The sequence below is a fragment of the Mangifera indica genome, chromosome 13, assembly GCF_011075055.1.
Source record: "Mangifera indica cultivar Alphonso chromosome 13, CATAS_Mindica_2.1, whole genome shotgun sequence".
NCBI classification, from domain to species: Eukaryota; Viridiplantae; Streptophyta; class Magnoliopsida; order Sapindales; family Anacardiaceae; genus Mangifera; species Mangifera indica.
The window spans coordinates 13,071,439-13,133,651 of record NC_058149.1 but is presented as its reverse complement, the minus strand read 5'-3'; the positions used below and the strand labels follow the sequence as shown (position 1 = coordinate 13,133,651).

General features: G+C 34.3%; 9 protein-coding genes and 1 non-coding gene across 12 annotated transcripts; 3 read left to right on the top strand and 7 right to left on the bottom strand.

Moving 5' to 3' along the window:
- Positions 1 to 4,777: 4,777 nt before the first annotated feature.
- On the top strand, positions 4,778 to 6,298 carry LOC123195093 (dehydration-responsive element-binding protein 3-like). Its single transcript, XM_044608695.1, has one exon. It carries the CDS (start codon positions 5,258 to 5,260, stop codon positions 5,999 to 6,001), a length of 744 nt encoding a protein of 247 aa, XP_044464630.1. The 5' UTR covers positions 4,778 to 5,257; the 3' UTR covers positions 6,002 to 6,298.
- A 15,332-nt stretch (positions 6,299 to 21,630) lies between these two features.
- LOC123194842 (probable transcriptional regulatory protein At2g25830) lies at positions 21,631 to 25,181 on the bottom strand. Its single transcript, XM_044608286.1, has 6 exons — positions 24,625 to 25,181; positions 24,092 to 24,153; positions 23,649 to 23,805; positions 23,201 to 23,478; positions 22,335 to 22,455; positions 21,631 to 22,061 (listed from the first exon to the last, which is right to left on the bottom strand). The coding sequence occupies exons 1-6, from the start codon at positions 24,889 to 24,891 to the stop codon at positions 21,969 to 21,971; spliced, it is 978 nt and encodes a 325-aa protein (XP_044464221.1). The 5' UTR covers positions 24,892 to 25,181; the 3' UTR covers positions 21,631 to 21,968.
- A 30-nt stretch (positions 25,182 to 25,211) lies between these two features.
- LOC123195375 lies at positions 25,212 to 25,362 on the bottom strand. Its single transcript, XR_006497444.1, has one exon. It is a non-coding gene; the product is annotated as a U4 spliceosomal RNA (small nuclear RNA).
- LOC123194841 (F-box/LRR-repeat protein 2-like) lies at positions 25,215 to 28,119 on the bottom strand. 2 transcript variants are annotated; one of them, XM_044608284.1, is made up of 3 exons: positions 27,136 to 28,119; positions 26,768 to 26,988; positions 25,215 to 26,358 (listed from the first exon to the last, which is right to left on the bottom strand). In XM_044608284.1, the coding sequence occupies exons 1-2, from the start codon at positions 27,869 to 27,871 to the stop codon at positions 26,783 to 26,785; spliced, it is 942 nt and encodes a 313-aa protein (XP_044464219.1). In that variant the 5' UTR covers positions 27,872 to 28,119; the 3' UTR covers positions 25,215 to 26,358; positions 26,768 to 26,782. The 2 variants fall into 2 exon arrangements, with proteins under 2 accessions (XP_044464219.1, XP_044464218.1); XM_044608283.1 differs by having other exon boundaries at positions 26,768 to 28,119.
- Positions 28,120 to 31,426: 3,307 nt separating this feature from the next.
- On the top strand, positions 31,427 to 35,845 carry LOC123194388 (protein unc-13 homolog). Its single transcript, XM_044607576.1, has 5 exons — positions 31,427 to 32,023; positions 32,286 to 33,152; positions 33,319 to 33,774; positions 34,282 to 34,471; positions 34,554 to 35,845. Exons 1-5 carry the CDS (start codon positions 31,508 to 31,510, stop codon positions 35,486 to 35,488), a joined length of 2,964 nt encoding a protein of 987 aa, XP_044463511.1. The 5' UTR covers positions 31,427 to 31,507; the 3' UTR covers positions 35,489 to 35,845.
- Positions 35,846 to 35,948: 103 nt separating this feature from the next.
- LOC123194389 (nuclear pore complex protein NUP85) lies at positions 35,949 to 42,331 on the bottom strand. The gene is made up of 18 exons (XM_044607578.1): positions 41,817 to 42,331; positions 41,528 to 41,630; positions 41,325 to 41,435; positions 41,164 to 41,247; positions 40,373 to 40,444; positions 40,193 to 40,249; positions 39,459 to 39,578; positions 39,141 to 39,341; positions 38,880 to 38,990; positions 38,744 to 38,781; positions 38,394 to 38,550; positions 38,005 to 38,106; positions 37,808 to 37,864; positions 37,435 to 37,581; positions 37,203 to 37,273; positions 37,013 to 37,100; positions 36,623 to 36,679; positions 35,949 to 36,357 (listed from the first exon to the last, which is right to left on the bottom strand). Exons 1-18 carry the CDS (start codon positions 42,200 to 42,202, stop codon positions 36,163 to 36,165), a joined length of 2,157 nt encoding a protein of 718 aa, XP_044463513.1. The 5' UTR covers positions 42,203 to 42,331; the 3' UTR covers positions 35,949 to 36,162.
- Positions 42,332 to 43,506: 1,175 nt separating this feature from the next.
- On the bottom strand, positions 43,507 to 46,521 carry LOC123193999 (ultraviolet-B receptor UVR8). The gene is made up of 5 exons (XM_044607104.1): positions 46,354 to 46,521; positions 46,088 to 46,264; positions 45,722 to 45,757; positions 45,135 to 45,244; positions 43,507 to 45,051 (listed from the first exon to the last, which is right to left on the bottom strand). The coding sequence occupies exons 1-5, from the start codon at positions 46,436 to 46,438 to the stop codon at positions 43,762 to 43,764; spliced, it is 1,698 nt and encodes a 565-aa protein (XP_044463039.1). The 5' UTR covers positions 46,439 to 46,521; the 3' UTR covers positions 43,507 to 43,761.
- An 880-nt stretch (positions 46,522 to 47,401) lies between these two features.
- On the bottom strand, positions 47,402 to 49,332 carry LOC123193998 (mitogen-activated protein kinase kinase kinase 1). The gene is made up of 2 exons (XM_044607102.1): positions 48,411 to 49,332; positions 47,402 to 47,754 (listed from the first exon to the last, which is right to left on the bottom strand). Exon 1 carries the CDS (start codon positions 49,180 to 49,182, stop codon positions 48,463 to 48,465), a length of 720 nt encoding a protein of 239 aa, XP_044463037.1. The 5' UTR covers positions 49,183 to 49,332; the 3' UTR covers positions 47,402 to 47,754; positions 48,411 to 48,462.
- A 1,948-nt stretch (positions 49,333 to 51,280) lies between these two features.
- Positions 51,281 to 54,874, top strand: LOC123193997 (protein NONRESPONDING TO OXYLIPINS 2, mitochondrial). Of its 2 annotated transcripts, none has more exons than XM_044607101.1 (3): positions 51,281 to 51,478; positions 51,600 to 51,718; positions 54,589 to 54,874. In XM_044607101.1, the coding sequence occupies exons 1-3, from the start codon at positions 51,348 to 51,350 to the stop codon at positions 54,612 to 54,614; spliced, it is 276 nt and encodes a 91-aa protein (XP_044463036.1). In that variant the 5' UTR covers positions 51,281 to 51,347; the 3' UTR covers positions 54,615 to 54,874. The 2 variants fall into 2 exon arrangements, with proteins under 2 accessions (XP_044463036.1, XP_044463035.1); XM_044607100.1 differs by having other exon boundaries at positions 51,282 to 51,478; positions 51,600 to 51,780.
- A 2,792-nt stretch (positions 54,875 to 57,666) lies between these two features.
- Positions 57,667 to 59,236, bottom strand: LOC123193994 (GATA transcription factor 12-like). Its single transcript, XM_044607098.1, has 2 exons — positions 58,767 to 59,236; positions 57,667 to 58,645 (listed from the first exon to the last, which is right to left on the bottom strand). The coding sequence occupies exons 1-2, from the start codon at positions 59,082 to 59,084 to the stop codon at positions 57,860 to 57,862; spliced, it is 1,104 nt and encodes a 367-aa protein (XP_044463033.1). The 5' UTR covers positions 59,085 to 59,236; the 3' UTR covers positions 57,667 to 57,859.
- Positions 59,237 to 62,213: the final 2,977 nt, after the last annotated feature.

Sequence of the window (62,213 nt, the reverse complement as noted above, 5' to 3'; positions counted from 1 at the left end):
TAAATTAATTAACCTTACTTGGATTGGCTTGGTGATAACAATGAGTTTATGGATCAAACAAAGAAATTGTAGAATCTTGGACTTACTCTTCTTCAAGACTTCTTCAAATAACCGTTCATAAATTAAAAGTCATGCCATGTTGAGAATTGAGGTTTAGACACCTAAAGCAAATTTAGAGCCACCTTCATAGCACTAGGCCTAAAGGGAACCCAATTTCCTCTAAAAAAGAGAATGCCCATGTTGGGGTTATTAATTTCAATAATGTTCATACTCACATTTGCATAAAATTCTTGCACAAGGGTTTTTGATTGAATCATGAACATAGCCATGAGCTTAAAGCCATATTATCCAAGTCCTATACTTTAAACAAGGATTCACAATGTATAGGCTTATGACGTAGATCAAATTTCTTGACATGCTCTTCATCATAAGGTGAATAAAATGCAAGGCATTTATTAGACAAACTTGAGGTGATTTTCGCTTTTCCTTTTTCTGCCGATTTCCTCAAAGTGGGTTCTCATAACCTGACACTATAATCAAATATTCATAGTTTGTCAACATGTATTTACAACCGACTTTGTCTTACAATAAATGTGAGAATGTGATATGCTTGTAGTCGAGCAACAAATTTTTTTCATGGAAGGATAAGACATTGAAAGTTCACAGGACCCGACGCCAGGTGTGTAGAAAAATGTGATTAAGCTGCATTTAATTATCGGTAACTGCTTTGAAAGAAAACTACAAAGGATCTCCTAGTCCAACTCGGTTGGCAATTTAATGGAGTCTTGAAATAGAAATGCAAGAGCTTCTGAAAGCCACACTACCTTCATAACTTAACTGAAAATGTATACACGTGAACCTAATATGAAAACTACAGATGAATTTATGATTATAAACGAAGAACCCTTCTTAATCAGGTCCCACCTGCTATTTTTGATTTTAATGTGTTGATTGTAGTCTGCATAGGCTGTACCTGTGACACTCAACCTATGTGAAGTCTAAAATCGAATATAAACTAAATCTAAACGGGCATACTTTCACATGAACTCCATGTGAAAGGAACCCAGAAAGACATGTGATTCCTTTCATGTAAAAATGATCACAGTGTACCCGTGATCAGTTGTTTTGGTCCCTCGTACTATCCAGGAAATAAACGTGGTCGAACCAAGTTATAGAATGGTTCATGTATCGTGTATGGGCAGCGCATGTGGCAAACAATCTCCCATCTTTGGCTTTCACAATCTTTCAAAGCTAGTGCAGATGGCTGTTACTGTAAATAAAGTTGATTTCTTGCATAGTTCTGGTTAGAAAGAAATCATATTGTGCAGAAACAGTGATACTTGGAGATGATGATGAACAGAAACAGTGATAAATACAATTTAATACTTCCATTTCACCAAAGAAGAAAGTCGTTGGGCAGTTGATCCCACGCACATGACCAAGTTACAATATTTTTGATTAAGTCAATTCATTTCTTCACTATGGGAAATACTTGGAGAAGGTATCTGTAGGGACCCATGTAGCGATCAGTATCACCAATAAGTTGATCAAATCCAGAAAAAGATATTATATTATAATATGTACAGCCATACACAATTTTATATAAGGTTAAACCCTTCATTATATAATCACAAGAAACAGTATATGTTATTCATCAGAGATAGCTGGGAAGATTTACAAGTGTATGAAGCAAAATATATATATCTATATATATAACTTTACTTCACTCTTTCGTCAATGTCAGAAAACCCCATTTAAACACCCAGAATTCACCAGGATTTTCAAGTACTTTCAGCCCAGACACAAACGCCCCAGATTGAGTGGTTCAAATTTTTCCATCAGTTTTTTGCCTTTGATTGCTGGCTCTAGTCCTTGGAACAACATTATTATCTAAGGATTAAAGTAAATTTTGGTCACTTAGGCCCTGTAGATACACATAATTTATTACATGCTAAAAAAGTAAACAGCCTCAAGAAGTGGAATTAATTACAATTTGTGTTTGGTACGTCCATTACTTTGCTGTTCAAATGTAGGTGACATTAGGGTCTATAAAACCCAGTAGCCCCATTACTCTTCAGGTTTTGAACCATTTGCCTCTACACACCCATCATATAATTGTAGGGACATTTCTAATTTGGTGCTCATTTTTTGTGTATATTTTTCAGGTCCTTAATACTGAATAAATTTCTCACTCCAAGGTTGCCCTACAATGTAGAAAAAAGAGAAATAAATATACTTTAAACAAGTAACTGCTTTTTTTATAATAGATTATGTGTATGAATGAGAACTTCGAAACCTCAAACATATACAGTTAGTTCTAGGGTTTGGTGAGACAAATGATCAGATTCAATTAAGGAAAAATAATCTTGACTGCTTCAGTCTATCAAAGATAGAACTATAATTTAATTTATCATCTTTCTGAATTCTGATCACCAGAGACATTAAAACCTAGATTCCAAAAAGAATTACTTATATTCATCTTAAGATCCCAATTTGGGTTTCCAATAAGATATTCTTCCAATCTATTCTTCATCCTAAAAATACCTGATAGATGATCAATAGAAATATATGATTGGAACGGTTGATTATTAATATATAAAAACTATGCAATCTTTAACAAGTAATTTTGCATAAGGGTCATTTTAAAGGTCGTATTATAATCCTTAATTGACATTAACAATAATGAAATGTCGAATTTGGGTTTGGTAGTGGGCACCAGTAGTGTCTAGAGAGATGATATACGGTGGGCAACAGGTTTGGTGGTATGCCATAAACTACGCCGACAACCGTATGAGCTCTGTCCGTTGCCTAGGCTACAACGGGATCAAGACAGCCACAGTAGTCGTGGCATGCAATAACGTTTCCCTCAATTAAAGTGAGTGATAATTCAGTTTCCAAATCACCAGAATGCAAATGTCTACCAATTAATAATTAATGTTTGCGCAAACCGTAGTACTGGTATTCGTAATGTGTCCAATTTCGTACCCAGAACAGCTCATTTCTATAGGTACAATTTTATCTTCTTCTGCAAGCACCTCACCATGTGGAAAAATCAATTTAAATGAATGTGACATGTCTCAACTTATTGTAACTTCATTTATTTGAGTTGACAGACCAGTCTGGAAGCTGACTTGTTTATGTATCTATATATTAGAATTCAAAAATTAATTCTAGTTCATTTAAGGGATTCAGTTAGTTTAAATTCTAAGGCCGTAAAATTTAGGTGTTTTCGGCTTAATAATAGAGTGAATGAATAAAGCACATTTTGTCCATTCCAATGAAACTTCTTTGCATTGAGCCACCATTGTCAATCGAAAGTTCTATTGATATCTTCTCAAACAAGAGAAAAGATGATTCAACTAGGATATATTTCAGTCATACAAGTTTGCATATAAAATGAATGTAGGTAGGACGTTGCATTGTTAATTTTTTGGGCGTAATGACACTGATACTACAAGCCATAAGAGCTCTGGAAGGGGGTCCTTGTGGACTAGCCATGAGGTGCGACAGGTTTGAAATTGGATTGGAACCCAAATGAATGAGGTGTGGGCGAGCGGCTCTTCTTTGGTGGCTTATGAAAGCCGAAGATAAATGCAACTGCAACTGCTAACAAACCATCCAAGAATTCGACAATCATCACTCTTCTAGACCCCAGCAAACATCTCTTTCTTTGTGCAATTTATTTCTGATAATTAATGAATTATACTAGTAATGGGATTAAGGGAAAATGTTGGAAACTTTTTATCCCAGTCGTCTTGTAACTTCATTTGATTGAAATTGTGTCTAATCAGACTGTCACATGTCTAGCTGCCTTCCGTATTTAGTTTTAGGGTAATTACCAACTGCTTTTCTTTCTACGTTATGTCCTTTCTAACCTTTTGGATCTCTCTGATCAATACAAATCTATAGATAAGAGCCAATGGTTTTACATTTACTTCAACCTTTTTTCTCGATAATTTCACCCTGAACTCAGTTTCTGTTTTCTTCTTGTTACCCTGGTACGTACCTTAAATTATTATCTTTAAACTGATTAACATTTTCTGCTCTTGTGATTTAGCTGTACATATATTGCCGCAATAAAATTATTTATATTTATTTAAATACATAAATAAATATATATTTAATATATATTATTAAATAATTTAATAATTTAAAATTTAAAATAAAATAATACTCAATCACATAATAACACATTATATATATATATATTTATATACTTAAAAATATATATACATAATATTACTCATATTAGTAAAACATATATTGTACCCATTGATGAAAAATCTTTTGCCGTGGTTTAGCCATACATATATTGGAACCAAATCTATGCTGGCCTCAAGTTTAATCATCAGACAAGATGACATTGGGACACTACAGTTTTGTACCTCTAAAAAACATCCACTAAAACAATAAGAACCCTAAATAAACACAACACAAGATCCATATTTTAGGGTCAGCATGGCTCTAAAACCCAAGCTATAGTTAAAGTACAATCATATAATGTATAAATCAAGTTGCAATTAATACATGTATTCACTTTAGTGGGTTAAGAATTAACATGTCAATGTCTAATATTAAAATAAAAGGCCAGCCCCCTGCCCCTACCAAATGCTGTTGGACAGATGTGATATAAAAATGAAATAAAATAACTCAAGAATGGAAGAGATGAGGGGTTGAATGAACAGAGAAAGAGGAAAGAGGAAAGTTAGATATATTAATGGGGTTTGGGCGGTACTAGAGCTAGGGGGGCCTCTTGTGACCCATTTTTCTCATGGGGTCTTATTCTTCTATTTTTATCTCTTCTTCTTATATGCTTTCTTTATAAGGGTTGAATGATGCACTCGGATTTTATGGGGAAAAAAAATAACTATATCTTGCATTCATCTTTTCTTCCTTCTTCTCACTGCATGCCCCTTCTTCCCCTCTTCCTCCTCCTAGCTTCATCTTGATCTTTCCTTTCCTTCATCTGCTGACTCTCCTCTCATTCTCCATTTTGCTTCCAAACAACTCCCCCCTCTTGACGTCCCAATTAGAGGCCTTTTCTTGATACTTCAATCTCTCTTCATCTTGTAAACAGAATACCTACTTCCCTACCATATGTATTTATTCATTCTCTATTTTGCTTTCGGATAGGAATCTTTGACGTTAAGCTTACCTCATTTTCTCTTCTGAAACAAAAATCCAAATGAAGCCCATCGGGACTACTTCTAACCACTGAAGACAACTTTTATCATCAGAATCTTCGAAAAGGGAGAAAATGAGTGAACTACAACACTCATCAGAAACCGAGAGCAGCTCGAATTCATCGCCCTCATCACCTTCCTCTCAAGGCTCACTCAAAAACCCCAAACCTAACACCCAAAACAACACTACTTCAAACAACCAAGACTCCAAAAAGATGAAAAGAATTAGAGACTCAAGCAAGCACCCCGTATATCGTGGTGTTCGTATGAGAAACTGGGGCAAATGGGTCTCCGAAATCCGAGAGCCACGCAAAAAGTCTCGTATTTGGCTCGGTACTTTCCCTACCCCTGAAATGGCTGCACGAGCTCATGACGTCGCTGCCTTAAGCATCAAAGGTAATTCAGCAATTCTCAACTTCCCCGAACTTGTTGACTCACTGCCTCGACCAGTCTCACTCGCCCCACGTGACGTCCAAGCCGCAGCGGCTAAAGCGGCTCAAATGGACAAATTTGACTCGGCAGTGTCTTCAACGTCATCTTCGTTGTCTTCTTTGGTTTCAGGTCTGGATTTGTCAACTGGGTCGGATGAGTTGACTGAGATTGTTGAAATGCCTAGTTTAGGAACTAGTTATGATTATGATTCACCCGAGTTGAGGAATGAGTTTGTGTATGTTGACCCAGTAGATGGCTGGATGCACACACCGCCTTGGTTACAAAGTGTGGAGGATTGTGGTGGGTATGTGTGCGATCAGTTCGAACTGCCGGAAAGTAGTGTTTTCTCAAATAGCTTTGGAGAAGGTTTGTTGTGGAGTTATTAATGGCTGTGTTTTGTAAATTAATGTGAATGTGTGGTTCTTTGACTGTGAATGCAATAATTCTCTTAAATTTATGTATCAAAAAGTTTTAAGCCCTTTTCGTTTTTCTTTGAAGGGCTATAAAAATTCATCTCTCTTTTTCGTCTTTTGTTTCTGGAGTTTATGTAACTGGCTTGTTCCATGGAAAGAGAAAAATGTATAAATTCCTTTTCCCTTGTTTGGTGGAAGCTCATGAAGAGCTAAGACCTCTCCTTCAACCTTCAAACTTATCAATACGAAGAATTCTGCAAGGTTCGATTCCATGGATGCGCAATGTCTTCTTTGCTGGTATGGTTTTCGAGTATAATAATTGTGGATCCGTTTATTGTACATCCAATTTATCATCCAACAGGTACAGAAGAATTATTAAAAAGAAAAAAGTTGTACTGTTAAAAATTAAAAAGGAATCCCAAAAGAGTAAAAAAGAGATTTCTGCAACAAGTCTCGAATTGATCAACTCAACAAGGGTCCTCCAGTTGAAGAATCTTATTGATCCTCCATGTTTTGAATACTGAAGATAGCTTTTGGCAGATAACAAATAATGAGAGCTAGCAAGCTGTGACAATGACAAATTTCCCCCAATTTGGGACACAGTGCATGACTATCGTCCCCTACTTTTCCCCATTTCGGGTCCTTGTTCTGTAAATCATACAGATTGCCATAGACGATCAAATGGATGAATTAACATCTGGGTTCAGTCAGTTTAGTTTGGAGTTTCCTTCCCCAACCTTGGCCTATTGGGCTGTGTGGGGAGGGATAAACTCCCTTCTCTCTCTGTCTTCTCTCGCTATCAAAATAATTATGTCGTTGAAAGCTCCAATAAATTACTCTAGGGCATGTGTCAGGAATTTTCTCGTGTTGCGCACGTCCTCATGAGCTAGAAACTGTCTTCTTTGGTCTCCAAAGCTCACGTTGTTTGTATCTAAAAATCATGAATATGAATGAACATGCTCTAGAAGATAATTGGAGTAAAAGAGTGAAGTTTCAAGCATAAAAAAGGGTTTAAATTTCTTTGTTAATATTTTAAAATGAAACACTTAATTTATTTAATATATTGATTATGGGTTCGCTTTAATTCAATTCTTCATTTCAAAAAAATAAAAAAGAAACTTTGAAACAAACATATAAATATCTTGCTAAGATACTGTGTTTTAAAAAGTAAATAGAGAAAAAAACTCTCTAATGGATAGGTCTATTAAATGTTATCCTTTTGAGATTGTGTGGTTGACTTTGAAAGCCCTTTCTTAATCATTCTAGGGTTGGATGGCATTATCTCCACTTGAATAAACAAAAGGTGCATTTCGATTAAAGGAAGAATCCATGTGTTTCAGCAACAGTGGTTTCCAATTATTTCAAACCTTGTGACCTTCGACACCTCTTTTAGACTACATTTTCATGCAAAACTTAATTTGGTCCCAATCTTGTTGTTACACAAAACTTTGTTGCCTTCATTTACTTCACATTTCAGTAAGAAATTTCATTTCTAACACAACATCATCATTATACAAGGAGGAGATTATATATGGGTATTCTAAACCCTAAACCCAAATGATACATATAATATGATCATTTAATTGTATAATAACACATCATATGTAGATTCAATAATATATTTAAAACTGTGCATACATAATTTTGTTGTATTCATTAATCTCATATATGGGTAATAGAAATAGTAGGATACATTCATTATCATATTTTAATCAATTCTAACATATACATGGACGTGGATGAGACTTACAATAAAGTGAGCAATTGTGAAAGCTTTACACGCTTCAAACACCTTCTTCAAATGGGAAGAGCTAAACAATTCATCAATGGGCAAGAATTAGCAAGACAATAGACAAGCTTGTTAATCAAATGGATGTTATATATATATATGAAAGATAGAAGTTTCAATTGAGATGTGTGCACTCCAAATCATCCACACGTCTTGATACAGTGAATCACGTTAAAATATTAAATTTAAAAACCACTAATATATTTTTGAAATATTATATTTGTTCTTCAATCGTCCTACAAAGACTTATTCCTATTTACGATGGTCGAATCTGAAAAAAATAAAAATAAAAAGGGTCAAGAACTTGAAGACCAGAATTTGAAGCAGGGCTGGAATTTTTCATAAGTAGGTAAAGTTTTTTGTTTGCAATGAAGGAAGAGTAATAGTTAGTCAATGTTTTTACTGGAGTAAAAAATTTATGATTGGAATTATACAAATTTGGGCAGCTGGATTCCATCACCAAAGCTGGTAAATATGGCAGTGAGAGTACAAAAGCTGTTTAACTCCGAACGATGCAGCTGCCTGCCGTTCCTTGGAATAGCAACGTTCTTATCCATCTAGATTCTGACACAAAATTGTATAATTCTTGAAATATTTGTTTACGTTGTGACATGCAGCTCATTTTTTTCCTTTTTTCCATTCTTTGCAGACCAACACGCTTACTGCTATAAAACCTATGCAAATAGGATCTTATGTCGGATTTGAATAATATTTTATTATTAAAATTAAAAAATTATTTTAAAAATAAAATATTTTAAATATTATTATATATAAATTATTATTATATATAAATAATTATTATATTTATTTAAAAATAATAAAAAAAATTAATATATTATTTTACTTAAATATTTTTTAATATAATTATTTTTAAATCTTTTTTTATGTTACTTATTATATTAATTGAAAATAAAATTATTTTTATCCTAAAAAATTAATAAATAATGATATAGTTATAATAAAATTAAGATTATCTTGATAATTTTTTAATACCTAAGATAAAGATAGTAATCAGATTACCTTTTTTATTATCTATTATATTCTCATTAGTAATAAAAGATTACTGAAACTTTGTATTATTTATAAACTAAATAAAATAATGTAAGTAATAAAAAATATATTATTATATTAATCATTTAATCTCTTAAATTAAACAATTTCATAAAGGTAGTTTGAATGCGAAAAAAGAAAAATTTTAATTATAATTTCTGGTTTTTGCATATTTATTTTATAGGTGGAAAACCATATGTGCCAACTGGGTTATTAGCATTAATTGAATTGGATAAAATCAAAGGATTAAATATAAGTATTTATTAAGAGCTTGTTAACCCAGTTTCCATTTGACCCAAAATGAAAGAAGAAAATTAATTAGTGTATCAGCGGCTGAAATTTTGCTGAAACAAGCACCAGCAAATAAATATAAATTGGGTTCATGTCGATCTCACATGCATGTTTGTGGGTAATTAATTATAAATAAACATGACATAATTATCTCTCTTATAACTTTTATATATAATAAAAAAATAAACCACTTTATTTATCAAGCTGGTTTATTTTTGTGTCACATTTCCTTATGGGGTATCTCTATCTCTATCAATCATAACAACTGCCATGTTTAGATATATTTGTTTTTTGTTTGTTCATCTCTAAAAGGCTTCAGCAACCTAGTTAATATATAGACTGTTTTTGTCTTTCCTCCTCTTGAACCCTATTATGGTAAGGGTAGACACAAATTAAATCAAATTTGAATACTTCTTAATTTGAGTTTAATTTAAATAAAAAATAATTTGATTTGAATTTATAGAATCAATATTAAAGTAGTTCAAGTTCAGTTTGAATAAAAATGATTCGATTTGAATTTGACTTAAATTTATAGTTCAGATATGTGGTTCAAATCATAGTTTGAATTCATGATTTGTTGACAAAATGATATCGTTTAACAATTATTTAACATAATTTGAATCGAATCACCAACAAAGTTTGAACAGAATCGAATCATTTATACAACTCATGAGTTGAACCATCTCTAGTTCGAGTTCGGTTTGATTTTGAAACGAGTCAAATCCTTTAATTCAAATTTTATTCACATTCAAAATAAAAGAATTTGAATCAAACCGAGTCAACTTTTGAGCCCAAGCCAACTCGATTTCAATCTAATACTAATAGTGAGAACCATGATAGATCTTCGAGAAAAGATGATATTGATTTGTTGATTTCTTTTGTATTGACCTTTTTGACCTAGTTGGTTTTTGAGTTATCCTTCTCGTTTGAGGGAGGAGTGTAGATTTTTTCTGGGTCCTCTTCCGTAAATCCTTTATTTCTTTTCGTTAATTTATACATCTATCCAAAAATAAAAACTTAGCTAATACATATATATTTATATCCTGAACAAAACTTAGAAATTTGTAGACTTCGAACAGCATCAGGAGAGCTTTTATGAATTATTTCTCAATTTAATAATTTGTCCCTTTATTTGAATGGGCTCCTCTGCATAAGATATTTTTAGAATAATTATTACTTATTTGGGTAACTTATATATACCAACAAAAGAGTTGCATTCAACTTTTAATTTTTTCCTTTTTTTGGGATTTATCCTATTGTTTTAACTCTAATTCAAAGTGTCTCCATTTTCTTTCCTCTTAATTTGTTCATCTCCAGCCCTACCTACCCAACCACTTTATTAAATTTTATTTAAGTTTCTCCATTTCAAAATTAATCACTATAAATAAACAACTTAGAAACAAGAATATTATTAAGTGAAAATGTGATAAAGCACTTCACGTGGTCATTATCATTAATTATAAATTAATTAATTTTGTGAAAAGGATCTCATACATCCCTGACTATGCTGGAATGCGCTAGCAGCTCTACTAACCAACAAATTTAATTCCCAATTGACCACCTCCTATCATTCTTTATCTAGTAGCTACTTAGATTCCTACCATATATTTTATTATTATTATTATTATTATTATTATTATTATTATGGGTGATGGGCTATTTTCTATCTAACTTTTAATATAAAAATAAATACATTTTTACGAGATTTTAAGAATTTAAATACTTATAATGACCTAATTTCTGTTAAAAATCTCAATTAGGATTAAGAGTAAAATTGTTATTTACTTAAAAAATTAAAAATATTAAATTTTTTCACATTTCCCCTCTCAGATTTAAAAATCTTATAATTTCCCCTTCACCCAAAGTTTTTAAGTTTTAAAAAGTGACATTTCACCCCCCCAAATCCCTAGATTTTCTTTCTCCCCTCTTCGGCAATCATACCTGGCAACGACGACCATCTGAAGATGAGAAGAAGAGTCGACAACCTTCTTAGGCAACCAAAGAAATGTCTCTATCAACAAAGAGACAACATCTATGTTGACGAAGAGATGACGTCTCTTCATCAACAAAGACATCTCTTCGACTGTTAGAGATGGTCATTGGCTCTCTCACTTATTTTTAGATGGTCGTCGTGATCGAAAATGATCATCGGAGAAAGCAAACCTAGGGATTTGGGTGCTAAATGATCACTGTTCAAAATTTAGAAACTTTGGGTGGGAGAAATTATAAGTTTTTAAACCTAGAGAAAAAAATGTGATAAAATTTTAATTTTTAAGTAAATAAAAGTTTTACCCTCAACTTTAACTGAAATTTTTAATAAAAATTGAGTTATAGATAGGCATTTGAATTTTCGAAACTATATAAATATATATTTATCTTTATATTAAAACTTAGATGAAAAATACTTCTTCGGCCTTATTATTATTAATTAAACAAGCCTTAATCTCAAGCCCTAAAGTACGCATGTACCCAATTGGGTGATGTTCACTTCGAATTAAAAAGCAAGTATTTATTGAAGAATTTGGTTGTGATGTTGAAGAAATAGAATGATGTTATGTATACACAATTTCAAATACATAACAATGTACATAAATGATATATTAAATTATATATTATAGATAATATAAATGAATATCCAAAAGCCTTGGAAAATGGGATTTTACCCTAATAGCTTGCGCAATTACTTTCTTTTAACTCCAGTGGAGACTCACCCATGATAGCATCATCATCTTATGAATTATTAACATTTAAAAATATTCACCAGAATAAATAAAAGGAAAACTCCATATTATATCCTAAAGTCCATATTGTTCTAAAGTTCTAGAGTGTATCATTTTGTGATACGAATTTGTATATATTTGGCCAACAAAAGGACATTTTCCTATCCATCAAATTATCCACAGGCGACTGCAAGGGAGACAGGAGAAAACCTGATGCAGGAAGGATTAATGGTTGAAGGCAATTCTCAATTTAGAGAGGCCACATTTGTGTTACCTCAGCATGCAATTATTTTCGAAGAAGGCTCCACTGAATTATTATTATTATTTAAGATATCGATGGAACGTTGGATTATTTGGCCACGACACTTGAGTTCTACTTTGAGATTTAAGTGCACTGACGCTTTAATTGATAGCTAGAGGACCTTTATGGGATGAATTGAGCAAAGAGAAATATATATAGAGGAGCACTTTATAATCATTGAAGAAAAATTTATAATAATAATACAACCATGTCACTATGAGAACAAATTTTCTATGTCCTTCGGCTTCCCTTTTCAAAGGGATGCCTCAGTTTTTCAATACACGATCAATTTCTCAAATTATTGCTCAATCTCTTTCTAGATTTAGATGATTGAATATGGAAAAGCTATATTGACCTTCATATCATTAGGTGTGCCATCTCTATACAATCTTTTGGGCACACATACTTTTTTTTTCCTCTATATGGAATCAGTTCAATCACGTATAAACTTATTTGTGAAGTTACTATTCCTTATATCATGATCTTGAAATTATTCATGTTTGGTTTTTTTTTTTTTTTAAATGTGTTTTCAGAAGTGGTGGGCATTGCGTAATGCCAGAAATCTTTTGTTTTATGTGCTCTTCCTCTCATGTCATATTCTCAATATAACATATACTACTTCAAGCCAGGAGAGTTGGTCCACCGAACGAAAGAAGAATGAAAACGTGTTATTTTAGCAATGGTCTTAGTATAAATAATAATCCCCAAGTGAGCATAGGTGCGAGATTCATTGATAGTACATCAAAATCAAACTCTTAATATATATAATACAATGATTATGAATACTAAAATCATTATGTGGTCAAGTCAACCTTAAAAAATAATACAACTCAAACAATGTATTATTGTTATCAAAAAATGAATACTTTGAAATGTTTTCTTTTTTTATAACAAAAAACTTTATTTGAATCAAATTATTTTTCAGAGTTAAATCAATCATATTATATAAAACTTTAAATTTAATGATTGATCTTATATTATATATACTAAAAAATTTAAATATTTGATTTTAATATAATATTAGTAAACCTTGAACATAAACCTTAATCTTTAAAAATTTTATATTATTTATCATTGAAACTACCCCTCATTCAAATATTTTGGAATGTTGCTGGAAGAGGAATACAGATGGATGATGGTGAAGGAGAAAGGGAAGCAGTAACACACAGGGTTCACTATCCTTGTCTCTTTACCTTGATAGCTGACAACTTTGACACTCTGATAAAGACTGTCGGCATCCTCATTTGTCGCCACGTGTTCACCCCTCGACCACTTAAAATCGTCTGTTCGCCTGTTGCTCTCTCCACGTCAATATCCAATGGGTCCTAATTTCATTATCCCCCGTTACTTGGACGTACCAATTACAGGACTGCTCCACCTTAACAGACCTCCATCGACTAACACTGTTACTGCAAAAGCTAAATCTTCTCTTCATGATACAGATTGCTTTGCTCATTTCAAACATTGCGGCTTTCTAAAAGCCCTTATTAATTCGTTAACACTGTTGCATCAACCAAACGTCGCCTTTTGACATTGAAAAACGTTCTATATTCAACATGCATCAACTTCCGGGGACACCATTACTAAACCTTGCTGGGTTTTTTAGGGTTTCTGCAATGAGTTTTCTGCTTTTTCTCTAGGCTTATTGCATGCATAGATCTCATTTTCTTCTCTACGGTTAAAGCTCTATCTGGCGTTGTTTTATTTTTTAGGTCTTCTAATTGACCGGCCTAGAAATGACCACGTTGCCAAGCTGAAACTTCTGAGAAAACCCATTAAAAAATTACATGCGTATATCTCATCAAGATTCTTGATTAATATTTTTGTCTTTAGAGTAGGGACTTTGACATTATAGGTCGCAAGCAAAGAGCCAAACACGCTTCATCACTCATTTAAAATCTATATTTTCAAAAACTCATCTTCATTGCAGCAGCTCAAGAATCTGCAGGCATGCTCGAATTTCTTGATCAGAATAAGAAATTTCAACTTGCTTATAATGATAACATATTCTTGTAAAATAGATTATAAAAATTGCTATGGCGATGATGTTGCTGATTAGATGGGCTAGATTATTGTTATATATAAATTTTCCTTTTTAATGCTCTCGTGTAATGCCGTCATGAGTGATGCCAACACAAGATGGCCCACTTCCTATAATGGGGCATATAAAATTTATACAAGATGATCCGCTTTCTATAATGGGACACATATAATATATATATATATACACACACATCAAAAGATTATTTTTCATCTAAGTTTTATTTCAATCTCAAAAATATACATACGACAATTCAACAATTCAAATACCAACCGTAAAACTTTAAAAATTTATATCATTCTTCAATTCCCAAGGTTTTAAAAATTAACATTTCACTTCATTTTCAAAGTTTAAAAAGTAATATTTTTCCTCTCAAACCTAAAGTTTATTTTTTTTCTCCTCTCTGAGCACTAGCAACGATGCTTTCAACCTTCTTATCTCTCAATTGGCTCTCTTTGGCGTGATTCTTCTAAAATCGATCCGTCTTTATCGATTCCAAATAAATTAACAAAGACGTGTTAATTAGTCTAAATCAATGAAGAGTCATTAATTCAAATGAATTGACGAAAAGAATCATATTGAAGAGAGCTAGTCGAGAGATGAGAAGGTTGACAGAGTAGTCATTTGTGACCAGAGAAGGCAAGAAAATATACCCTAGGTTTTTAGGGGAGGGAAAATGTTAGTTTTCAAAGTTAGAAAAATTTAGGTAGGATGAAGTTGTTAGTTTTTAAAATCTATAGAAGAAATAAATTAATTTTATATTTTTTAATATTATTAATAAAATGATAATTTTACCTTTACCTTTGACAAAATATTTTAAAAGCAGTTAGCTCATACGTGAATGTTACTGATTAGATGGGCTAGGCTATTGTTATATATAAATTTTCTTTTCTAGTTCTCTCTTGTGTAATGCCATCATGAGTGATGCCAACACAAGATGGCCCACTTTCTATAATGGGACATATAAAATTTATACAAGATGATCCACTTTCTATGATGGGACACATAAAAAATTTATATATATATATACACACACTAAAAGATTATTTTTCACCCAAGTTTTAGTTCAATTTTAAAAATATACATACAATAATTCAATAATTTAAATACCCAACCCTAAAACTCTGAAAATTTATTTCATTCTCCCTTCTCCAAGGTTTTAAAAATTAATACTTCACCACATTTTCAAAGTTTAAAAAGTAACATTTTCCCTTTCAAATTTACGGTTTATTTTTTTCTCCTCTCTGAGCACTAGCAACAATGTTTTCAACCTTCTTATCTCCTCATTGGCTCTCTTTGGCGTGATTCTTCTAGAATCAATCCATCTTCATCGATTCTAGATAAATTAACAAAAACGTGTCGATTCGTCTAAATCAATGAAGAGTCGTCAATTCAAATGAATTGACAAAAAGAATCGCATTGAAGAGAGCTAGTCGAGAGATGAGAAGGTTGAAAGAGTCGTCACTTGTGGCTAGAGAGGGCAAGAAAATAAACCATAGGTTTTAGGGGGAGGGAAAATGTTAGTTTTCAAAGTTAGAAAAATTTAGGTAGGGATGAAGTTGTTAGTTTTTAAAATCTATGGAAGAAATAAATGAATTTTATATTTTTTAATATTATTGATAAAATGATTATTTTACCTTTACCTCTAACAGAAAATTTTAACAGCAGTTAGCTTATAGGTGGATGTTTTAGTTTTTAAACTATAGTAGGTGTATTTTTTATATTAGACTAAAACTTGGGTGAGAAATAGTCTCTTAGCCTCTATACACACGGGATTTTTATCACGTTGGATTTAAAAAAAAAAAACTATAATTATCAGTATCTAAGATATACAATATATATCTACGATATGATACATGTGAAAAACAATACATATAATAAAATGTATCAAATTAATATAATACAATATATGTATTATACGATACGGTACATATTTTATAATACGATATACATCCTATCATACGATACATGTCACATATATAGATTTATACACATTTAAAAAAAAAATGATGATGTATTAGGGGTGTATATGAAAATTTTTAAATTTTTAAATGTGTTTATGATATTTTTTAAAATAATTATGTATAAATTAGAATTTTTTATTATTGTATTAATATTTTATTATTTTATTTTTAAAAAATTATATCATATAATATAGTATGATAGTGATATATAATATAAAAAATTAAAATTTTTATATACGATAAAATATATAATTGAAATAGCATGAATAAAACCACTAGGGTTCTTCTCAAAACCTTTGGCTCTGCTTCAACAGTCCCCCATAAAGCTTCCAAATCTGCGACAAGAAAGATGCTAATTACACTTAATGATGTAATCAAATGTATTTATTTGATAGTGTGGTGGATCATATTCACAACTGCTACAATAAGGTCCGATGTCACCACTAGAATGTTTTATGATTGGAGATGGCACTAAGAATAAAGTAATTAATTGACTAATTGCTCTTATCTCGGATAATAGTGTTAAATAAAATTACTTCTTAAAGAATCACTTATGACCCTCATTTGTTTAACTTTTGCAAACGTAATCCTGTAAATTACAGTGCAGGACATTACATTTTAATTATTACAGATTACTCCCAAATACTCGAACATCCCCGCCGCCGAAAGAAATACAAATCCCGATTATTTGGGTGTTAACTAAAGTTTACAATTAACTAATTATTGGTTAAATTACAATCTATCGCTGTCACCATGTCAATTCCATTTCAAACATCAAATTAAGACTTGGGAAAATTACATGTTCCTCTTTAATGAAAGAACTGGTGCAACAAGAGACTACGATTGTCTTGTCTAATTTTAGGTCTAGTCTACTCGATACATGTTATTATCATTATTATTTTTATTATTATTCAATAGTCCAACAATAAATTTTGTTGTAATGAAAAAAAAAAATAACACATAATAGATAGTTTAAATGATAAAAAAATAAATAATTATTTGAGTTTTAAGGCTAACTACAAATACTAAATATTGTCCTCAAAGGTAAAATGAAATTATTAAGGCTAAAAGACTATTTCCCACCTAAGGTTTGGTGCAAACTCACTTTTTGTTGAGTAATTTTTAAAGTCTAAATACCCATATTTTTATTAAATTTAACTATTACTATTAGGGGTACTTAATAAAAGTATTTAAAAAACTATAAATATATCATATTTTACCCCACTAGATTTATAAATTAACATTTTACTTTATCAGGATTAAAAACAAACAATTTTACTCTACCTTTTTCCCACCTAGGGTTTTTGCAATAGTCGCCAACAACCGGAGACAACGACACTCTCCCTCCCTATCAGCTTCTTTCTCACCACCATCCATTTATGGCCATCATCGAAAGTCATTAGCCAATAAACGAAGAGACCCAGCTTTGGGTCTCTTCATGTGTTGGTCGGTGACTGTCGATGATGGTAAAAAATGGATGATGGCTAAGAAGGAGGGAGAGAGGGAGAATATCACTGTTTTCGACCACTAACAATTGCTGCAAAATCTCTAAGGGGAAATATTGATTTTTTAAACATTTGGTGGGAAAATATGGGATAAATTGGTTAGTTTTTAAACCTGGTGAAGTAAAATATAATGAATTTATAGTTTTAAAATATTTTTATTAAATAACAATTTAAGTTTTAACAATAATAGTAAAATTTAACCAAAAAATAAATATTTATATTTTTAAAAATATCAAATAAGAAAGTGAGTTTGCACCAAACCTTAGGTAAGAAACAGTGGTTTAACCTATTATCAATAGGCAATACATGGAAAGTAAGTTTTTTTTTATAATATATTTATTTTGTTTATTTGCATTTCTTTCTTTAATTTGTTTCAAACCTCTCAATATTAGGAGGTTCCATCCAAAAGGATGTGGACCATTTACTTACAGTAATTAGGCTTAAAAATCCTGGCCCATTTATATAATCACTAAACAAGCATTCAATGACTCTTGCTAAATAGATCTTACCCTTTTCTAAGTAGAATTTTTATTTTGTTTGGTTAACCAGGAAATCCCGTCTAGATTAATTGGACAGATAAACATCTGAGTATAATGACTCAACCCATAACTATTACACCAGGTTAAGTAGAGTTTATAATTTAGAAAATCAATTAAGTAAAACTCAGTGTATATTTTATTTTGATAATTTATCCGTATTATAAGTATTATTTTGCTTGGTTTGTCAAATAATAATAAAAATCTAATTTTTTTATCACCCAAGTATTATAAGAGGTAATATAGACTATAATATAATTATGACACCTCTTTATATATTAAAAATTTTACTATAATCTTAATTTTGTTAAAATTTTTTCTTATTAAATTTTAGGACAAAAGTGATTTTCCATGCAATTAAAATAACAAGTAATCCTTATTATAACTATTTTACTTTTACTCAAATAATTATTAAAAGAAATATGTTTTTATTCTAATTATAAATTACTCTTTTATCGTTCACGTTATTATTGACGATACTCATCACCATAACACTGACATTACTTATAAAAATTACACCCCTGACACTATTGTCACCACCTACTATTACTCATACTAGCAATACCCACCCCGTTACCGTCGCCCATTGATAACGCGACAATTGAAAAAAAAAAAAACAAAATAATCACTGCCATTGCCAAAAATACAAAACTTTAAAATTCCTTTGGCACATCTCCATTGCCACCTTTAATGCTTTGTCTTACCTTTCTACAAAGACGTTTATTGAAATCTCGATTCTATGGTATATCACTGAAATTTCACGATTTTGGTTTTATGCAATTGTCCCTTTTTTCTTTTGTCGCCTTTCGTGTTCCATCAAATCATCGTCACCGGTGTTGCCCTCCTCCATCTATCCAATGAAGGGTGAGTGAGAATACCCTAATCATTGATGGTAGACTCTTTGATTTAATCCTTATTTTTTAATTTATTAATAAACTTTTACAACCATTCTCCACCAGGCCCCTGTTTGTTATATTTTCTCCTATTGTAACACTTTTGAATTATTTCAACGCATTTAAAAACATTTAAGCTTGATATTACCTTGCAATTGGTGACAAAATTAAAACAGGAAGCTTTCTCCGTCAGACGTCCAGCTATACGGATGACAACATGTTCGCCTCCCTTTTCGAGGCCGACATGATCACCTCAACAGCTATACTGATGGTCAATGTCGGCCAACCATCTTCTACTACGTGTACATCAGGTAAGATGAGCCGTCGGATCATAGAAATCACATCAAGCTACCAGCTTTTCATCGATGTTTGTATTGTCCTATCAAGTTTGGTCCCATATTTGAAAAAATTAGAAAAAAAAATGAGGTCGGCCAAAGCAACAGTAGAAAGAAGAGGAAAGAAAAAAGATTTGGGTAAGAGAAGCATGAGATAGCGGCGGTCGACACCAGTGATTGATAGCCGGAGAATTTATTCAACGACAGCTTCACGTGACGGCTCTGTCGACTGCTGCCCACATCACAAATTATTTCCAAAGTGTAATGGTAAATCTAAATTACCCGAAAAGAAGAGAAGGTGGCTGAATTTTCAAACCGCAGTCGACACAATGCAGCTTTGATAGATAAGATGATGAGATGTTTTGGTGTGTTGTGGTGAAGTACTAACTGTCATTTCATCCGAAAGTAAAATAGATAAATGAAGAAGAAATGTGTGGACTTGGAAGAGCCAACGTTTGGGTTTCGTAGACCCATGAGAATATGGCAGTAAACATTGTACGACATGGCTTGACTGAGGCAAAATTTGGACCACAAACAAAAGCAAAGGTCTTTAATTTCGATCAAAAAGTTCGACCTCTGATAGTCACTATAATTGTTTGTATATATGGGCAGTCCAGAAAGGTACGGGTGGATGGATTAAAAGTTATGTTCGCAGGAATCGCTAAAGACATGGTACAATTATGAGTCAGGAGGCTTAAATTAGCGAAGAAGAGAAGCGTGGACAGAAATCAGTAATAGATTTGGATGAGAATGAGCCACATGTTTGAATTTTGATGCCGAGAATCTTCAATATGCATGTAACAAATTGAAGTCATGACCCGTGAAGTAACAAGAAAGGAGAATATATTGTAATGTTAACAAAAGCAATATTTATGAAAAATAAAATGAAATTCAGACTCAAGCCCCAACCAAGAATGTCTCCAGATTATGGGCCCATGAAGGTACCTGTAAGCGGCAACCAAGGACAAATGTACGGTATTAAGAGGGGATATGGACTAATGAATGATTCTGATAAAACTAAATTGTAACTATTTTGATTACATAATGTCACAGGCTAAATTTTTTCGATTTATCTGCGCAGCATCCTCAATAGGTTATCTTGAGAATCAACTTTTCATACTCCCATATTTTGGCTTAGGGTCATTGGTTTTGTCATGTCTTAGACTCATCAGGAGAGCGGCTCCAACTCCTGACCAGTTTGTACAAGGTTAGTCTAGTCTCTTTTTCAATGTGCTACCACAGTAACATTGTACATGCCCCATGATTGGAGCACTCCCAACTATAGATATTACATATACGAATTCAATGATCATGCACACTGATTTTTAAACTCATCACTCGTAGCTATCCAAAACTCTCTCATAACTCCCAATCTAAGCCCATGACAATAAATAATAGATACATATTTAATAAATATTATTATATTATTAAATAATTTTAAATTATAAATAAAATAACATTTAATATATTATAATATATATATATAAGTATATATTATTTAAATATCAAAAATAGATAATTATCTACTGTTTAATCTAATGTTTTCACGAATATATGAAAAAACCCCAAATCCCCCCTAAAGTTTCTACTAATATCAAGAACAACCCTATCGTTTCAATGAATTTTGCTTCAAACTTTCTTGAGCGCAGACATTTTTCCACAACTCACTAGGAATGCTCCACCTGTTTAGGACCAGCGATTACAACAGTTGCTCAACCGCAAGAGCAACCTCACCCGGTGATTGATAGTCAACATGCAACTGCTATTCATTGATTACATTGCAAACTGAGAGGCAGTTCGATGCAGCGATTGGTAACCTAATTAATGACAGACCATAAAAGTCTAACTGATGCGGAGATTTTAACGTTGTTGACTGATTTAATGAACCTGGGTTGTTTGGTCGTGACGATGGATCCGAGGAGTAACGAACGGAGGATGATTGGGGGGTCCATTGTCATGGTGGCCCTGTACCCAGTGGCCAGGTGCACTCGTTTCCAGTCACTGAACATCACGTGGTCGTTCCTGAGATGCTACTGCGATACTGTGCTCAGAATTTGCTGAGGGCTGAGCCCACACCGATGCACAAGTTCGAGTGGCAGCCTGGGCCTAAGGGGTTTACGCATCTTATGTGCAAAGCTAGCGGCAAAATTGTAGGTCCATTTATCATTACTCTGTTGTTTACATCTAAACAATCAATTTATCATTATTGTAAGTCCATCCTCACAATATCAAATGATTCATCATCCCAAAACAACTCGGTAAAGTCAGCTATTTATTTTCTCCCAGTTTCAATAATCATAAATAAAAATGTATATCGCTCTTCACTTCAACTTTCCTTAACTCCGTAGAAGACTGAAGCCAACACCGAACAACATTGGGGTCTTCCCATTGAGTTACACAGCCAAATGAAGAGTCATTCTCTGGAAAAATATGATACTCGGAATTCCATCATTAAAGCATCAAAACCTCAATTCAATTTCAATTGCTGAGATGGTGTAAGACGATACAGATTTGATCACTTCTGGTCAGTATAAACAGCATCAACATCATCAAGCTCAAGTAATTTAGACATTAGTTCCTTGTTCAAATCCATAGCTTCTTCATCTACCTGAAACAGACCAGCACATAAATGCCACCTTTTCACTTATTTGCAGGAATATATTAACGATGATGACAAGAAAAAGATAAGACAACTTCAAGCTTTATACATTATCTATCACAACCTTTCTTCAATCACTGTCAAGTGGCTGCATGGAAGGCAGACGCCTTTAACATCACAGACTTATATTTAATCATATTCCACAAATGAACATAAACAAAACAAATGACTGATTAATGAGAGTATACAGGGTGGAGAGCTATGTGAATACCAGAAACATACCTCTATAGTGGTTATGGGAATCAACTCAGAACCATTATCAGTCTCAAATTGTATTCCTTCCTCACGTAGCATTGATAGTATAGATGGGTAGTTCTCCGCCGAACTTACAATTTTATAATAGCTGCCAGAGAAACCAGCAAGAATTAAGAACCTTCTTATTAGAGTAACAGAGTTTATTAAATATGGGGGAGTAAGGGATTAACGGGGTGCACAGGAGAATTTCAAAAGCAAGCATACCTTGCATCAACTTATGCAGTTAATATATATGACAAAAACCGTAAGTGCAGATTTTCCCGAAGGGAATTTGACAGAATGCCTCAAATTCTTAAGAAGCACATTGGTTCTGTGTCCCCTTTAATTTATTCACTTTTTAACAGATAATAGACTCATTTTTCAAAAGAAAATTCATTTTTAGCTATCTTTGTAACAAATAAAGTTGTGCAGGTTCGCAAAACCTATCATACCATACAGGTCCAACTTCCCAACCATAAGTAGCCATTTCCCATGGCTTGGGGACGACATTTCTACTTCATTCCCACCTTGCATCACAAAAAATATGGTTGAATACAAAAATTTCTACCGTGATTGATAGATTGAAGGTTCAACTCCAGACAAGGCTTCATTAGTTAGCACAGAGGTAAAACAATAACTGAAGACACCATTTTCTCAAAAAATAAGACTTAAATGCTCTATACATGTCAGTATCAATTACCCTTCAACGGTCATATCATCCAGTCGATAAAGAAAGTTATAGCACAATAAGTAGCATAAGTTGATGACAATAGTGGAAAGTAGAGCAGAAGCATGAAAAAGCAAATCAGAAACATAAAATCTTATACAAAAAGACAGCGAAACTGGAGTAATACCTTTCTGACCTATCTTCATCAGCATCATTTTCATAGATAGGAGGTTCAATAACATCCTCGGCACCAGTATCTAAAGCAATGGCAAGTAGCTGGTCTTTGTCAGCATCTGTAACTTTTACATTTACAACACGAACACGTCTGAACTTGAACATAACAGATCCTGGATCTGCCATCTTTCCTCCATAGTCCTTCACGACCTCTCTAACAAGTGCCACTGATCGATTAATTTTATCTGTAAGGACTTCAACCACCATACTAACTCCACCATAACCATAAACCTGAAAATTGTAGAATCACTTCACTTGAAAAGCCAATAAAGTCCAGTCTATGCATTAAAGTCAGAAAAAAAAAAAATTTGGAGTATCAATTAAGCAAAACAACCTTACAGATCGGTCATCATAATTTCATAACAGCATCAATTTAAATTAGTAGTTGGTAAAGATATAACCTCATATATTTTCTCAATGTAAGCCTCTTGACCCTTCTCACTAGCTCTCTTAATGTTGCGCTCCAAAATTTCTTTGGGTACATCCAGCTCCTTGGCTTTCTCAAGTACAGCAGCCAGAACCATATTTGAAATAGGACTTGGACCACCTTTCTTAACACTACATCATCAGATAATGATAATGATTTTCAGCAACCTCCTTCAATCATTGTATATACAAGTTAACCCAAGGGCACATTATGTCTAGACAAATTGTCATAAACCAGCAGGTAAATAAAAAGGTGGCCATAAGAATTTTACAATGTCAAAATCCAAAAACAAAGGGAGTTGAAATTACAATAATTGCTATAATAATTAAAAAAAAAAAAATCCCTTGCATGAGCTCCATGCCTACAAGAGCAATGTTGTATACTCTAGATTAACGTTCAGCTTAGCAAGTAACTTACGCAGATATGACTTCCTTCCCCATCCTTGAGTACAATTTTGCCTTCTTTGCATCTTGAGCCCCCTGCGTTAAAGGCATATTCAGAAAGCTAGGTATAAGACCAAGGCAAAAAATGTACTCAAGAGTCTAGATATCCATAAGTACAAACCAGCCGCTAAATCAGTCTTAAATTCACCAATAACTAATATATGCTTGCATATATTTCAGCATCCCCCAATTTCAAACAAATTCTTTTTCTATTCAAAATCATCCCAAAATCATTTTCACTTTCTTATTACAGCAATTGCAGAGGAGTATACTATTGCTATGGATACCTATCATAATCACGATCCGACAAGTTAATTTATACATTTACTTATTGGCACTATAAAACCACACGAATTTCAAAAACTCTGGCACGATTGATCGAAAGAATCTGAGCGACGTCTTTTATCGAATAAGTGGTGTTCGACTGAACTTAAAATAAACATCGGAACTCCTAAATAAAAACACAAACAAAAATAAACACTCAAATAGATAAAGTGAAAGGGAGACCTTTCGGCCAGCAATTTTGCAAGAACGCCTGCCCATACAAACAAGTGGGGAAGTCCGTATTGTCCTGAGTTGATAGTTAGAGAGTTTCACTTCATAGAAGTGAGCCCATGAAGATATCGATGATTTTGATGACAACTGATTCCTACTAAGCAAATAATGTTTAGAGGGTGCAGATGAATTGAATTTGAAGGAGCATTTTGAGACGGCGCCATATGAGATTCTATAAAGAATTGCACCTACCGCTCTCATCGAAGAAAGGGCCCCCATATGTTGATCGGCTTCTTGCTTCTTACAACTCTAAATCCTAGTTCTTTACCTCACCGCTGATTGTGGGCCCGTGGCAGCAAGGAAGTGAATTTTGTGTGCACGTTCTTACAACCGGTAATGAACCCCTACACGTGGCAGAGGCACGGATGTAGGGCTCGTGATTGACGAATCCATCTTTCTTAAAGTCTTTACGATAACCAAATTCAGATTTAACTAAACTTCTAAAAACTATTTGCCCACAAAATATTTCGCGATTAATTATCACGCGAGAATAACAAAGATCCCACAGTAAGTCAGTAAATTTTAGACTTGGATTGTAGGGCTTTACCCCGGAGGGAGCCCTTCCAGAAATTCTCGATGGCCCGAGGCAAGCCCAGGCCAACGAGGGGGTTTGGAAATAGTTTTCAACCAGCAATAGACGCGCCTCGGTTAGAACCTCACTAGCTGCGTCATTGCCCCAAGCGCAAAGATACCCATCTCAACATAGCACTGGCATTTTTATATGAAATCGACCTGTGCTCTCTCATCAGACTACCCGATGTGGGATACTAGGATTAGCCTTCACGCGATTTGAAGTAGGTGCACTGTCTTGTGCCAACTGTGTCCAATTACCGGCAATTTTCTTTTGCCTCATGTCTCCATGGCTGTTGCCTTGATAGCTTATGCTTTTTTTTTCCTGATGAACCCTATGTGCTTTTCACTTACAATCAACCTTGGATGCCTCAAACTTTCATTTGACCGAGTGAAGGTGGAGACAGGGCTATGGAAAATCTATAAGAAAGTCTCATTTCATGGCTGATACCTGCTAATGGTTCCTTCTAATGGGACAATAACATCAACAAACATGTCACGATATACCCGGGCACTGTCTTGCATGTGAGACATATCAGAAACCAGCTACAAAGTAATAGCAATTATCAACATTCATAAATCAATAAATATCTTTTACTTTCATTTAATATCTGTTAAATGACTGAAAAGATAACAAATTAAAAACAAAAAAAACAGAACAGTTTCTGGAAAGAGATGAATAGCCTAATCTTCCTCTTCATACAAGTCATGCGGCATGACATGTGTGATAAGGCGGTCATGGCAAAAGAAAATGAGACTTCTAATCTTCGATCCAGTAACAAGCTCCTAAACAGAATGGACATTGTATATTCAAGAGTTACATTATAAAAAACACTTCAACTATGAGTTTGGCTTAAGCAAATAGTTCTGCAACCAACAGCTTCAGAAACAAGAAAATTTGCCTATGATGTAGTTAGCCGTTTGAAATCTTCCCTGACAACTATCCAAGCTCCCTTCAATATTGGTTGATCATTTTTGCTTAATCACCAAATAATCTCCAAACATATCAGCTAAACTCAAGATGTAAAGCTACATAAACTAAATTGCATATTTGATTCTCTAACAGCTTTTATTTTCATCCTGAAAAGGCTGTGTTACGTGAATAGATCCTCGTACCTACAAATGAAAAATGTAAATGGAGTTACATATTTTCATGAAAATCAAAACCAAAAGCAATTTTCTTTTTCATGATATTTGACTATAACGAAGTTAGACTTCTGAAGGACCCTAAAGGCATGTAATAGATGCATTATTTAGCACTTAAATTGATAACCCTCATTTGTCAACATATTTGATCTCCCTATAAGCAAGCTTCAGCAATCAAACCTACATATGGACTCATTTGTAATCTCCATACATAGGTCTTCTCTGTTGAAGGAACTAATATTTTTAGTGAATAAACCTTATATTGAAGCTATGTACCAATCTGTATGCAGTCTTTGAAGAGTTAGATTGAATCTTAATTAGGAATGGGTGAAGTGACACTAATTTTAATAGAATCAAATCCAAACTGCAAAAATTTTACCTTCTTGTTAATCAATTATCTCCAATGTAATTGACAGAATCTGCTAAGGTTATCCTGCATTGCTGCCGGTATCCAAATTCTCAACCCTTTATCAAGGACAATGTACCTCAATGATTGGCGAGCAAGCACTGTATCCAAATCATCTACTTTGATATTGTAACAAGAAGCCAACACTAGACTTTCCAAACACTCATGGTTTCCGAGAGCACGAACCCCATCTCCTGTAATCAACTCTAACCCTGTTAAATCGATGGCCAGCAAATTGTTGCAATTCTCAGCAATTGCAACAAGTGTAATATCTGACACATTAATCAACCAAGAAAAATTTAATTTCTTTAGAGTCTTAATTGAAGCAACAGCAAGGCCACCTGAATCAGTCACTTTTGGTCCACACTCAGCTAAATTCAACTCCTCCAAACAACACATTTGCCGCAAAAGAGACACTCCATGATCCGTAACTCTATCACATTCCACCATAACTAACTTCTTCAACGATTTTGAGCAAGACCCATTCGCCAAGAAAGACAACCCTTTATCCGTTATCAAAGAACAACCATCCAAATTCAAAACCTGAATCGATTTTGCCATCCCAATTGCTTCTAATGCTCTATCACCAATTAAACTACATCTTCCTAAATCCAAATTTGTCAAGCATTTGGCTGAATTATTAATAATTGAAATAACACCGTCATCCCCAATATTTCTTCTCTTTCTTAAAAAAACTTTGCATAGATTTCGACAACCATTAGCTAGAGCACAAACCCCATCATCACCAAAGTTATCCCCACTGGACAGATGATCATAGCCATAACTTTCATCTTTTTCTTTAAAATTAAGATTGAAAACCTCGATCTTGGTACAAGTTTTGGCTATAAATTGCAGGTGGGCGTTGGTGAGTAACTTCGATGATTCAAATGTGAGTAAATTGGGGAATCTTGGTAAAAAATTGTAAAGCAAATCGGGCTCAAGAACCCGGATTGATAATCGGTTCTGGCCCTCAACTCTGAGCCATTGCTTACAAACAAGAGAAAAAGAATTCCTGTCGTTTTGATCATTGAGACAGTCGTGGATTATGCTAAGCTCATCGTCACCAAGTGCTGACATGTCCTCTACTGCCTTGGAAATAAACCCTAACTATCAACAGGGTAGGTAGATTAATGGAAAACCCAAAAGTGTAAAAGATAGATTTGGTAATGGGAGTTTGAAACCTGAAATGAAAGGAAGGGAAGCGATGAGAGGAGAGCAGATGAGTTGGGGTGTGTGTAATGCAAGGGTGAAATTCTTTCCTTCAAATGCGTCCCTTCTTTGAGCTTTCCACTGCCTTTTTTTATCGAGTCAGTTCACTTGTTGAAAAATAAAATTAAGCAAAAAGATAATTATATATATGTAATCTTGTTTTATTTTTAAAATGTCATCCATCTGGTTCTGTCGACTCTTTTGTCCTTATCCTTCCATAAAGCAATGTTGTGTTCATATTGTTTTTATTGGAGTATTGAATTTTTTTTTTTTTATAGGCCAAACGATTATTTCCCACCCAAGGTTTGATGTTTTTTCAAATATTCCCTTTAATTATAGAAACACCAAACACTCACTTATGATCGGTTAAATTTAACAGAACTCTAACGTCTAAAAATTTTATCTCTTTTTGCCCCCTTAAACTCTAAAAACTAAAATTTTCCTCTAGCCTAAGTTTTAAAAAATGGCAGTTTCACCCTAGGGTTTCATTTTAAAATCTCCGGTGCCATCTCTGGCTCCATTACCGATGACCTCTCCCTCCCGAAGCATCCTCTCCTTTCGGCGATATCTTTCCTCCTGTTTGGAGGCCCAATCGACGTCGAAGATGTCTTGGGAGACAAAGAACTTCGTCTTCCCCGACAAAATTCTTCGTCTCCCAAGGTTTATCTGATACCGATTAGACGTTCAAACGGGAGGAAAGAGATCGTCAGAAGGAGAGGATGCTTCGGAAGGAAGAGGTTGTCGACAATGGAGCCGGAGATGTCACCGGAGATTTCAAAACGAAACCCTAGGGTGAAACTGTCATTTTTTAAAACTTAGACTGGGGGAAAATTTTAGTTTTCAAAGTTTAGGAGGGCAAAAATAGATTATATTTTAGTTTATTTTTTAATATTATAAAGAAAATAATGATTTTACCCTTACCACCGTTAATTTTAACTGTTCATTGTTTAATGTTTCCATAGTTAAAGAGGAGATATTTGAGAAAACATCAAACCTTGGGTGGGACATAGTCGTTTGGCCTTTTTTATATATAATACTTTAATCAAAACTATTATAATAGCAATCAATTATTTTAAGCATCTTTATCGATGTAACTGTATAAAAAAATACATAATAATAATTTTTCTTTTTTTACTAGTTTTTCAACAAAAGAGAAAATCTTTATAATATAAAAAAAAATCTTTAACAGAGAAAATATTTGTGATTAAATAATAAAACTGATAAAAAAAATTATTATAAAGAATTCAATTTAAACCCATGATTTCATATTGTTAGATTGTTTAATATTATGATTTTATGTTATTGTATTATTTAGTATTATTATAATGTTATATTGACAGTAAAAAAATACGAAAATTTAAATCTATATAAAATTTCACGTTAACGTGAAAAGCCAAATCTTGGTGTGTAGTATTCAATATCACTTTTTTATTTGATAATATTTAATTATATAATAATATATCATCTATATATTTAAATTGTACATGAAAAGTGTATAAAGTACGTATTGCTCCTTTTTGTTATAATGTTAGGTTTTGGGTGGAAAGTGTAGTTAGGTGTAGAAAGGTCAAGGTGTCAGCTTTCCAAAATTATTCCAGCTACTGCCTTTGCATTATTGTATATATGATATGATCATCAATCATATCATATGCCACAATTATAATGCCTTTGTTTGCATTAACAATTAAGCTTTTCCTACAACTCATATAAACTATTTACACTGAAATGAAAACACTAATTAATATCTACATTAATTTCAAGTATATAGTTGAAATATTAATTATAAAAACTATTTTTTTAAATAGTTTTTATAAAATAAATATACCTTCCACTTTTATTAGTGTCAGTATAACTGTCAAAGTCAAGTTTGACAAGATTACTTAATATATATTCTTAATTTTATGTAATTTTATACGTGTTACGAAATTTAATGTGTCGATCTTTTACACAATTTATAACTAAAAATTGGATAGTTAAAAGTTTATTTTAAAGGTACAGATGTTCACGATATTTTCTAAAATAATAATGTTTTTATTATTTTATTTTTTAAAAATTGTATCATATAATATAATACAATATTCAATATATAATACGTAAAATTAAATTTTTGATATATAATATGATAAATGATTTGACTACCATGCTTAGTATTGGTTAAAAGGTTGACTATGGTAACAAAATTACAATTAATTAAGTTAATTAATTACATTAGTATAAAGTTAGAGTAATTAGATATGTTTTAAAGATATTTCATAATTAATTATATTAATGTATTTTCATTGGACGGCACAATTCCAAACAATGTATATTCCTTAAAAAGCAAAGGTAATCGAATCAATATTCAAGCATTCATCTACCCCTCCTTCCATTCCATGCAAATTAGGAAGAAGAGATTAATATAGGCCTAGAACACTTTTTCCCATATATTGAATGTATAAATCACACTTTTACAACTAAAAATCTAATAGTTTTTAACATGATTGGGCACTAATATCGGAACAATAAGTAAAGAGTAAGAGCGAAAGTTAGAATAAAAAACGATTCTATCATCAATTAGTACGAGAGGTGGAGTATCTTTTGAGGTTAGGTCACATCACAATGACTCTAATACAGTTGTTTTTGTGAATGAGGAGATGATTTTGTTAACAATTGAAACAAAAGATGTCTTACTATAGTAAAATTGGATGGGAAGGAGAGGAGATTGGAAATGAAAAATGGCAAATTTGGCTTTGGTAAGGTGTTGGGTGGTGATACGAATAAGCAAAAGAAGGGAAACAAAAAGGGGAGGTAATGGAGCTTAATGGTTAATAAAAGTAATGAAATGTTAAAACTTTTAAAGTAAAAATTTGAATTCAAATCTCTATTATATTTATGAAATTTTGATATAAGAGAAAACGAGAAAAAAATAAATAAAGTGGAAACAAAGAAAAGAGCTTTGGATGAGAAAGGAATAAACAAAAAGAAGAAAAAGGAGGAAGAAAGAAAAAGAAAAAGGAATTTGTTTATTTTAGAAAATTAAAATAACCATTTTGCTTTAAAGAGTAATTTTGGGCCAAATAAGAAAATATTATTATTAATCGCTCATCAGAGGTTGCCGACAGTTCAAGTGATAGAAACTTAAATTACACCTAAACACTTTTGAAGCTTCTTTTCCTCGCCTAAACACAATCTCTTCTCAGTTTATTTCAGCTTAATAGTAATTTATAAAATTACAAAATTAACCATAAATATCTAAATTTAATCCACCTTGTAATACAAATTTAACATTTTAATTAATTAATTAATGCCAGCCGACCAATCATGTGCCTTTATTTTACATAATTTATTTTTAATAAATAAAAAGATATTTTATATACATACATTTTCACAGTTACAGAGATTATATAATTTATAAAAAAAGGAAAAATAAAAAATAAAAAATAAAAAACAGATCGACCTTCATCTGCCTGCTTTTACATAAGAGTTGTTTGTTAGCTGTTGAGGCCATTGAGACAGAGACAAACAATGGCTCATCTCTTCAGAGACCTCTCCCTTGGTCACTCCAAGAGAGACTCCACTTCTCCACCGGTAACACAGCCACGTCCACCGCCTCCTCTGACAATGCCGCCTAGGCCGACCTCCGATCTCGCTTCTCCCTTTGGCCAACTCGCCACTCAGCTGTCCGATTCCGACCTCCGACTCACTTCTTACGAGATCTTCGTCGCCGCTTGCCGTACTTCCACCGGTAAGCCTCTTGCTTATGTGCCGAAAAACTCTGCCGACTCACCTAACCATTACAACTCCAACTCTCCCAATCACAACTCTCCTACGCTTCAGCGCTCGCTTACGTCTGCTGCTGCTAGCAAGATGAAGAAGGCGCTCGGGTTGAAGTCTCCAGGTTCGAAGAAGAGTCCCGGGTCGGGTCCGGGAAAGGCCAGGAAGGCTATGACCGTTGGTGAGTTAATGAGGACTCAAATGGGAGTTTCTGATACCGTTGATTCAAGAGTACGAAGAGCTTTGCTGAGGATCTCTGCTGCTCAGGTTTGCTTCATTTTGGGTTGATCTGGTTTAATTTCGATGTAATTAGAACTAAATGTAGATTTTTTTCTTATTGATCTAATGAAAGCAAGTTATTCAATTCTTAGCTCTGGTAGGTAAATTGTATTATGTTTGTTCGATTCAATGCAGGTATCAATTTGGTGGTTTTGTGCTTGTAGTTATTTTATTTTCTTTCTTTGGTTGTTGTTGTTTTATTATTATTTGGGTTAATTGACATTGTTTCTTATGGATACCATTGCTACAGGTTGGAAGGAAAATTGAGTCAACGGTACTTCCACTGGAGCTATTACAGCAGCTCAAGGTTTCTGATTTTACTGATGAACATGAATATGATGCATGGCAGAAGAGAACACTGAAGCTTCTTGAAGCTGGACTTCTTTTGCATCCTCGTGTGCCAATTGATAAATCAAATGCTGCTGCCCAGCGACTTAGACAAATCATTAATGGTGCGTTGGATAGGCCCATTGATACTGGGAGAAACAATGAGTCAATGCAAGCACTTCGAAGTGTTGTAATGTCTCTTGCTTCAAGATCTGATGGGTCTTTAAATGAGTCATGCCACTGGGCTGATGGTTTACCATTTAATCTCAAACTTTATGAAATGCTGTTGGAAGCCTTGTTTGATCCTAGTTGTGAAACAACAATTATTGAGGAAGTTGATGAGCTTATGGAAAACATTAAGAAGACTTGGGTAATCCTTGGAATGAATCAGATGCTTCACAATATTTGTTTTACATGGGTTCTCTTTAACCGTTTTGTTGCAACTGGTCAAATTGATATGGACCTACTATTTGCTACTGATAGTCAGTTAGCAGAAGTTGCAAAAGATGCAAAGGCAACGAAGGATGCAGAGTACTCCAAGATTTTGAGTTCTACATTGACTGCAATGATGAGTTGGGCAGAGAAGAGACTTCTTGCATATCATGATACTTTTGACAGTGGTAATCTTGATACCATGCAGGGCATCGTTTCTCTGGGAGTATCAGCAGCAAAGATTTTAGTTGAGGACATATCTAATGAGTATCGCAGAAAAAGGAGAGGTGAAGTTGATGTGGCTCGAAGTAGGATTGAGACTTACATCAGATCATCACTTCGAACTGCTTTTGCTCAGGCAAGTCATAATTATCTTTCACAACCCACGGCTTCTTTTCTTTTTTCCTTTTTATTTTTTTCAACTAGGATGCCATAGTTTGAGAGTGGTCAGCTGATTAACTGTTCTTATTATTTAACTTTTGGAGTCAAATAATGATTTTGAGTGTGTATAATTTTTATTATAGAGGATGGAGAAAGCAGACTCAAGCAGGAGAGCATCCAAAAACCAGCCCAATCCTCTCCCTGTCCTTGCCATCCTTGCAAAGGATGTTGGCGAGCTGGCAATTAATGAGAGGCAAGTCTTTAGTCCAATACTAAAGAGATGGCATCCTTTTGCAGCAGGTGTGGCTGTGGCAACTCTTCATGCTTGTTATGGTAATGAGATAAAACAATTCATATCAGGAATAGCAGAGTTAACACCAGATGCTGTTCAAGTGTTGAGAGCCGCAGATAAACTGGAGAAAGATCTTGTGCAGATTGCAGTGGAGGATTCAGTAGAAAGTGATGACGGTGGGAAGGCAATTATCCGTGAGATGCCTCCTTATGAGGCCGAAGCTGCAATTGCCAATCTGATTAAGGTGTGGATTAAGAAAAGAATAGACAGATTGAAGGAATGCGCTGACAGGAATTTGCAACAAGAGGTGCACACTGGTTATTCATTCATGAGGTTATTTAGTGTTGATAGACTAGACCTCTTAAGTTGAGATCTGTTTATCAATCTCATAAAGTATTCTAATGATGTCTTGTTTATGAGCTTTTACTTTAGGACTGTTAAGAATAGCATTTTTCATGAAATTTTTGTGGTTTGTGGTATTTTTTGGTTGGCAAATTTCATCTGTGGAAGAGTTGCTGATTTGAAGTGGTATAATGTCAAGCCTTAATTATTTCAACTGCATAACACTCTGGATTTTTTATATGCTTCTGTCCATTCTGAGTTAGATTTACTCAAGTATCCGCCTTTTCTTTAACCCAATGAAATGAAATTGTCTATTCAATTCCTTGCTGTGATGTTTTTATAGACTTGATTTTTTGTTCCTTCTTTTCTTTAGTGCTGTAGTCTGTTGTTTTATAGTTGGTGGTGCTGCTTCTAGGAACTTCTTTTAGCTGTTAGATTTCATTGATCTCATCTGTCCGCTGCACTATTGCAGGACTGGAACCCACAACCAAATCAAGAAGGATATGCTGCATCTGCTCTTGAAGTTTTGAGAATTATTGATGAAACTTTAGATGCATATTTTAAACTGCCGATACCAATGCACCCAGCCTTACTGCCTGACTTGATGGCTGGTCTTGACAAATGTCTTCAACACTATGTGATCAAGGCAAAATCTGGCTGTGGTAAATGCTTATGGAGCTCTGGGATGCATTATATCAGGTTTCATGCTGCCTAATAACTCCTATCTTTTGTTCTGATTTGTAGGATCACGCAACACATATGTTCCTACAATGCCAGCATTGACAAGATGCACAACAGGGTCAAAGTTTCAAGGTGTATGGAAGAAGAAAGAGAAGTCACCAAATCCTCAAAAGAGGAATTCTCAGGTTGCCACAATGAATGGGGGAAATTCTTTTGGGGTGTCACAGCTGTGTGTCCGTATAAATAGCATGCACCGAATCAAAACTGAGTTAGATGTTCTGGACAAGAGAGTAATCACCCATTTGAGGAACTGTGAATCTGCACATGCCGAAGACTTCTCAAATAGTCTGGGGAAGAAGTTGGAACTCACGCCTTCTGCTTGTGTTGAAGCTGTTCAACAACTTTCTGAGGCAGTGGCATATAAAATTGTCTTCCATGATCTAAGTCATGTTTTATGGGATGGTTTGTATGTTGGCGAGCCATCATCCTCTAGGATTGAGGCCTTTCTGCAGGAGCTCGAGCGCAACTTGCTGATCATCTCAGATACCATGCATGAAAGAGTTCGTACACGGATTATTACAGATATAATGAAAGCATCTTTTGATGGATTCTTGCTGGTTTTACTTGCTGGAGGCCCCTCTCGTGCTTTCACACGGCAGGACTCTCAAATAATAGAGGATGATTTTAAGACCCTTAAAGATCTGTTCTGGGCCAACGGGGATGGCTTGCCAACTGAGCTGATAGATAAGTTTTCAGCCACAGTAAGAGGTGTCCTTCCCCTGTTCCGTACTGATACAGAGAGTTTGATTGAGCGGTTCAGACGGGTGACTCTGGAGACCTATGGCTCTTCAGCCAAGACCAGGCTACCACTTCCACCAACCTCAGGACAGTGGAATCCTACTGAACCAAACACGCTACTGCGTGTTCTATGTTACCGGAATGATGAAGCAGCTTCAAAGTTTCTTAAGAAGACTTACAATCTACCTAAGAAACTGTAGTTGGCTGAGGCAAGGTGGCACTGAAATGCTGTGCAGAAAATTCTTACAGATGTCTGCTTGTATTTATTTAAGATAATGCATACATACAGGTGGTGATCACGTTATCTGCTTGGTTGAGACGGAGCACTGATTTTTGTACAGTAAATTGGAAATGTTGTGGTCCAGTCACGGCATGACTCATGAGGGTGAGAAGGGAAGGTGGGTGGGTCATTATTATTATATTAAGAAATCTCTTTATTCTATTTTTTGTCTATCCTATGCTGCGGTTGGAAGAATTTGTTTTACGTTCGAGGTTCTTTATTTGTTATCATATTTTATCATTAATATTTATTATTATTACTATTATTTTGTGATAAATATCTTTTGCTGTGGATTTTTCATTTGTAATTAAATTATGACTATTCAAAATGAATACTAATTTGGGTATTAAATTATTTGATTAAATGATTTTAAACCAATTATAAATAACATTCATATGCATATTTTATAATAAAAGCATGTGCTTCATCGTGTTTCTTACACAAATTTAAAATGTAGAAGGATTAACAATTTCATAATTTTCATTTTCTTCAGCAATGATATATATGGATGCAGGAACCTGACCTTATATAAAGATATAGCCAGGATTAAGGACTGTTTCCAGATCACTTACCATAAAGAGTTTACTGGGACAATTATTCTTCCAGGATGGCACGTCCAAGATTTGTTGCGAGAGCTAATCTAACAGAGCTCAATGCCTTGGGTGGCAGGTCGGCTTCAATGTAGTCTGGCCTTAGCCTTGCCATGGATAATTCTTGTAGTTTATTCAACAAAAGATTCGTCTGCACGACGTTTAGCAGGGGCCTCTCTTGCCAGGTAAGCAGTTTCAACTGTGCAGAAGCATTGTTAAAAGGCAATTAGTCGAGCTAAAAGAGATGCATGCTTAAGTAATTACACACATGAAAGAATCTTCCATGCATCGGATGTATGGTTCAACTAACCAATCATGGGGTGACTACATATCACACAAGGTGATACAGCATCCTATGATTACTTGTTTTCACTGACATACAGAGATAACTACCACTTAAAATGCACTAGAATTTACTATGCCCAGGGTATTTAAGCGGAGCACCATAATAGAAAACAGCTCACCGAATCATAGAGAAGAGGCAACCAGAAGCGCTGAGGTGTAGATGGATTTTTCATAAGCTGCATTTTCATAAACAAGTATTTTATAAGAAATTAGAATAATCCAAAATTACAGAAAACAGAGAACCATTCTTGAGTGGATCAAAGGCAATTTTCTTGTAAAAATTTAAAAAAAAAAATCAAAAATAACAGAAATAAAAATCCATCAAAGAATGGGATTTCTATATTGACTAACTCATGCATTTGCAAGTTCAGTGTGATCCACTGAGACAGCAAAATGCGACAAATTACTCGGGAAGCCCCATTCAAATTCATTGGTCTCAGAAATTAGTAAATTTAGTTGATAATGGCAGCAACACATCACTTCATATAAAAAAGGAGTCCACAACATACTGATATAAGCGATTCTACAGCTTGGCAAGCAGTATCTGTAGTTTTTCCATCATGAATCTGCATAAGAGATTTCTTAAAATCTCTGTACCTGTGGTGCATTGTGTGTGAGAACCAACCAAAGTAATCAAATCAAAATTGACAAGTGAGTATCAAACCACAATGTCAGGAGGTCATAAAGATGATTACATACTTGTGTAGAAAGTCAAGACCTCCAACAGTCTTAGATTCAGAACTCAACAATTGAATTAAACCTTCCCATTGCTGCACTTACAGACAATAGGGTATAAGAATTCAAATTAAAAACAAAAGACTAAAATGTTTTTAGAAACAATGAAAAACAATGAACAGCAACATATGTAAACAATATGTTTCATTTAGAAGCTCCCAACCCACTAAATTCAATTGAATATGATGATAGTTACCCTGAAATTTTCGTCAGAGATAGACTTTCCAACTGAATCAAACATCTGCTGAGCGATCCTGTTAAGCCGAACTTCATCTCGAGCTTGCTGAAGCCAGAAAATTCCAGAACCTTTCCTGCCATGCTTCCAGTGGTACATTCCAGCAATCTAAACATTAAATCAACAATTTTTCAACACTAGTGCCACTATTGAAAATAATATACTCCCTCTCTAATGAAAATTTAACTTCACTATAAATTGCATATAATGTACTCCTAGGCCTAGCCTATATCACTAGGGCAAATAAACCAGAGTTACAAGATATTTGTAATTGTTTAAAGTATAGCACATTAACAGAACAGACTATGCATCCCCCATTGACAAGTACATATACCTTCATAATGTTTGAACTAACACTGTCAAGTTCATATAGGCGGCATATCTCTATACTCTGCATGAAATACAAAAAGATAACATCCTTTTATAATTAGAAAAGAGTCCAAACACAAGAACTATTAGGTGGGGAAAAAGAAAAAAAATTATAGCAAGAGCAGCTTAGATAAAAAAGCTGAAAGCAAATGAAATGATCACCTTAAGTAGCAACTGATTATGATAAACAGGTTGCCTGTACAATAATATCTCCAACAAACCGATTCCCTGCTTCATGCATGATGCCAAATAAATTGGAGCGATCTGTGAACAATGCAGCCACAAAAGAATAAGGTAAACATAATAAAATGATACACATCACCGCTTCCAGAAGAAAAACAACAAAGTAGATGTAACAAGAACACTTCCATTAAAAAGGAATACAAGGAATTAGAAATTCTAACTAATATTCCGACACAGGACATCAAATTATGTAATAACTTGTTAACAGTGCATAGTTGCATGCCCATGAATACTTCTGAAGATATTTTATCTCAAATAACAAATTTCTACCTACAAATCAGTACACCCTAGAAAAAATAGACACTCACTTGCCAAGTCAATGCATGAGAAGCCAAAACTTGAGCATAGACAAGTCGATGGAGCTCCTCCATGCTGACCTCACCGAGCTTAGCATGCTCTTCATGCAAAAGAATATCTGCTTGATCGCTCCCAGCAGCCAACAGCTCTATGGCGTGAGTGACCATCCTAATGATAAGCCACAAAAAAAAAAAAAATAAAATAATGGATCTGAGAAACAAAAGAACAGCCAAGTTTCATGTTTTTCTTCAATTCCCTGCCCAGTTGAGGTGGTGGGTGGGAGACGACACCTTAAAGCATGCTTTCAGAAGAAAAAGGAAAATTGTAGGAAATCAGAAAGAGAAGATAACTAGCAACACACCAAGGACCAAATCCTTTGGAGCACTCTGCTAACACAACCTGCAACATTTTAAAAACCAACAGGAGTTTGTGACTAGAAGGAGAAACAAGGTTAAACAATGAAGAATGTAACTGCCAGCATCTAAATCATTACTCACCTCAATATTCTCGCCTAGAATCCCAATCATGAGTCCCATCAAACTATGGGAACTGGCCATTGGTTTCAACTGAATGCATTTTTGAGCCAGACTGTACATACTTTCTAACCCCTGACACAAGGAAAAAATTAAATTTCTTCTTTAAATCTGGATTGCAAATAACTACTTTATAACAACAGAAATAAATAGACGCTTAGAATACAGGAATTGAAGTTAGGGAATAAAAGCACAAAAAAATTCATATTGAAAACAGGTTTTTACCACAGTGAATGGCCTGACATATAGAAAGTGAGAGATATAAAGCTCGATCCAATGACATGTCGCAGTGCAGAGACAATTAGTGTTCCCCAACATGATTTGCAGCATATTTCTCAGGCCCTCTCGAGTTTGACGATGAGCACACTGAACCCAAAATGCACTACATTCCAGCTTAGTTATTTGTGTCCGCCATTTCTCCCATGCCTAGGTAAAAAATATATATAGAGTAACATATTTACTGAAAATTACCTATCAAGGGAGTTTATGTGCATGGTAACTAGTCATGAAAAAGAGTATACTATTAAAAAAAGACAAAGATACCTTGATAAAATCAGGCTTAGCTTTATAGCATTCACCCAGTTTTCCAGTTTCCAGTTCTGGACGCATGCGGGGCATTTTTGAAATAAGCACGGCAACTGCCTCTACCAGGCCATTCTCTGTCTGTTCATAAACATGAAATCAGAACTAAATAAGATAGAAGTGCATAAACTTTAATGCATCATCCAATTTCTGAGAAAAAAGTAATTGACATGAGTATATAAGGTGTTGCTTCATGGAGAACAGTGAATCCATGCAGCAGCTTAGATGTAAGGTCATGCAATTTCATATCTAAGTAATTCAAAACTGACAAAATGACCAAGCATATATTTTTACGGGCTAGAGCATGAAATGATAAACGGAGGCTGAAACATCAAGCATTCACAAAATTTTGGCATGTCATCCCATCATCAATTAAATTTTTAGACAAATCCCTCCCTATAAGAGAGCCTCTTAAAAGAAAAACTAAGAAAGAGTTATGTGGCAGTGACCATTTTCATAATGGGCAATGACCTGCAAAATGCCCCAGCTTAATCTCCTGCTAATCCCCATCCTAGGCCAAACAAAAAGGCCTAGTCATGGTCTGAAGATCTTTCAAAGTATTAACAATAGCAAATTTGATATAATGACAGTGTTGAGTCCAAAATGAGGGAGTAACTTATTCATGAGTTCAAAATGGTTCATGTCAATATCTTCAGCATGATCTGCATTATGCTAAATTTATTACCCTCACCAACCTCACGATTCCCAAGCTGATCTATCTGATAAGATCCATGTAAGCGCAGCAATTTCACCTGCGAGTGAAAGATTTTGAGATCTTTATTGATCACTTGCATTCAACAGAAGAAATACAGGATGTCTCTCATCATTGAAATAAAAAACCCAACTCATCTAAGCAGAACCCAGAAACTACTTACCACAATCTCCAGCCAACCAATTGCTAGTGCTGATGACATAACTTCCCAATATTTGGGATCATCCTCAATTACCTGCAGAATATAATCCATTAAAGTTCCAACATTATAAAGAGTTTGCTTAATTATGTCCAAATGTAAGCCCCAGTTTTTGACAAGAAACATTGTTTGCAAAACACTATATGAACTGACAAGTAGTTTACATCTTTCAAGAAGTTCATCACAATAACATTAAAAAGTTAACTGGGCTCAAAAAATCTATCAGAAAAAAAAGTACTAATAAACTAAAGCAATGGATGATCAAAATAGCCTAGGGCAAGAAGCTCTCAAACAAAGTATTGAGACACATAAATTCCATATCCATTACCTCACAAATACTTACAAGTTAAATGAATCCAAAAAAAAAAAAATCTGAATAGTATATTCTTTTACCATATAAAAGTTGGCACCCATCCTCTTCAACTACTTGAGTGCCTGCTGCGACTGGACAATGTAACGAAGTATTTATAAATAATAAGTATTTTACTACAATGGTATGATTTTTTTCTCAGTCACAATGTATTGCTCTCACATTCAATTCCAACAATGCAGCATAAATGTTGAGAGGGAGGACTGCAACTGAGGTCTGACCCCACCCTTGTTCTTAGTATTATTTTATGATAAACTGTAGATAAAATCCTCAGCAAACTACTGAAGAAGATTTTACAACTTAATTGAATATTAAAGAACTATGGTAGCATATCCTCATCAAAATGAAGGAAATATAGGATGGGAACAACAATGTAGGAACAAACCTGTAGGCTGATAAGGTCCTTTTGAAAATCCACAAGTTTAGAATGGACCGTCACTTGTGTGCCTGAGAAGAGGCTTTCATAAACCTGCCATTAAGTATGATCAGTTCCGATAGAAATTGATACCACAGATCAGCCAGGTAAAGCATGAGGCAGATGCTTACAGCTAACCAATCAACAAGACGTTCAGGTAGCCATGCTTGAGAAAGCTTGTCAGCATAAAATACTTCCATCAGCTCCCATGCCGCCTTCAAACAGGTTGGCTCATCAACTTTCTGTACGAAACATCCACAGGCTTCAATTGGAAAAGGCTGTTTAATGAAGCGCATACAGAAACTAAATTTCACGTAAGAAACCTAATATTTACCTTTAAAACAACCTTTGGATCTTCAATTAGAGATGGAGGAGGTGACTGTGAATTACTAAGAAGTAAACTTAGGTCCTTGCTGTACTCCAATACATACTCCCACCTGATTTTCCAATGTGACTAAGATATTACATATATGCTTGAAATATTTCCTAAGCTCTAAAATTCAAAATTAGAAAGAAGAAAATGCTGAAACTACAGCTTCGACAAATTAAGATATCAAAGTTTTCGCTGATATTCAATTTCTTTTTTCAGGTTAACAAATCTAAAATTTCTTTAAAATATTTACCATTCTACGTGATACGGCGACGAATTAAAGGACATCTTTGACAAGCTAGAGACAGAATTTCTTCGACTCTGAAGAAGAGCAAAGGGAGAGACCGACCCGTACGCTATTCTTCTCCACTGCGCGTCGCTGATCTCTCCGCCTTCATTGCCAAGCCGCAACTCTACCACTTTACCTCCACATTCATCACCAGAATCTTCGGATGGAGATGGTTTCCGGAAAACTGAGACACGAAGAGTGTTGCCTCGGGACCATGAGATAGCAAGCCGAGAGATTGGCGGCCTCAGGCCGTGTCGAAGAGGATAGACCACTGGCTTCTTAGCCTCGTTCGAGTACGGAACCAAAGCGGCCCCGTTATCTTCGCCGGTGCCTGAAACGGCGACTGACATTTCGCCGGAGGAAGACTATAGTTAGTGCGCCTGTCTGAGGGTTTTGGAGGGATTTGTAGTGAATGACGTGCGAGATTGGAGCTTCTAACATGCGCTTTCCTGAGGTTTTACCTTGGCAGCCCTTATGTTTCACAAAAGGCCAAATGACTATTTCCCACCCAAGGTTTGATGTTTTCTCAAGTTTCCACATTTTAACTATGGAAACACCAAACACCCACCTATGGCCGGTTAGATTTAACAAAACCCCAACGGTGGTAAGGGTAAAATCGTTATTTTCTCTATAATATTAAAAATAAACTAAAATAGAATCTATTTTGCCCCCCTAAACTTTAAAAACTAAAATTTTCCCCCAGCCTAAGTTTTAAAAAATCATCGTTTCACCCTAGGGTTTCGTTTTGAAATCTCCGACGACATCTCCTGCTCCATTGCCGACGGCCTCTCCTCCCAAAGCTTCCTCTCCTTCCGGCGAACTCTTTCCTCCCATTTGAAAGTTCGATCGGAGTCAAAGAAGTCGTGGAAGACGAAGAACTTCGTCGGGGAAGACGAAGTTCTTCGTCTTCTCAGTCATTGTCATTTAGGAATACGATCGTCTTCCCAGACGAAGACGAGACGACTCGTCGTCGTCTGGGAAGATGAGTCGTCTTCATCTGGGAAGACAATTTCTCTTTCCAGACGACTTCTCTCTGCGTCGGATGCGTAGTGCAAGAGTTAAGGGCGGCCGTCGGTGGAAGAGAAACCGTCGGGAGGGGAAGACAGCCGATGATGGCGCCGGAGAAAGTGAAAGGGTTTGGAAATAAACCCTAGGGGGGAAATGTAATCTTTTCAAACTTAGCTTAGGGAAAAAATGTTAGTTTTTAAACTTTTAGGGGGGAAAATGAAATTAAATTTATCACCGTTAGGATTTTGTTAAATCTAACCGGTCATAGGTAGATGTTTGATGTTTCTATAGTTAAAGGGTGGAAATTTGAGAAAACATCAACCCTTGGGTGGGAAATAGTGGTTTGGCCTTCACAAAATACAAAGAGACCAATAACACTCAAAACCCTTTTATAATTGACTAATGTTGGATAAAAACAACGACTTCAAGGTCAAAATGGGCAAAATACATTGCTTAAATGGAACCATATATGCTAATCACCAATATTCCAACATAATTTTAATGATTAAATTTAAATGTAAAAATTAAGAATTCGGAAACAAAATCTAATTTGTTAACGAAAAACTTACTGTTGTAAAACAAACGAATAATTTAACTATCTAGATCCTGTTAAACCAATACAATGACTATTTTGTCCTTTCTCAAATGAAACCACAACCGCCACATAATCCCACTTTATTTTGTGACGTGGATACATCACAGTATTGTATTGTTACAATTACCATTACAAATAATAAACACCAACTATCACAAAGCAGCCCATCATCATTCACTACAAGAAATCAGCCAATCTTATAAGATCATGTAAAGAAATAAACCCTCTTTGTAGAACATATCAACAAGCTTTTGTTTGGTACAAGCGCGATCTTTCCTCAATTCAACTAAAATGCGACCCACTAAGTTATTTCCCTGTAGTTGAAGCAAGAGTCTCCTTTATTATCTCCTGGATCCTTCTCTTCATTAATTTATCCTTGACACCACCAAGCATGTTTGTATAGAACATTTCCAACCTTAAAAGCTTACTCCGATCCACTGATTCTAACATGTTTTCCCATTCCTTTGTAATGTCAAAAAAACCCGTGTTTCTCAATGACATCGGAATATCCTGCTCTTCAAAAGGTTTACCAAAAACTGAGCCGTGAAGTATACTAGCATATCTTTCCATTAAAGTGAGTTTTGATTGAAGGAGCTTTATCTCCTCCATTGCTGAAGACAATTTGTTATCTGTTTCTTCAACTCTTTCAGAGTCCTTCTCTCCAGTTTTATCTTCCCCAACAGCAGTCTTTGGTTCCTCTTGTTTGAAATCCTCTGCTAGTGGAGGCCAAATCACAACACTGGGAGCAAAACAATCCGCTGCCTTACCATTTCCTAGAACCCCACTTCTACCCCTGCCCCAAGACCAGAGTTTAAGTCCATCATGTGTGACAAGAACAGTATGAGCAGCCCCACAAGCAACTTGAACAGGATCCTGAAATTTGGGTTCACGAAGCCCATTACACTGAATTAGGAGGGGAGAATGAGCATCCCCTGTTTCACCATTGGCAAATCTAGCATCCGGGCATAGACCAAGACCTCTTTCCATTCCCCACGACCACACTTCTCCAGCAGATGAAACAACGCTAGTGTGAAATAAGCCACAGTCAACAGAGATTAGATATGCATACTGTGGTAATTCTTTTACAGGTTCAGGAACCAATACACTTTGGGTCGTTCCATGGCCAAGCTGACCATTCTCACCAAGGCCAAATGTCCAGCACATACTTCCTAATGTGTCACTTGGTCTCTTTTTATGAGTAAGCAAAGCTGTGTGGAACGACCCACATGCTGCCTCATAAACTGCCCAAGGTGAGTCCTGTTTAAACGTCTCAATGATTTCAGGACGCGTCCGGGGCTCTCTATCTCCCAAGCCTAATTGACCATGGTTGTTATTACCCCAAGAATAGCATACTAGATCTTCACCTTTATATGTTTCTCCAGCGCTAACTAGGGCTACAACATGTTCATTTCCACAAGCCACCTTCACAACAGTGTGACCATAGAAATCCCAGACAGGACTAGGAGTAAAACTGCTTACAAGAGAGAAAGAAGCTTCACTATTGCTGGTTTGCTGAGGGCAGTTTCCCCATATCCACAAGGCCCCAATATTATCAATAGCAGAAGACATCATTCCACCAGCTCTGACAGAACAAATCTGTAGCATACGAAGTGATAAGAAGCTTAACAAGTTTGGCTCTTAACTTGGCAAGGACATGAGAAATACAACACAATCGATACCTTTATTGGTGCTTTATACTTTGCTTTGGATTCATCAGTCAAAGAGTCAAGAAACTGCTCCATCAAGCAGGGTACCACAGAATTCTCTTCGTTACCACCAAGTTGGCCATCCATTTAACAGTCAAGGGATACAAACAAGACATGGAAAAAAGGCTAACAAAAAATCTCTCATAACTAACTCTGGTGAATCGTTGAATTTACAAAAAAATAAAAATAAAAATAAAGATAACACCCATGTGAAGCCCTAATTTTAGTGTAAAGCTGCCTTCTATTTCCCAGCATAAAGAAAAAACAACAATCCTGGAATTCATTAGTGTCTGAAACCCATAAATATGCTAAGTAAACAAACATTGTCCCACAAAAAACAGATATCCTCTTCTATGGAGTCTACAGAGATTCTTTGGTTTCTTTTCATCCAAATCAGCAATATATTGCCAGTTCGAAACATCTACATAATATATAATGCAGAGATTATTTTTTCTACTAACTTCTATCAGTTCATCCTACTATATCGTATCAATTTTGTTTTAAAGGATACAATTAATTTGTTTACAATCAAATAAATAAATAAAATGCACGGAGGATACAGAGGTTGTAGCCCCAACACCACACCGAGCCATCATCTGTAATAACATAGAACCCAGGAAAAATTAGAGCATACAGCAATATTGGCTTCACCTAAAATTATTCCATATAGTCTTTCGCCTTTTCAATTAAACACTGGTACACACTCTACAGTTTTCATCAGTTAGGGTTAATTAATTACCCAAAGAATTTACCAGCCATAATAAATTTAATTTCCACAAGAATATGGCCATCTGGATAAATCAATTACCATATTATCAAATGCCATTAGTTATTGTAGATGCTCAACAATTATAAATCTCCATTATCCACATTTAACTAAAGTATATTTGAGCATCTAATTGATATGCATCATAAACTATTCTGACCTGCAAGAGCAACACTATGATAAGCACCAGCAGCAATTCCAACAATCTTAAGCTTCTTACTTTCTGATTGACCAGAAATGTCAAAATTGACTCGAACTGGACACGGCTCGTCGGATTCAGAACCGGTACCGAGTCGCCCAAACATTCCTCGTCCCCACGAATACACGCACCCATCACCTGCAAAAACCAAAGATTAAAAAAGAAAAAAACTAAATAAATGATTAAGATAATAGTTGTCTCTGGCAGTATTTACGTATATGTTGTACCTGAGAGAGCAAGAGTGTGAGATTCACCGGCAGCGACTGTGACGACCTTGCGTCGCAAGTCTGGAAGTGTGGCAGTATTATCCATTGGCAGTGTGTAAGGAGATAGTGCCGAGAGCTTCAGGTTGGATCAGCAGCAGTGTTCAATATTGAGTTGATCGGATGGATACGTGTGGGCTCTTTAAGAAGTTGATCGTATTGAATCAATGTCAATGGCTAAATTGTAATTATCTTTAAATGTAGTATTAAAATTGTAATTAAGAATTTTCTGTTGTTGGCTTATTAGTCCAGTGACGGCGCTATCTTTGAAAATAGATATTTATTGTAGATAAAAATTTAAATATTTACCACAGTTTTAATTTAGTAGGAGGTATTTTTAAATTTATTTTTTATTAAAATTAAAGGGTAATTTTATTATTTTATCAGTAATATTAATATAATTAAAATTATATTTTTTTTAGTATAAAAAATTAATATATTTTTTTTGAATTAAATTTTAAAAAATTTATTTTTTTCTCTAAAATCTAATTACTTTTTTCGATGAATAATCTATCAATGACAGAGGAATTAGACAAAGCTATCCACAAGAAAACCTTTGGATGACTTTCAATTATCTAGCAATCAATCACATCGATCGTCATGATCAGAGAGAAGAGTAAAGAAAAACTTAAGGATTTAGGAGGAGGGAAGGGGAAGGGAGAAGTCACTTTTCAAAGTTAAGTATAGAGGTTAAATATTAATGTTTAAAATCGGAGAAAAAATAATATAAAATTATATATTTTTTAATATTATTTTAAATGATAGTTTTACTCTTATATTTAATAAAAAATTTAATAATAGTTTAAAATAGGTAAATATTTAAATTTTTTATCTGTTATTAGTATATTATTAAAATTGAATTAAAACTTAGATAAAAAGCAATCATTTGCTGTGAAAAATAAGAAATAAGAAATTAGGTAACCTTGTCAAAAATATTGAATGAGATCTGTTAGAGTTTGATTGGTGGTTGGACCCTTTGAATAAAAAACATCTCAGGTGACCAAAAACAGAAGCAAAGAAAGACGAAAAAGAAAATCATCTTGAACTTGAAGGACAACTCAACTTTAATAACCAACAAGGTGTTTCTCTTTTCTTTCTAATTAGTCTTCCACTCTGATGACGAGATCCTCTTCTACCAGACTTCTATCTCAACTTTCTTCTTACTTTTCCTCTCATGGTTAGCCGCACCACGATTTAATACCAAATTGGGCAAAGCCTTCATCTATTGTTAGTAATCAAGTAGGACTAGTTGTGCGGGCCATCAATGCCCTTTCGTGTATATGCATAAAACCACCTTCCAATAGAACTTGCCGTGTCAAAGTGATAAAGTGGCATAAAAATAGCCAAGAATCAGCAAGCTTAAACCTGAAACAGGGGAAAAAAAAATTAAGATATTAAGAATTCTCCTTTTAAGAAAAAAACCTTATTCAGACAATTATGTCCGAACGTGGACATTCGAAACTTCAGAATTCATGTTTGGATGTATATACGATTATATTGGAAAATATTATGTCTAATTTTGTAATTTGAAAATTGAAAAAATTGGTATATATAAGTTCAGATTCGATTATCAAATGATCTACATCAACAAGAGGATTTGATGCGATCATTTCCACAACACCATTTGTCTCTATGTACTACCTTTTTGGATTGCATAACCTTGGGAGACATGGTTTTTGTGCGCTATATGTTACTGTGTTACGGGGAAGAGGAGCAAAATTATAAAATGGCATACATCGTTCATCTGGCAATTTTAGGACATTTTATAATGTCCAACTACAATTAACTCTCACATAACTCATTCGAACAAACTGTCCATTCACAGGTAATTTCAATTGGGTCGAGTTGACTCATTATAGATAGACCCAAACCTAATAAATTGTGTTGGCAGATATTGAAAGAACATCACATGATTTAAAGAAATTTCTAATTTTTTATCTTCTCTTAAGTTAAATCCATATATTACATGAATGAAGATCAACCTAGCGAGTCAATGTATATTTACAAATTAATGAAAGAACCTGATTCAACTTAGTCTTCTACATTAGATCCATATAATTTTTGCATGCCTAGCTAACCGCCGCAGAGGCTGCCGCTTGCCTCCGCCGCATTTTCAACTTCCTCTCTGAAATAAGGTGCCAAATTCAGATATTTCTCTTGATCTCTCCTATCCCTCCACCTTGAACGACAAATAACGCAGACAACGGATCTCCTTCCTCTACTTCTCTTCCACGTCATCCAGCATTCTTCATGAATCACGTTTCTACACGTGCCACAAGCCACCACACTTTCTTGTTTTCCCATTTCTTCAAGACATATCGGACACATACTTCCGTCTTTTATTTCAATCGATTGCTCTGAGCCATTTTCATTCCTCGCCCGAAAGAACAGCTGATGAAATCTATGACGAAGGCTAGCCCCCGCCAGTGCGTCCGGCAATGTGGGCGTAGCAAGTAAACGGTTGAGCTTGCAGGGATGGAGAGTCTTCCTCCGGAGACACGTGTCGTCAACAGAAACACCCAGAACTCGTATAAACACAAATAATATATGTTTGCACGGGGTAATCCGATCAGGGCACGTGCATGACGGGGCGGATGATAAGTTAATGGTGTAAACATTTCCAGTGGCCCCCAATATGAAAAAGAGAGAGTCAGAGCGGTGGAGGAGGCGGAGCTGGTGGCGGAGAGCTCGGCCGATGCGGTCCGTGACGGGCTGGGTGAGTCGGAAGCGAGATTGGGAGCGGGGATGGTGGTGGTCGTCAGTGTCGGTTGAGCTGGAGGCAACAGACTCCATTTTGGGAGAGGAAAGCAAGAATGGTAAATGGGTAAATGAGGTGAAGGAGAAAGAGAGGCGCTTAAAATGGGGATTTGAGAAAGAATATTTGTGGTGGAGATGCTTTGTGTGATGGTGAAGGACACGTAAGGATAGCGGTTGGGTAGGGAAAGATTAAACAGTGAAACGTGGGGAACTGCAATTCCAAAGGTTAACTTGGTGTGATGGTGATGAAGACGGTTGACCTTCTACGTAAGCCACTTAATTATAAAACTAGTTGTAGAAGATTATGATATTATTTCATGTGAAGCTAACTTTTGGTCTTTGGGTTTCTTTATGATGACGTAAGAAAAGAGTAAACTCAATTAAGAGAGCAAAATAACCAAAGTACCGAGAATGATAGACAATATTTCTATTTAAATGACCCCGGAATTAAGAATCATTTATAAAATATCAAACGTGACATATTATAATAACATTTATCTTTAATTTATTCGATCTATAGTTACGAGTTTAAATAGTTATAGGTTTTGGGTTTACTACAAAAACTTTCGATTACCCAAAAAAAATCTATCCAAAGGTTTGACCTTATAATAGTTTTTTATTCATTAAATTTATAAATCATATTTTTTTTCTCAAATATAATTTTATTAATAAAAAAAAGTATCAACACAGTTTTACAAAATTAGATTTTTATATTACTTTTAATTTTTTATTTTAAAAAATTATTATATCTCTTCGAATTAATAAAATTTTAAAATAACTCTGTATATATCAAATTTGTTATAACGCTTTTCATTTTAGGTTCTTTTCACTTTCATCTTCTTCATTATAAGTTGTTTTAATAGGTTCGGGTTTACATAGATGGAGATTCCGATGGATTTAACTTCAAGTGGGTGATAATTTTAGTAGGTTTAGATTTAAATGTATGATAATAACAAAAGTTAGGGACTCTATACTTGAATTATATATGTAAAATGGTTGAATTGTCATATTTGACTGTTTGTTTCAAGGTTTAGATGGGTAATTGTTTTGATATATTTGGGTTTGGACAATGGTGGTTGTAATAACTAAAGTTTCGAAACTTGAATTTACGGGGATTAAATTATAGTTTTTCAAGCCAATAAATTGGCTAAATTGTAAAATTTAAAACCCATAATAAAAAAGACAATTCTTTTTAACCTTTTTCTAAATTTTTAAATGAGAAAAAAAAAAAAACTATTTTACTCTTATAAATTGAAAAAGGGCAAATGCAAATCACTCCCTTCATGAGTTTGCTAAAATGGTTTTAGAAGAGGATAACAATCCTGACTATTACTGATGCATCTGGTAGGGATTTCAATAAAATTACCTAAAATTACCTTTCAAAGTATGTTTTTTCTGTTTTTAACTATTCACCATTTACTAATTATCTAACTCCGGTCGTCTAGGTTGGCTCAAATCCTTCGCAACAGTATTATTGGTTTGTCGATGATAGTATTTGGCCACTGTCTGTCATCAACAAACCAATGATATACATGCGAATTCAGTGTATATAAAAAACAAAAATATACGAAAATAATTTACAAAACGAAAGTTTAAATTATCAATATAGTAGTTATGAATCGAATCACTGCACTCTAAATTTACCTTTAGGTAAAATTGGACAGGATTCCTTACTCATAAAAAATAAAAAAAAAAGTAAACTTTGAAGGATGTCTGTGTTTCACTCATGTTTAAGAAAACCCAAGTAGTTGTTAGCCTCAGCTTATTCAACCTGTAAAAAAATAAGAAAAAAATCTTACGCTCTTTAGTGTTTTTTTTTTTTTGCAAAATTTAAAAAAGTTAATTTCCTGCTTATTTATTAATTTTTAACAAATTTAATTAATTTTTAACAAATTTAATTAATTTTTTTATAATTATTAGAAAAGAATTGAATTAAAAGAGAAAAAACAAAGCTGAATTTAATTAAATTTAATTGGATAAATTACTATTTATATTATCTACCAAGTTGTTATGGTTAATAAAGGGTAGATTTGTAAAATAATTTTTAAATTTTAAATCCAAATGGCAGAAAAAGTTCTTCCCTCCCCTCTATACGTGGCTATTGGTGGTTAAATGGTAATTTTATCAAATAAACCCTTCAAAAACCTCTCAATGCCTTTTCTCCGGAAACCCTAACTTTTTAACGTTTGTCTTCTCTCGAAATGGCCTCGCGCTACAGGGCTGTATCGAAACCCCTTCACTCTCTACTCAAATCCACAATCAACAAACCTACCATTAAACCAAAATCCTTACCTTCTCTTCCTTCCACTGCCTCTTCTTCCTCATTCTCAAGGCAAGTTCTTGATGCCCAATTCAACTTTCGTATAAATTTTGAATTTTCGTTGTTGGGATCTGTAATTGAGAATCCTTTTGTTAAATTGGCTGAGTTTTTATTTTTTTGATGGATTTTTCAGGGCCGTTCCTCAACTAGGTTGTCTTCAGTCTTTGCTTCCTCTGCACACAGCAGTGTCTTCGGCTAGGCTAACATCATGTCTGGGCATTGATTCAAGGGGCTCGAGATCGTTGTCTCAGGGTATGCTCTGCAGTGCAAACCCAGGAGTTTGATAATCTCCAAATCTTTTGTGTTTTGTTTCTGTAAGCAACTTTTTACTCTTGGATTGAATGTTCTGCTTGTTACCCTTTTCTTTTGCCATTAGTTGTTTCAATTTAATAATTAGATGAGGGTAATTTTTTTCAAATATTTCTGGCATAACCTAGTCCTACACGTTTTAGTTGCTGAAAATTTTGAGGAAAGCAGCAGAATTTTTGTTTTCTTCATTAAGTTGAGGACAAAATTCTGAATGACTCTTCAAATGCTTAGACACCTAGTATGGAGAACTGATGTAGGACAAGTGTGAGTTATTTTAGTTGTCCTGTTTTGAGTCATTATTATCCTCCTATTCTTATTAGATTTCATTGTTTGGATAAACTTAATTTATTTATGTTTGGTTTTCCTATTGGTTTCTTACCTGTTTTAACTTTCTAGTTTGTGATTTTAGTTCATCTAGGAATTGTGTTAACCTTACTCTCCTAGTATTAGGAATAGTTAACTTTTGTTGTTTATCAATAAAATTTTGGGTTCTCTTTGGGTTTCTTTGACATGGACTTGACATCGTAAGAAGACTAAGTGCCAGCTTTTCTTTTAACCTTTTTCGGTGTTTCTGCTTCAACAAGAACCACATTGATGCACAACTTGGGAAACATATCAAGAGCTAGGAATATTCCATTTGGACAAAATAATTTGGCAATAGATGCTTCATACAGTTGGGATGCATTTGCATATTATATGTTATCAATCTCATATTTTTCTCATTTTTTAAACGAAATGGAAGGAAAATTGAGGTGCTTTATCATATGCATGATACTTTGTGTGCGTGACAGAAACAGTTTTTTACTTTCTGTGTGGTGTATACCTGATAGCCAAGTAAGATGCCTAATATACTTGGGTATTGAATCATCACAAGCAGAGAAGTTTCTGATCTGTTTGATGATTGAAGATTCTCATGGAAAATTTTAATGCAGACCTTTTTTGGCTCTTCGGTCATTAGAAACACATATGTATGTATCACCCTTGATACAACTGGCACTAACCCTTCCTGTAGAATATGCAAATTCTCTTAAGGATTATGCAAGTAATTGATAACACCAACGGGCTTACAGTGTTCTATTTCTCTTTTTAGAATTGTTTAGAATTTGATGAGAATGTTCGGAAGTTTCTTGAGGTAAAAAGTTGTAGTGGCAACTTAGAGAGGGAGAGAGACAATCATTTGATTCTTTTGTTGATGTGCTTCTGTTACATTTTATAATGTTCATTTCACTTTTCAAGTGGAAAATGATAGAAGTTTATAAGATTAGAGGAGTAAGAATTTTTTCTGCAAGAAAAAAAGTTTGGCAAAGAAAGAAACAGAAAAAGAGAGAAAGAGAGGTTGTAAAAGGGCTAGGAGTGTACATGGAAACATATTAGAAAGAAAACTTACATGTAACAATCAAACAAATTGAGGCTAATACTCTTCACTAAATTATCATATGTACTTGAAAAACTGATAGGAATTGAAGATTCGTATACATTTCCAACTGATTTTGTATCAAACCGGTTTTGATTGCATGAGATCTTTTGATGGCTTAGAAAAAGGTTAGATCGTGAGATCATAATTAGTGCAGAGACCTTTACAAAGCTTGACAAGGTTTAGCTATATGGTAACTTTTGATATAGAACAACATTTTTCATCTGCCAGAATAGAAAGTAACTGTGTTTTACTTCTTAGATAGTGCGGCGAAAATAAGACAAGTTAAATGAATGATTGTCTTTAAACTTAGGAATGAACACTCTGAAGAAGCGAGATTCTAATTATATTACATTCTAAATTTTGTAAACTTCCCCTACAATCAAACCCAATTAGAAATTTTGATGATTGCAAGTGAAGCTCCCACTGTTTTCAATCTCAATTAATATTGGGCTTCTGACTAACTTTTTGTTGCATTTTCTTTTCATATGATTATTTTATAGGTTGACTTATAGAATCTTCCTTGCAAATGAACTCTGGGGCTCCTGAAGATGTATAAAATCTTTTCTTGTGACTAAAGGAAATTCTTCCTTCAGATTAGGAGCCAAGGAAAATAAATTATGTTTCATGCTCCCTACTTGCATATGTTTTTAAAACGTATTCGAATAACTATTCAGACTTAAGCTTCAATATCTCCATGTCACAGGTTGTGTAAAGTAGGTACTAAATTATTAATAAGTGTATACTTTGCTTCCTTTTTGTGGGTTTACAATTATAAATTTTTTTGATGAAGCGCTGTTAAAAAGTCTGGGCTAGTGTTTACTCTGTTTATACAAAATCTGAAGTATGTCAGTGAAACTTTTAAAAACTTACAATATTGTGCGGTTTCTAATCAAGAAAGTTCAATATTAAGATTGGTAATTAATTCTGAATAAAGAAAAATTTCCTCTGTTAATTAGTGCTCAGATCTAGTGGTGGACTTATTCCAAGTTTTTACTCCATGCTCTTGCCAGTGATTTATTCTTTTTCGTTATTACCTTTTGACATTTTCTTTAGTATTTCTTAATGTCTCTTTTTTTTCTATTTTCTTTCATGGTGTTTCTTAATGTGTCTTAGTCAAGGAGATTTAGATATTATTGTGCTGCCAATTTCCTTTTTATGATTGAGCAGTCATTATCGTTTATGGCAACTGCTCAACTCTCACTACGTATGAAGAATATGTAAGTGGAGTCTTAATTCTCATATAGTTGACTTGATTGTTTAATATCAAGTGGTTGTTAATTGACTTGGACAAACCCTTCATTTTTCTCTTTTTTTGGGGGGTGGGGTATGTATGGGGGGTGGTAAAACCTGTTGAGGAATTTAAAGCTAATTTCTTGCATTGTTCTATACCATACAGAGCTGGGACTCAGCGTGCCGCGATAACAGGATGTGAGAAGATGGCGGTTGATGGATTATTGCTTTTCTTCTTTTGAGGTCCTTTTCATTATCGGTTGAAGTTATTTTTGACTGTTCTGTATGAGGGTGACTATTAGGCTGCAAAAAATTTGAATTCTCTCAACATCATTTACTGGGTATAAAGCTGGTACATTGACAAATAAATGTCTGCTATGGCATTTGTTTTATTAAAAACATCAAAGTTTTGGTACTGATAATTCAGTATATCCGTAATTATTGAATCTCAACCATTTTGTTTCATGTAATTTCATTTTCAACCATCCTGATGATGTAGTAAAGAAGAAAGATTTCGAAAAGATAAGAAGTCTGCGATTACATTTTCAAGCATCCTGATGATGTTGTTAAGACGAAAGATTTTGAAAAGATAAAAGGAAGTTCAAAGTTGTTTGAAGTACATGAACAAGGAGAAGGTTGGAGAATTTTTCTCACACAGCCCATGTTTTAAGCACAAATAATAGGAGTTTCTGAGTGAGGATTTTGGCACGTTGAAAAGTATATAAACTTGATATGTAAGCGAAGCCGAATTGATTATGATTAAAGAGGGGAACGTGAAGGGCACGTGAGAACGTGGGGAGGTTGATGAAATGGTGTCCCAATGTCCCCATATCTTTGAAAATAAACTTTGGCCATGGTGTCCATGTCTCCATTTTAACAATACCTTTGCATGTGCCTCACCTCTTCTCTTTTCTTTCTTCACTCATTATCACTGTTTACATTATTCTTGCAATTATCAACGACTTACTCTACCACTTATTTATTACCGAATAAAACAACAAAACCTTCATGCTAATTAATATCAAATACCCATAAAAATTCAATATAAATTTCACACACATGAGGATATGGAGAAGTTTAATCATATAATTTGAATCCCAATAAAACTATGTATATTTAGTTTTAAGCACGGTATTTAGATAACATTTTTTTTATGTAATTGAGTGATTTTGAATTAATAATAAAGTAATACTTAATAACATTATAACGCCAGTTGAATATCTAATTAAGTATTTAAAACTAGGTATTTATAACATTACTTATATTTGAATTTTAATAAAATTATATATATTCATTTTTAAGTATCCAGATGAAATGTATCATGTAATAAGAAGATTTTAAATTAAAGATAAAGTAATATATTATTATATGATGATATATCATTTGAATACTCAATCAAATATTCAAAATTAGATACAAATAACATTGTTATTTGAACCATAAAAGAAATGAAATTGGTGGATTGAATTGAAGCATGTTATGGTAAGAGCTAAAAGTGAATAGATATTGATGAAGAAAGAAGCAAGTAAAAAGAAATAGAAGTGATTGCATTGTAAAAGGACCAGAAGCTGTTGAGGAAAGGACCATACATGTTCTCTCATTTATTAATATATTTATAATAATAATGTATTGTAAAAGGGGATGGGATGGGATGGGATGAGTACATCTTTCATAGTTAATAAGTTAAGAGGCATTGCATTTGGTTTGAAAATGAAGTTTCTTTGTTTTTTATTCCAATGAATATTATTAATATATGAAAACACCAACACATGACATACTTGAACCCTCTCAAATGCATTCCTTCAAGTCTCTGACTTTATTAATCTAACTTCCTTCAGCTTTTCTCTTCCCATAATCAAACCTTTCCCATATAAGCTCCAAACACATAAGTTTAATAATTCTTTTGGTAATCTACTACCCACAAAAGCCAAATTGCCTCTTTCGGCCGAATCATCCACATTTAGTAAATAAAATTTTAGATTTAGTGATCGATTTCATAAATATTAACTAAATTATGTAAATAAAAAATTTAATTTTAAAATATTATCAAATAAGATATACACTTATATTCTCTTATATACAAAAAAAAAAAAAAAAAATTCTCTTCTTTTGTGGTTCTGTCTATCTTGCAGAGTAGGTTTAAAATTATAAAGAGAGCAACCGCATTGGAAAAGTTGTGATGGCATCCTAAAATTCTTAACTTCTGGCCATCTCACATGTGACCACCGCAAGCCTTGCTTCTCATGCCTTTATTTTAATTCTAAAGAACTGAATTTTATAGTACAGCAGACCTAAGAAAATGCATGAAAAGAGGCAGACGGTGGATGGGAAAATGGTAATTTTCATGTATAATTTAATCAATGAACAGTTTTCGTCCCCTTACCTCTGGATTAGCGTTGCCTAGGATCGTGCATACACAGTGCTATAAATCTATCGTCAACTGTAAAATTTAAGCTTGATTAATTATCTCTAAATAATACCATTATTCTCCAACCTCATCACATGCATTTAGATTTGGATCTTCTGCTCAGAAAATTAAAATTTTATCCGTCGAGCGTTAACCCATTCTGGGATTTTCAACAGAATGCATGGAGTCGTCTTCTTCACGTAGTGGCGCTTTGCTTGTTTGCATGACTACTTGAGAAATGAGAAAGTAGCAGAAAACGAATCAGCTGCATTTACCTTCTTACATTCTCTGTAATATTCTTGCCCTAATCCCCATCTCCACTGAAATTCATGCTGATGGTCGTTGTCCAATTACATCAAGTATAAAGAAACTGGGTAATTTGTTTATTATGGAAGAACCCTTCAATTTTTTTTTTTAAAAAAAATTTTATTTAAGTTGAATCATCATTTCAAAACTGAACCAATTATATACACAGATAAAATTTTGAGTTTAATGATCAACTTTACGAATACTACGATAAATAAATCAAAAATGTAATTTTAATATATTTTTTGATAAAATTTTCTTGACTTTGGCAATTGGCGTAAATATATTCATTCATCTAATTCTTTGCATGTATTGTTTTATATATGATAAAATTATGTATACCTATTTTTAAAATTAGTATATTTAATATGTGTCATTATATAATTGAATAATTATAAATTAATAATAAAATAGTACAAATAAGTATATAGCTATTTATGTGCATAGTTTATTGTTTTTTCAAATATAATCACTAGAAAACCAGCTGTAATATCCAAATTTTCTTAAAAAAAGAAAAAAGGAAAGCTTTGGTTGAGAAGGGAATTGCCAAAAAGGGCAAAAACAAGATAACATTAATCGATAAAGAGTCTACCAAAATTCAATAAGAGTTTGGGAAAATTACTTCTCTACCACAAAAATAATAACTATAACGAAATTCGCTACCGAATTTCGCAACTAAATTGACCTTAAGAAAGTAGAATTTCAGCAGAATTCTCCTACGCTATCAAATGAGCTGCCTGAAATCAGGCCCAACGTGCTGGTGGATCAAGTAATCATCACCGTTTGAGATATCAAACATCATATTCTGATGATGATGCTGTAGAAACTGCTGCTGTTGCTGTTGTTGGGCTCTTAGCATTTCTTTTTGACGCCTAAGCTCCAGCACTTTGCGGTGCGAATTCGAGTGCTTTGTCAGCACAAACGTCGGGCTTGCAGCCGGCCGGTATTCGGGCACTAATCGCCCGGATTTATATCTCACTCCACAAGCATTGCAAAGCGTTTTCGGACCCATCGGCCCCGTCCGCCACTGCGGAGTCTTATCCGTCGCACAATGCAGACACTTCCGACCTTCTCCGCTACCCTCGCCGCCATCTCCGCAGTCTTTCTTCTTCGAACCACTTGTTTTAACTGTTTTCTTAGCGGTTTGCTGTTGCGGGGGTGGTGGAGGTGGGCCCGTGGAAATGATGTCGGTGTTGGAGGGCGAATTGTGCTGGCTTAGGACAAGAAGACGAGACGCCCAGTTGCCTGGGGCAGCCCGAGACCGCTTGCTCCGGGCCTTGGCTGGGACCGCCATTTCTGGGTTGAATATGGGGTTGTTTGGACTAGAGATAATAATATTGTTATTATTGTCACTACTTCGGTCTGGTTCGGGCTGGAATTGGTGGGTTTCGGATGATTCGTCGGGGCGGGCTTTCATACCCGATATCAGTTGGAGCTTTTGCAGGTCTTCACAGGAGAATGATTCCTCCGCGAAATTCGACATCCATTCCAGCTCAGCTAACTCATCTAACTGTAAAATGAAACAGAAAAAAAAAAAAGTTATAATTATTATTTTCCATTTGAATTATTACGAATTTCACTTTGATATATTTGAATTATTGCATTTATGAATAATTGCATTATGGAATTACCGGCGGGACACAGAGGTCGCTAGAGAAGTGAGCGTCAGCGAAATTCCGGCAAGCAATATCAGCGGAAAAGGTGGGGTCACAGGAGGAGGAGTTGCAGCTATCAACGACAGAGACAGTGACAGTGGACGAGTCGGTAGAATTTCCGGTGACGTTGTCGAAAGTAGCAACGTCAGTTACAACGGCATCTTCGTTGGAGAAGTCCAAAAGTTCCTCGATAACGAAATGGTCACCGGCGGTGGTTTTAGAGTCAAAAGAATGGTGTTTTTCAGGTGCAAAGTGTGAGCAATAGTTTCCCTGAAAGAATTCTGGTGCTTCCATAATTCAGTTTATTTCAGGAGTTGACAATGGAGAAGAGAAGAGAGTCTAGTTAGAAACAAGAGACGAAGGCGAGGAGAGAAGAACAAGTGTGGTTTTGTGAAGAGAGAGAGAGAGGGTTTATTTGCGCTTGAAGGGGACAGGCGGACAGCTAAAATGAAGGATTTTGACGAGGACAAAAATTTTAAAGTTTTAGGATGAACAATTAAAAGTTATTAATTATTTATTTTCCCTTACTAATAAAGAAGCTTTAATTGAGTTAAAGAAAAATCTTCCTTGAAGTTACTTTAGTGCCCTTTTTCTTTTCGAGACTTTCATTTTTGGTATACCAATTCTACCCTTTTTAGATTTCCAAATATAAATTTTACAATTTAAAATCATGTTTTATTTCATGTCTATCCCTTGTGAATCGATCAAGACAGTTGAAATCCTCTAATCATATTTTCACGCATTGTAAGTAATAAAAAGGAATATGGCCACTACTCATTATGTTAATGACGATAATAGGAGCATAGATACGAATTAAATTAAACTTGAATATTTTTTTATTCAAATATAACATAAATTTAGTTTGAATTTACCGAATCAAAATTAAGAGTGATTTGAATTTGATTTAAATAAAAATTATTTAATTTAACTTTTGTTTAAATTAAATTCTAATTTATAGTTTAAATTTGTGATTTGAATTTATAATTTTGAATCATAATTTGAATTTATAATATTTTTATTAATAAATAAATAAAATAATATTATTTTAATAATTATTTAATATAATTATAATGAAACCATAAATTAAATATGGTCAACTTGGGCTAAATCAAACAACCTCAGTTTTCAATTGTGCCTTGACTATCAGAGAACGTGTCCACAGTTATTATTAGGCGTCGCTTGCTTACCGTATCAGCTAATGAAGTGGGTATTACGGTAAATTTATGATGTCTGACTTAACGGTGAATGGCAAATGCAGCACATTTTTTTAATGGGCAACTGGGTAAACAGGTAATTAAGAAATTAATTAATCGAGGATAAAGAGTAACTAAGTGTTCAAATTAAACTCCTTAGGAACCGATCTAGCAGGTTTGCCGCTGAGGCTTGTGCATTACCGTCCAAGTTTACAGCCCGATTCCTCTGCTTTAATTTCCCTCGGGGATTGCGCTTTATATTAATATATATATTTATATTTTTTCTTTTCCTCTGATTTTCACTCATTTTTAAAATTTTGTTTATAATTTTTCCACCCCTGTTTATTGGTTTATTAAATTCACTCCCCACTAGTAAGCACGACGTTTACAGCTCAACTTGATGAAATCAACGGCCAGGATGTTCCCACCGTATCCTCCGCTACAGAGTACCTGCCAGTTTGGTTCTCACTTTTCACCTTCCCTTGCCATGTAGGATTAAATGCGAGTCCACCGTTGTTACGATAGGCTTCTTAGTCAAACATGCATGATCAGAAGTGTCTACGTGATGGGACCCACTACGGTACATATTACGTGTCAAACATCCAGTGGTGAACTGGGGTGTGTTTGAGTTTGATTGTGGCAATCCCTATGCGGGTCTTCTTCGAATGATGGATACGCTGTAACTGTAGTTATTTGTTGCTGTGATATTTACTAGATAATTATTGTATTTTTTACTTTTTTTTTCTTGAATTAAAAGGTAAGGCTGAAAAAGAGTGGGTACCGGGGCCGTTGCTTGGCGTGGAGGTTTTCATTTATTTCAGATTTCTTTTTCTCTCATTTTTAATTACTTTAAAATTTAGTTATTAAACTGATTTTTGCATGTGTGGGGTCCAATTTGCACGTGATAGAGGTGGAGGGGTGGTGTCAGCGAGCCATGTGAGTGCTTGGCTCATGTCAAAAGCCAAAACCGACGGTGCCAATGACACGTGGCAATAATGGATAGTGTCTTGCCTTTTCTTGGATGCTTCAATTAAGCTTGAGGTGAGGGCAGTTGAGTGTATATGGGTCTTTTCACAGTCTACGATAACGTGAGAGCACGTGCCGGCCGGTCACCTGAGTTGTTGGCAAGGCACGTGTATTACATCTCCCTGTCACGTGGGCTATCCATAAATTATGACGTGGATGAAGGTATCTTTTCTTTTCCTTGAGCCATGGGCTAGAGAAAATGTGCATAGGATAATGAAACATAACGTAAAACTCATTGAAGATGGACCAAAAGTGAAATGGTCAAAGAAGAAGACAAAGGCCAGTTGCAGCTAGACAGGCTTCAATTAGAAGCCCAGTTGCTTTTCTTTTTAATCATTTGCCTTACTAAGATTGAAAAAACAGTTTGTAATGATATATTAAGATTAAATTTTTAATTTATTTTATTTAATGATTCTGAGATTAGTTATTTGATTTAAAATTTTATTTGTTTACTATAATTGGGTTTGACTTAAAGGGTAGTTCGATGAAAATGAAGGAACATGGCACTCTTATCATGCCATCCCTGCAACTCTTGTATTCCTCTTCTTGGTGGTTAAGTAATTGCTATACTTGGCTGGCCTGTAAATGAATACTAGTAAAAATACAAGAGACTTGTATTGTAATACTGTGTATGGTTAGCAGTTTTTCTTATCATTCCGTTGTGGCTTCGACTGACAGCCACAAAGGCATAGGCCATATTCAATTCAATGGCCTATTAGACATTTTCACTTGGGCATTTTAGATTCATCCAATTGAATGAGGCATTTTAGGGGATGTGGTCTCAGGTCAGGCCCAAACTGCCCTGATGTCTCCTATGTTTAGTTGAGGAAGGATCACAAAACGGATCATCTAGAAAGGCATCAAAGTAAATCTCATGAACAAAGCTTCTTTCGTTTGTCCGTAAGCTTTCCATAAATCTTGACCATCACATCCCCATGGCCTTGGACTATTAACTACATTTTAAACCGATGTAAGAGACGAAATCTCTCTGTCTTGAGCTTAATGTTGACAATATAAGAGATGTTTTCTTTCCTTTAAGCTAGATATAAATTTTTAAATAAACTTAAAACAACGGCTAACCCAGATGACAAATCAAATAAATAAAAATTGAAAATTGAAAAAAACAAACCAAAATTTTAAATGAGAAAAATATCAATTAACTTATCTATAGAATATATCAATTGACTCATAAGTGTTAGTCAAA

Bases quoted from the DNA above. Each gene is read 5' to 3' on its own strand.
- LOC123195093 (XM_044608695.1), top strand. From the start codon at position 5,258: ATGAGTGAACTACAACACTCATCAGAAACCGAGAGCAGCTCGAATTCA.
- LOC123194842 (XM_044608286.1), bottom strand. From the start codon at position 24,891: ATGGGGGCCCTTTCTTCGATGAGAGCGGTAGGTGCAATTCTTTATAGA. The intron at 23,806-24,091 runs GTAAGTTACTTG...CTGATGATGTAG, and splicing joins GGGAAGGAAGTCATATCTGC to TGTTAAGAAAGGTGGTCCAA. The intron at 23,479-23,648 runs GTTATATCTTTA...TACAATTTTCAG, and splicing joins ACATTGAGAAAATATATGAG to GTTTATGGTTATGGTGGAGT.
- LOC123194841 (XM_044608283.1), bottom strand. From the start codon at position 27,871: ATGTCAGCACTTGGTGACGATGAGCTTAGCATAATCCACGACTGTCTC.
- LOC123194388 (XM_044607576.1), top strand. From the start codon at position 31,508: ATGGCTCATCTCTTCAGAGACCTCTCCCTTGGTCACTCCAAGAGAGAC. The intron at 33,153-33,318 runs GCAAGTCATAAT...TTTTTATTATAG, and splicing joins TTCGAACTGCTTTTGCTCAG to AGGATGGAGAAAGCAGACTC. The intron at 33,775-34,281 runs GTGCACACTGGT...GCACTATTGCAG, and splicing joins ACAGGAATTTGCAACAAGAG to GACTGGAACCCACAACCAAA.
- LOC123194389 (XM_044607578.1), bottom strand. From the start codon at position 42,202: ATGTCAGTCGCCGTTTCAGGCACCGGCGAAGATAACGGGGCCGCTTTG. The intron at 38,782-38,879 runs GTGAGTAATGAT...AAAATGTTGCAG, and splicing joins TTCTAGGCGAGAATATTGAG to GTTGTGTTAGCAGAGTGCTC. The intron at 36,358-36,622 runs GTGAGCTGTTTT...GCTTCTGCACAG, and splicing joins TGCCTCTTCTCTATGATTCG to TTGAAACTGCTTACCTGGCA.
- LOC123193999 (XM_044607104.1), bottom strand. From the start codon at position 46,438: ATGGATAATACTGCCACACTTCCAGACTTGCGACGCAAGGTCGTCACA. The intron at 45,758-46,087 runs GTCAGAATAGTT...ATGTTATTACAG, and splicing joins TCATAGTGTTGCTCTTGCAG to ATGATGGCTCGGTGTGGTGT. The intron at 45,052-45,134 runs GTATCGATTGTG...CGTATGCTACAG, and splicing joins AGTATAAAGCACCAATAAAG to ATTTGTTCTGTCAGAGCTGG.
- LOC123193998 (XM_044607102.1), bottom strand. From the start codon at position 49,182: ATGGAGTCTGTTGCCTCCAGCTCAACCGACACTGACGACCACCACCAT.
- LOC123193997 (XM_044607100.1), top strand. From the start codon at position 51,348: ATGGCCTCGCGCTACAGGGCTGTATCGAAACCCCTTCACTCTCTACTC. The intron at 51,479-51,599 runs GCAAGTTCTTGA...TGGATTTTTCAG, and splicing joins TCTTCTTCCTCATTCTCAAG to GGCCGTTCCTCAACTAGGTT.
- LOC123193994 (XM_044607098.1), bottom strand. From the start codon at position 59,084: ATGGAAGCACCAGAATTCTTTCAGGGAAACTATTGCTCACACTTTGCA. The intron at 58,646-58,766 runs GTAATTCCATAA...TTCATTTTACAG, and splicing joins GCGACCTCTGTGTCCCGCCG to TTAGATGAGTTAGCTGAGCT.